The sequence below is a fragment of the Lampris incognitus genome, chromosome 4, assembly GCF_029633865.1.
Source record: "Lampris incognitus isolate fLamInc1 chromosome 4, fLamInc1.hap2, whole genome shotgun sequence".
Lineage (NCBI taxonomy): Eukaryota > Metazoa > Chordata > Actinopteri > Lampriformes > Lampridae > Lampris > Lampris incognitus.
Window position 1 is genome coordinate 46,602,568 of NC_079214.1, and position 60,948 is coordinate 46,663,515.

A 60,948-nucleotide genomic window follows, 5' to 3' on the forward strand; every position below is an offset into this window, starting at 1 on the left:
TTCTGACAAGCAAGAGATCATGCACCTCCCCCCCTAGCTGCCGGGAGGAAAGGTCCTCGAGGGAATAATAGAATTTTGAATGGGCGATGTTTTGGCCAGCAATATCTCTGCCCCCACATGAAGGCCCTTATACATTATCGATGAGGTAGAATCACCTTCCACAGGCCATTACGACACCATTAACATGGGCAGCTATTTTCACCTGCAGCCACATCATACAAATGCAGGAAACACATCTACCAACAGCCTGCCTGTGAATGTGAGACGGAAAGCATAACCATCTTATCCGGAGTAAACTCTTACATTATTTACCAACTTCCAAGATGATAGTAAGGAAAATTTGGGGAAAAAACTAAAATGCAAAATTAATTTTAAAGTCCATGTCACATTTATTTAGGTGAATGGTGCAAAATGTGCATTGGCACACAAGTCTATATGTTTTGCATTGAACGCATGCCCACAACAACCTGATGTCATCGTTTGTTTTCTGTGCACAGTTGAGTGGATCTTATGAATGATGCTCATTTGAAAAAGGATGCGTCAACAGCCTGGCTCTGCCTGCACGTTCCTCTCCCTCTCTTTTTCTACTTTGGCACAGTCAGACATCTGACATCTGTGCACGGACATCTGCAGCAACCCCTCGTTGGTGTCCCTGCTTTTGTAACTGCTTTGTTCTTGTTTGAAACGGGCTCCATATTATTTAATTTCATCTTACACTGGTTATATTTACTTTCATCCAATGTATTCGATCCTCAGCACGATTCAGAATCAAAAGCCTTAGGTGGAGCGGATTGCAATGAGTTATATAGACACCAAATGTGAATCTACTTTGTGTTATCCATGTACGTTTTCACACAACACACATTTGACTTGGCTCAGTGCTTACACTGATTCTTTGGTGTAGCATAACTGCTAAGAAAAGTAAAAAGTAGTGTTGGCTAACTGAAAAATGAAGCTAAATGTGTGTTAGAATCTGTGTGTGAGAAATAGTGCAAGTCCTTGACAAACAATGTCAGTGAGGCCTATACATACATGAGGTGGCGAGACAGGTTTTGCATCAGAGACTATCTTTGTGTATGGGAGCTAATATGACAACTTTACAATAGCAAGGAAGTATGAAATAATGGTCCTCTGCTACACACTTTTCACGTTAAATGTGAAGTAAAGAGGTCATATTCAAATTCTTCATCAAATTTAAATAGCGTAAAATTTACAAAGATATCAAAATGCAATTAAAGCTAATCAGACAAGTTGCTTCTCAGAACTTAAAGCACAAAAATTGTCTGGAGATCATAATTAATGTTGATGTCAGCAAGTTAGCGAGCCAGCCACCAAACATAATTGGAAAACCACACTAGAAACCAGATAAGTAGATTAAAGAGCTTGCTCCCACATTTTGTCCGCCTGGGCGTCAGGCGCTGTCCACAGAAGACAGAGTAAAAGAAGCACAATTAGCTCAATAGATTAAAAGAGCAGTGAAGAAACAGTCCTGGTGAGCATCTTTGGCCATATGGTGGGTACTCTCCTCATCCCTGGCTGCTATACTGTTGACCCCAGCAAGATTTACAAGTAATTAGTGTTCTCAGGTCATTTGTCTGCATGCTTCATGTGTGGATTTACCTTGTTAAGTACTTATTTTGTGAGGTTGTCACTGACAGGGGTAAAATCAAGGCACAAATCCCCTTGTTTTCTTTTTCAGCTGAGCATCTCATTGTCTGGTCCATCTTATTTAAAATGTATAACCAGTAAGCTGGCAGAACAGGATGCCTGTGGACCATGGATCATGACACTTGCAAAAGGAACACTACTGGTTTATGAGGCACAAGATATGCAGTTATATTATAAGTACAATATGCGCTATTTTTACATCACTATTGTGGAAAAATGCATTTCTAAAAGTCCATTCTGACATTTTGTCATATGTGGCAAATCTGTTTTGACTGTGTTGCATATCTTTTTATATTTTCGCCATGCTCAATCATGCAATCAAGCAAACCTTAATTATAAAACACATTTCAGACATAAAAATGTAATGTGATGTATTGGATCATTGTGTTGGACTGTCACCACTACTGAGTTCTGTTATACACTGGTCGAGCCTTGTAGTGTGTGATGTCGCCGTCAGTAAAGATCAGACTTGTGCCGCATCCTCGTCTCCGTGTACTTAATAATAGCGATTAAGTTAGTAACCCACGAATAGTAACACTACAATAGTGTACATAAGAGAAGTCACAACATGATGCACTTAACATGATGGCAGGCATGTGAGAAAAGAAAAATCAAGCCTATCCTATACATATGATAAGTGTGTGTGTATGCATATGTGCATGTGCGTGTCGGTCTGCGTGTGTGTGTGTGTGTGTGTGTGCGCGCGTGTGTGCGTGTTACGACCCTCGGTCTGGAGAGGATGCAACTATTAGTGTACTGAGTAACAGTGAGGGTGCAACAAAGTGAGACATAAACGTATAAATAAAATAAATTTATTAAACAATGACAGGACAAGGGAACCGAACGGTTGCCAAAACAAACTATTGTAGAGCCGAAGTAACGGAGAAGACCGTAGGTTCACACTTTAGCCGTGTAGGCAACTTTCTTTAATCCACGGTAAATCAGAGAGACAAACAAAACCCCTAGCTCGACTGAGCGGAGGTGGCAAGAATAACCAGAAAACTGGCTGGACAACCATAACTTAACCCTGCGTTAACCTGCCAGGGCAACCATGACTTAACCCTTAGTTCCTGGGTTGAATTCTGTCCCCAATACGTGTCCACCACATGAGCCCCCCCAGAATTCGCCCTAGTAATCGAAGTCAGGCAGGCGCGGGTGGACGACAGGCCGTCCGCGGCGGCTCCGGATAACAGGGGCCGGAGTGTCTCTGGGAGGCATTGACGCGGGCCTGTGGAGGTCGGCCTGAGGAGCAGAAGAGGCAGCTCGGGCCTCCACGGGGGGAGGAGGCGGAGCCGGGGGACGACCGCGACGAGGAGGTTGGGCTAACTCCAACGGCTGCGTCAAGTCCAGGTGTGCGGGTTTAACTCGGTCCACTGAAACATGCTCGGCCGTGCCCCCAAAATCCACCACCAGGTGCTTAGTTCCCCGTTCCAGGACGCGGAAGGGGCCGTCATAAGGGGGTTGCAGAGGGGGGCGGTGTGCGTCGTGACGGATGAACACGTAGTCTGCTGACTGCAGACCTGGGGGCACCTGGGACACCGGAGCGCCGTGTTGGGCGGTAGGGACGAAGAATCGGTCAGCCTCCTTTGCCAGCTCACGGGGATCAGTGATGGTGGAGTTAGCGAGCGCAGTCTGGACGTGGGGCGGCATGTTGCGCAGAAACAGCTCCATAAACAGGAAACATGGCTTTTCTTGACCCAGTAGGTTTAACATCCTGCTCATTAGCTCCGATGGTTTGCCATCTCCCAAGCCCTGAATTGCGAAGAGGCGACGTGCTCTCTCCGTTGCAGACAGTTCAAAAGTTTCAAGGAGGAGATGTTTAAGTGCGGCGTATTTACCATCGGCCGGTGGGTTGGTTATGAAACCGCTAATCCTGGAAGCCGTAGCGCACCCCAGCGCTGCCAATACGTAGTAGTACCTGGTCTCGTCTGCTGTTATGTCTCTGAGCGCGAACTGTGCCTCAGCCTGCGCGAACCATGTAGCCGCGGAAGACTCCCAAAACTCCGGCAGTTTAATTGCAACGGCGTTCGTAGCCATAATGTGTGTGGTTTCAGAAAACTTATCCGAAAACCGACGTCGGGGTCACCAGTGTAGAGCCGAAGTAACGGAGAAGACCGTAGGTTCACACTTTAGCCGTGTAGGCAACCTTCTTTAATCCACGGTAAATCAGAGAGACAAACAAAACCCCTAGCTCGACTGAGCGGAGGTGGCAAGAATAACCAGAAAACTGGCTGGACAACCATAACTTAACCCTGCGTTAACCTGCCAGGGCAACCATGACTTAACCCTTAGTTCCTGGGTTGAATTCTGTCCCCAATACGTGTCCACCACACTATTAACAAAAGTAACCCACCCTTGACAGTGCTGAAAAGCACCAAACCTAAAGACAAAAAGTGGCAACCGCTGCTAACCTAGTGTGTCTAACAGAGGTAAGCTACGTGATGGCGTGTTTGCCCATGGGCATCTTACCTCGATCCCCTCGCCCAAAAGAGCTAAACATAACTCAAAATAGTCACAATGCAAACTAAACCAAAAACGGGCCAGACGTTACAAACACAAACTAAACTAGCTGGCCGGTGAACTGAAAACATGTGGAGGTTTAAATGGGAGACTGAACAGCTGATGAAAATTGGATTCGTTGACCGGTTGATTAGGTGATGAGGAGCACCTGAATGTAGAGTCAGAGTGATACAGGAGGCAACACTATACGGACACACCCGTGGCCGTAACACCCCCACCCATAAAACAAGCCCCTACAGGCTTAACAAAACAAAAAACCCACAAGAACCAAAACAAGACAATGTGCTACATAACAGCAACATGTGACCAAACAAAACGGTGGAGCACCTCAGCCACAACAAAGGGTCACCACAAGTAGCGCCGCTACATCCAAAATGTGACCCAAATATGGCCAGCACCTTCCCACCAACACAGTCACCTACCAAGTGGCCCTCAACAAGTTACTGACAGACAACACAAAGTAGCACACACACCGTCACGGTGGCGACCCACGCTAAATGACGTAGCTGCGTTCGACCCGCAGGTGAACCAGCTACAACTAGTGACCACACCTCGGTCACCGTGGCGACCCACGCCAAATGACGTAGCTGCGTTCGACCCGCGGGTGAACCAGCTACAACTCTTGACCAAACAGTCACAACACAAGGTGTGCCAGCATGGACCAGCTGGTGGTGGAAGCAGAGAGCGCAGCGCGCCCCGCACTCATAGCCTCAAAGGTCTACCGTCCGCAACTCCCCCCCAGCCTCTCTGCCACAAATCCCGCCCCCCAAATCTCCCACTGGAGACCTGACTCAGCCTGCCTCTCAGGGGGGCGTCAGCACCCACGCCGAGTGCAACACAGGGGACCAGGGATCGAACCACAGCAGCCTGGCCGGCAGCTCCGCCCTAGCATCGGATCTCGTCGGCACGAAGCTCTGCCACCAGAACCAACACCATGGCAGAGGACCAGCAGCCACAGCCGTACCCACCACCAAACCAAGAACACACCAACAACAATGACCACTGCTTAACACCACCCAACGTTAACGCAGCACACTACAGGAAATAGCAACTAGCCAGACCAAAGCCGCCAATATCCCGGACGAGCCCCCATTTGTTACGACCCTCGGTCTGGAGAGGGTGCAACTATTAGTGTACTGAGTAACAGTGAGGTAAGGGTGCAACAAAGTGAGACATAGACGTATAAATATAATAAAATAAATTTATTAACAATGACAGGACAAGGGAACCGAACGGTTGCCAAAACAAACTATTAACAAAAGTAACCCACCCTTGACAGTGCTGAAAAGCACCAAACCTAAAGACAAAAAGTGACAACCGCTGCTAACCTAGTGTGTCTAACAGAGGTAAGCTACGTGATGGGGTGTTTGCCCATGGGCATCTTACCTTGAGCCCCTCGCCCAAAAGAGCTAAACAACTAAACATAACTCAAAATAGTCACAATGCAAACTAAACCAAAAACGGGCCAGACGTTACAAACACAAAGTAACTACATCACACAAACTAAACTAGCTGGCCGGTGAACTGAACACATGTGGGGGTTTAAATGGGAGACTGAACAGCTGATGAAGATTGGATTCGTTGACCGGTTGATTAGGTGATGAGGAGCACCTGAATGTAGAGTCAGAGTGATACAGGAGGCAACAACACTATACGGACACACCCGTGGCCGTAACAGTGTGCATGTGCGTGTGTGCATGTGTGTGTGCGTGTGTGTCTGTATGTGTGTGTGCGTGTGTGTGTGTGTGTGTCGGTCTGCATGTGTGTGTGCGTGTGTGTGTGTGTGTGCGTGTGTCTGTATGTGTGTGTCTGTATGTGTGCGTGTGTGTGTGTCTGCATGTGTGTGTGTGCATGTGCGTGTGTGCATGTGTGTGTGTGTGCGTGTTCGTGTGTCTGTATGTGTGTTTGTATGTTTGTGTGTGTGTGTGTGTGTGTGTGTGTGTGTGTGTGTGTGTGTGTGAAGGCTACTAAGCATGTGTGTGCTTATTTGTCTATATAAGTGTGCTGATGGGCAGTGTTGGGGCATGATACAGACCTGGCTTAGGGGGGGGGGGGCTGGGTAAGGCGTTGAGCCTATTTTCTTGCAGCATGTCTAGAGGTTTTCCTTAAAAACAGGGAATGCTGTGGCCATCCTCTGTCCCTACTCTTTTGTTTCACGTTAGAAGTTAGTTTGGGTTTGAATGGGGTTTGCGTTAGGAACTGTGTTTGTCAGTTGGTCACCATTTTCAGTATCTAGTTAAGTTCACAGGGCATATAATTGTAACGTGCATGGATAAGAACGCACGCTGGCCGATGGCTAGTGGGGGGGTCTGACCCTTTAGTCTAGCGGTTAGCGATGTCCCCTGCGGTACGGGCGATACAGGTTCGCCTCCCTGCCGCGGCAGTTCCTGTGGTTGCATTGTCCCCCGAATTCGCTACATAATGATGACAAAAAAATACGGAAAAACTGAAGAATAGTTTGTATTCACACGTACACGTGATTTCTTGTCCTGCGTAAACATAAATTCTTCCCGTCTGTTCAGATCAGAACATAAACAACAATCCAAACTAGTAAGTAGATTGGTGGTTGCCACCATCACTCCTCCATCCTCGTCCAGTGTCGGTGGGAGGACGACTGTCCCTCCCTCACGGCAACGTAAAGCACATATACGCAGGTAGATGTTGAACATCTTCTATGTGCTAGTCTAGAGTAACTGAACCACACGGCGGGGCTGGAGCTAACGTTCCTGTCTGAGGAGCTGCCACATCAGCTGCTCATGCCTGCAGGGGGAGACTCGGATGGGAAGTTGTTGGGGACACAATGTTTCTAACTGCTCACATCATATTGTCATATATTGCCTGTGCATATGTACATTTTTGCTTGCATGTGCACATTTTTTTTTGTAAATATACTGTATATTACCACAGTTTTACTGGAAATAGTTTTTCTTCCTTTACAAGAAACAAAACTTCATAATAGTCAGAGCAGGGGCCTCTTTCCTTTGTGTCTTTGCAGGAAAAGCATTTGCACAATATTTGCAGATCGTTGGGTCCTTTCTAAGAAACAAACCGATCGATTCTCAACTTCAAGCGATCAAAGGCGTCTTGTGATTTCCATGAAGACATTATCAACTGAAGAAACACCCAAGTTGTAGATATACATTATTTTCAGTGCTATTTATTAAAATTATTGGTGGAGACATTAAAAAAGACCCTGCAGCCGTGTCCCCATCATAATCTATGCCTGTAATAAACCGTTTTCTGTTTTTCTGTTCTCTCTCATGTTGAATATGTTTTCACATGAAGTGCAATGCTTTACAAGTTAATGCACTCTGTTTGGTTGTTCAAATTATTGATTGATTGATTGATTTATTAATTAATTAATTGAGTGAGTGAGTGAGTGAGTGAGTGAGTGAGTGAGTGAGTGCTTCTAAACTTCCCTACATCATTATTTCATTGTAGGGAATCTACTGGTTTTTAATAGCTTACAGGCGTAATTTATGGGGGGTAAGGGGGGACATGTTCCCCTCAATATTTAGAAGAGGTGAATTTGTCCCCCCCAAAAAAATATATCATGAATGATAATGTTAACTCCCTCGCCAAAAAAGGTAAAATAATAACACAGACAGTCGAACTTCTTAAAATGTCATTCATACTTGTTTTCCAACGATTTCATACACCCCTATGCTTGGACCATACCATTTTAACCTTGCCACTGGGATTGCCGACCTCGTTGCTGTCTTGCAGTTGCTCCTGACAACCAGGAGACCGGGGCACGAATGATCGTGTAAGCAAGTGTAAGTGACGTAGCTAGCCAGCTTGCTTGTCTAGCCCAGTACACCACCCTTTGTTACATTTGGGGTTTCTGAGTTAGATTTTCTTACGTATTTCCGGATGAATTATAGCCTTATCTAGTTTATAACTTGTGTTTGGGGTTATCAGTTCAGACCCCCTCACGAACTAGCTAGCTAGATAGCTAGCGCTTGCTAACAGTAGCCCTAGACGTTTATGTTAGCTTACTGAGCTTGAACTGATAATTTCGGGCACATGAGATAACATAATAGGTCCATCTACAAACCAATTTGTGCCAAGGGTATTGTATTAGTTCAAATGCATCTACTACTTTCATTCACAGAGTCAACATGAGCAAGAGGAAAGTAACAGCAGATATCTGGTGCTTTTTTGGTGCAAAAAAGAGAGTAAGATGAGAGAATTACCTAGAAAATTGTTTTTCTTTTACATAAATAAGACATTTCCACAATAAATTGATGTAGAAAAAGAGCAAATTGGTGCATACAAATTCACCAGAATGCAGGAAATTAAATGTGTGATGCTCAAAATTTCCAGGGGGAGGACCCCCTGACCCCCTGCTACATGCCCCCCCCCCAATGTTCAAGTGAAACTTACGCCACTGATAGCTATGATAAGAAAACTTAATTCTATTAATCCCTCTACTGTTTTCATCAACAGCCTAACAGGAAAAAACACAAATATGATCAGCAGTGTGGACAACATAATGTTTGATCCTTCCTTGGCTGTCAACAAATTAACATTTCAGAGATAGTCATTGTGCTGTTTTGTCCCTTATTAAGCCGGGCTGTTGTTGAAAAGTGACACCTGGTGTATGAGTATGAGGGATTGAAGGTGTTGAGCCGGGGATGAGCTCTGCCCTATCTTTAGAGGATGACACACACTGTGGCTGCTGGTTCAACGGCCACCTGCAGCTCACTAGTCAGGCCAGGCAGAGCATTACAGCAGTTTACATAATAAGCTGCCAGTACAGAATGACAGCACAAAGTTTTAGGAGCAAACTTGCTTACATGAGCACACCATCGATTATGTCAAAACAAAAAGATTACAAAGGGGGTGGTGGCTTAATATTAGGATTCAAAGAATGATTAGAGCCACGGTGTTATGTAATCATGCTAATGACAAACGGTCACCTTTCATATGGGACTTTGACCACAACTATATCGATGACTGACTGAGACTCCACTGTTCACAGCTCATATGGTGGCCCAATGGAAGTACCAGGGACCATTAGGGAACAGCCATCACACAAGTGGCCCAATGTCTTGATGGTAAAACTGTTTTAAACTGTTCCTGACCAACTGTTGACATTACTGCCAACAACATAAAAACCTCTTCAAAAGACATAGTAGATAAGAAATATGATGCACTGATCTAGATCTGTGTGTGTGTGTGTGTGTGTCCTGTGTTCTATGTGGAAGTCAGTTGTAGATTTGTTGCAGTAATCCACTGTTCATTATTCGGGGAGTGCTTGAGTTTTGGTCAGCACTCACATCACACCATGAATGCAGGTTCATAAGAGGCAAATAAAGCAAATGGTTCTTGTCAAAAAGGGTGGAAGCATAGTTGTTACCCAAACTGTAGGACTCTGTCTAATAACCAAAATAGGATCTATAGTAATGGATCTGATGACGCTATGGTAAGACTGTTAGACAGTCATGATCCATCCAGAGCATATATATGTATGTATGTATGTATGTGGGAAAAAAAATATACACACACACACACACACACACACACACACACACACACATATATATATATATATATATATATATATCCATCCATTATCCTGGTGTCAGGGTTGCAGGGATGCTGGAGCCTATCCCAGCAGTCACTGGGTGGCAGGCAGGGAGACACCCTGGACAGGCTGCTAGGCCATCACAGGGCTGACACACACACACACTTAGTGACCATTTTTAGGATGGGCAATTCACCTGACCTACATGTCTTTGGACTGTGGGAGGAAACCAGAGCACCTGGAGGAAACCACTAATTACACTGGGCACGATTATTTCAAATATTTTGCTTCCTGGAAAAAAAAAATTATGATAGACAATGTCAAATTACTACTACTACTACTACTTTTGGCTGCTCCCGTTCGGGGTCGTCACAGAGGATCATCCGTTTCCATTTCTTCCTGTCTTCTGCATCTTCCTCTGTGCACCAGCCACCTGCATATCTTCCCTCACCATATCCATAAACCTCCTCTTTGGCCTTCCTCTTCTCCTCTTCCCTGGCAGCTTCATATTCAGCATCCTTCTCCCAATATTCCCAGCATCTCTCCTCCACACATGTCCAAGCAATCTCAATCTTTCCTCTCTTGCTTTGTCTCCAAACCGGCCAACTTGAGCGGTCCCTCTAATATAATCATTCCCTATCCTGTCCTTCTTCGTCACTCCCAGTGAAAATCTTAGCATCTTCAACTCTGCCACCTCCAGACAATGTCAAACTGAACAGAAAAAATAATTTCAGATTTGCTGTGTCACGCATGAATTTGGAGAAACACTAAAATAACTTTTATTGAATTTAACATGTTTCATTCCATAATGATACAGACACATTGTGTTAGTTCAACTGAGCTTAAAATGTTTTGCAGCTGATTTTCATTAGAAGATCTGCTAGTGGGGCCAGAGAAAATAGCATGGAAGGCATTAAGGATGTTGTTGAGAATTTTTTTGGCAACTACAGAGCACCAAACTACACTGAGCTGCTTGACAACATGCTTAAAGCGTACAAAACCATGAAGTGCAACATGCCACTGAAAATTCACACATATATATATATATATATATATATATATATATATATATATATATATATATATATATATATATATATATATATATGTATATGTATATATATGTATATATATGTATATATGTATATATATATATGTATATATATATGTATATATATATATGTATAGTATATATATAAAGCGTTTTTCCCCGGAAACCGTCAATGTATTGAGTTTTTTTTCTACATCTATATATTTTATATATATATATATATATATATATATATATATATATATATATATAAAAAATTTTTAACATTTTTTTTTACAGTATATTTTAGTTTCTGAACCGCTAAGCTGATATGGGCAAGCAGAGTCAGCCACTCCTTTTAATTTATAATTGTTGCCGCAGTTCAGTTTTTTCAGCTATTTTATGACAGAACTATCAAAACTAACATTTAAGTGAGTTATAAATTATTTTTCGCCATAAAAAGGATCCATATAAAATCTTATATATAAATCAGAGTAAGATGATGCATGAGTATACCGATAGCCTCTCATAGCATTAATGCCATGCCAATTGGAGCAATGCTTAAAAAAAAAAATCAAATGAATTTCATTTTATTTTTGCTTGTTTGGGAATGTTAAGATTTGCTTTTATCTTCCTTTTTAAGCAACTTGTGTCCAACACAGACACACACACACGGTTTCTCACTCTGACCAACATGTAAGATCTGCTCCTAAAATTTCTATAAATGTAAATTACAAAAATGATAATTTCAACTTTTATCTATGTCAAGTTATGGTCAGATACGTACAAAGAGAATTTTTGCAGCTTTTCCCAAATGAGGCCTAACCTCAAAATTTTCTTTTTTTTTTTCTCCAAACAACTGGACATCATCTGGATATTGAAAGCCTCTACTAGAGACATTATTCCCCCAACAGGCTACTGTGTTGCCACATCTGTCTTTCATGTGATTCATGAAAGGATTCATCTTCTTACAACATTTCCTCTCCATCATACCAAGGCCTGGCCAGGATAAAAGAGTGCTAACTTATCCCCCGAGGCCTCTAGACAGGGAGAGCCATACTGTGAAGATGAGGAGAGCTCGAGGAGGGAGGAGGGGAGTGAAGAATATGGCGGGCTGGGTGGTGGATGGGGGGGGGGGGTAAGATGTTGCGTGAGACTTAAATCTGATCTGGCCAGTGCTGACGATGGCATTGTGGCCAGGTCATCACATCTGCCTTCAGTATCAGAGTGTGTGTGTGTGTGTGTGTGTGTGTGTGTGTGTGTGTGTGTGTGTGCGCGCACGCGCGCGTGTATCTTTATGTGTCTGTTATATAAACAGGTGTGATAATGCTGGCTGAACTGTAGTGGCTGAGCCTATTACCTGTATGTGAGGTGAATGCTCCATCTCATTCAGTGGGAATGAATAGCTGAAATTAAAGTTTGTGTGGCATTTCTTTTTTTTTTACAGTTATTCTTAGTGAAAATCAGGACTTACTAGTAAGGATGAGGTGTAGTTGAAGAGTTTTGCTTTTTACCAACTTGACCATAGGATCATTTGCAGGTGTAAGTAGCAAACACTGATTTTAAGAACCACATTTCTTAACTTTCCGAAGTTAGCCGAAGCAGTGCAGTTCTGTGTCTCGCTAGCTAGTGCCGTGTCCTGACCTAGATCTCTGACAGTAACCAGCTGCCTCCCAAAGCGACGCGGTGCTGCCATCAGCAGAACAAGCCAGGCGGGGTGAGTACCAGGGGAGATAAATGTCAGCTTGGACCTGGGCTGAGCCTCTTGATGCAGCTCAGAGCCCCTCGATTTGTTCTGAAGATCTGCAAACACTCAAACAGCCGACGGATGCCGATTGCATTGTCTTTTAAATCGCATGCTCCATGTTCCCACCAGGAAGAGTATTTATTGGACAAACATCACGCTTTTCCAAGCTGAGGGCTCCTGTGTCTCTCTTTTCAATTGTGCTTCCGTGTGCATCAATCTTATTTACCCTCTATAAACACTGAGACATTTCAGATCAGATATTTATCAAAGATTAAATTTGTTTTTGTTCTTGTTTTTGGGTACAAGCAGACCTGAAACTGAACTCATAAAATCATCAAGCAAGTACGGGGGGTGTCACTGCACAATACCAACCCTCCCAAGAGTCCGTTTCAAAAAATCAATGCTAATAAATACAGGTAAGCACAACAATTTCCCTTAGTTAAACTGGAATCTGAATGGGTTTAACAAGAAACAAAACACTGGAAATTACAAATAGAACGTATCCCAGGAGCCAGAGACATGAGTCCGAGATGCAGTTCTGCAGCCCATCAACCTAAGACGATTTGTATAATCCTTTTGAATGTCAAGTCTTGTCAAAGAGTAGGATTAAATCTCTAGGTTTTCCATTGTTTCCAAGGTATCACAAAGTAAACCGCCATCACACTTCAGCAGCACTGTATTAAACCTAGGAATTGCAGGTTACACTCACTTAACATATGGTCTTTGGTTGCTTATTAATCATCTTTGTTTTATGGAAAATTTATTAATCCATGACTGAAAATTACAGAAGAAGCCATAGGGTTCCAACATAGCAATGTTTGCATTGTACTCAATAATGCAGGTAGTCTCAGCTGTTATCCTGGACCACGATATGATAACTGCAGTAAGTTATCGAACAGAATACGTTAGCTGCAAATCATCTGTGAGTGATACTAGTGACTGAAGAATTTTTTTCACATTTAAAACAATGGGATATGATTGCAATATGATTTCTAACCCTGTAATAGTCAGTGAGTAAACACTGTATTTAGAGACCCACCAGTAACAGATTTTCTAACAGGCAGATTTTCTATTATGAGTTTATTCCCTCTATACAATGATACTTACTGATGCTTTCTAATTTCCGAAATCAATTTACTTCCTCGCCCCCTTGATTTTCCGAAATGCACAAATACTCATAGACTCTTGAGACACTTTTTACTGTTAGGATGTTGCATGATGACCTTTATTTTTTTAACGGGAACATCCACCAAGTCAAACTCCTTGTATGTGCAGGGAAACAATAAGACATATCACTGAATGGTCCATGGACAAAAGTAAAATGAACAGGGAGCGAGGATGCTCTGGAAAAGCTTAAAGGGCTGCAAAATGCAGACAATCATTTCTAGTCGCATTTCTCCTTTAATTTTAGCTACAAAACTCATTCATCTAAATTTCATCACAGCATTGAAAAAAAAACGAAAACAAACTAATTGGACGCGTGTGTGGCAGATGGCTATCATTCAAAGACCTAATTTACCTCAACCACGACTGCTGAGGATTAGCGAGGATGACTTTAGATTAGGGCCCCTCTGAAGATAAGATCATACGAAATGAGGTAACTTGAATTATAATTAATATGTTGTGTTGCTTTAAAGGCTAGGGTATCCCTCGTCTGTTAATTTGATAGATGGAATCAGAAACGTCATAGTTTTTCATTATCAAGTCATTTTCTGAATGTGTACAAAAAGAAAACCAATCTTAACAGCACCATAATTTTCATACTGGCTTATGGGGGGCAAAATATTTTCATTTCAGTTTACTTGCAAAATGGTCTTCATGCAGCTCTATGGCATACTCTTGAGTACAATAATTCATTTATATATATATATGTATGTGTGTGTGTGTGTGTGTGTGTGTGTGTATATATATATATATATATATATATATATAGGGTTGAGATGTGATGGAATTCCAATTTTTCTAATTTACTCCACATCCCACTTAGCATCAGTTGGACTCTTTAAAATCTCATTGACTTCACACACACACACACACACACACACACACACACACACACACACACACACACACACACACACACACACACACACACACACACACACATAGTCCATGGGCCAGACGATATTTCGGTACACTCAAGGTGGCAAAACTTACTTATAATTTTTGAAAGGATCCATGTCTGTAGATGATATTTTGGTATGATAACCATTCCTGAGTGGCAGCTGTATCACAGTTATCAGCTCATGAAGTTAACCACCCGCTAAACTAAATTGCATTTTAGACGCTGGTGCATATCCTGGTTTAGCCTCATGGTCAGGACATTTTTCAATGTTCTATAATATTGTCTTTGGTATCATTTTAAAGGGGACCTTCTTAGCTTTCATTCAAGCCCTGTTGTGGATATTTCTCACAAATATAGAGGTCACTTGAGCTCTTCAACCCGTCAATAACACACATCTTTCTGCAATTTTCGCCTAAACTATATACTTTCTTTTAGCCCTGTGGCATCTAGGAATATCAGGGACACAAAACACAAAAACTGGAATACTCACAGGACTGTAAAGATTCAGAAAATGTATAATATACCCATACTATTTCATTGTGTGAGGTGATTGTGAGCCTTAAATGAGAACTAGACCAAAGCCAGTTAGGTCACAAACTGGTCTCTATACATTTGTTTAAATACACAATCAAAATACGTGATAAAAAGGAATACCATAGTGAGGTAATGAACTATTTTAATATTTTAAACAACATTGACATTTACATATACTTAGTCAATGATACATGTAATCCCATATCATTAGTGGGTATATGTAATGGTAATGGGTAGGGTAATGGGTATATGTGAATATGGTTACATTATTGTTATCAAGCTCTGGGTAACCAAGTCCAGAATCAACATCCTGTGCATCAATAGACTACTACCACAGTAATACCATCAGAATCATCACACTGTCATTCATCAAACTGCTCGTTTCTCTCATCATCTGACTCCCCAAGTTCAAAGTCCAGTTCTGGACCATCCTGCTGTTTTTGGTTACTGCAGGTCTGTAACCTGCACATGTCTGTGTATGGAAGTCCATTTGACAGGCACATGCAGCTTGGCATTTTGCATGAATGCACACACTTGCATGTTAGCATTTCCAAGACCACATCTGGTGCAGGTGGGGAGCGCATCCAGTAAATGGCCAGCTTGCCTTCATCGTCTCTCCATCCATACTCAGTAGGGCTTGGCACCACAGGGTTAGCCTGCAGACAGCACTTCCATATTGCTGCCTGATAGTTGGCTCGTTGAACATGCATAAAGAGACAGTCTCTACATGGTGGCAGCTGGCTGGACTCAACCTCTCCCCTTTTGGTGCAGAAGAGCTGGTAACGCAGTTTGTTCACCTCAGCAGTGCTGCTATTAGCAACATACATCCGACAGGTGAACTGCTCAATTTTCTGGAACAGCTCATCACTCACATTCCATGTCTGTCCCAGTTGACTAAAAGTCTCTTGGCAGGAAGTGTGCTTTCTCACTATCTTCAGGGCATTCAGCTTCCCTTGACCAGCGAATGCACTGACAGTGTCGCAGCCTGTGAAGGCATGTAAGCCAATTAGGCTGTCACAGATGCTGTCTCCAAGTGAAGTTGCCAGTTTGGTGATGTCGACAAACCGTGTGCGGTTCTGAGTCCCACACTTCTGGTAGATGGGACAGGTGATGTCCTTCTGGAAGCCAAGACAAAGCACCATGACATCAGTGTCCTCAGCTGTGATGATAACTGACTTTGAGCCCGCATTTGCTGCATGCAATGCATGCAGGAGCAGACGGGTGTCAGCTTCTTCATGTGTGGAGTGCAGTTCTGCTGCTTCCTCACACCCATCTTCTGTCAACTTGTAGCAGGTTTCCTCACAGGTCATGTACAACACCTTGCCATGCAGCATAGCTCTGTATCGTGGGAGTTTCCACTCTTCCACCAGAAACTTGATGAGACTGGTCTTGTTGGAGGAACTGCAAAGAAATTTTCTCCACTGCTGGACGTGGTGTCCCCCTGCAAGATTCTTGTACTGGAGAGTGATGTCTCCACCCCGGTTCAGTCGTTCAGCATCTTTGATCGAAGTCTGGTGATAGACATCAAAAACAACATCAATCCTCCCACTCTGTGCTCCCTCATGGAGGACCTGGGTCAAGGCTGACTCTGCCACCTGTGCAAAGGTTTTGTTGTTGCCATTCATTTTTTGGACCAGGCTCATCCCATCAATGATGGAAGTAGATGGGATTGGGATGTCTTCTGCAGGAGATACATTCTTTTCAAGCTCTCTGGCAAGTGCAGCCTTGTTTGTTTTTCGTAAGGACCCATCAGCATTTGCCAGTGCCCATGGTAGTGGGCCCAATGGGTAGGCAAGGACATCCTTCAGATTCACCTTCCTGCTTTCAGCCACCAGGATCATGTGACTGAAAAGGTTTCTATCTGCCTTCAGAACCACATCCTGTGCTTTCTTTCCATGAGCTTGTTTTGCGCTGACATTGGAGAATGTTTTCAGACTTTGCTTGGTCATCTTGTCGTGGAATTTCACAGGTGGTGGGTCTGCATCTAACCTTGTCTGCTGGAATGCTTGGTAGGCCTCTTCTCCTTTCTCAAGAGCTCTCAAGAGATCTATGGTCACATCAGGTGGAGCCATGTTGCCAGTGGAGAGGCTAACCAAATCAATCTCATCAGGGGACATAGGATTGAGCCAGTTATTCTCCATAAGGTCCATGAGAGACTGGACATCTGCTTCATCTCTCTTGATCCTTGGACTCTGTAGATCTGGATGAGACCATTTGCACCTGCCTTGACCTGTCAGGTCTCTCAGCTGTCTGAGGTACATGCTTCTATACTCAGCTGTGAGATAATATTTGGTCACAGCTCCTGGTTTCAAGCTGAATCCCTTTGTCCCTCCAGCTGTTTGGGTGTCTTTGTTCACCGTTTCTTCTATAGCTTGGTCAACAGGGATTCGGCCAAAGGGATTGGTGGAGCCCAGTTGGACTGAGAAGCCTCCTTCCATGAATTCTGTGTACACATCTGGGTGTGTGATGGGCAGCTCAGACATCTGGGCGTAGTAGTAGGGGAGGTAGCGTGCATAATTCATCCTGTCATAAGCAAAGCACCATGGGATCATTGCTCAAATGCTAGCCAAGTGTAGCATCCAGTCTCCCTCTCTGGATGCTCGGATGAGCCCCAACAAGATTTCAACCATGTCCAAATAGGACATCCAGAAGTTCGAGAGGCTGCCGTTTCCACCTCTAAGGAACTCACGGTAGACTTCAAATAGATCCATGATGCGTGTACAAGAGCTGTTCTCGAGGACCTCCTTCAAAGCATGTTGTGAGACTTCTTTCCCAAGGCTGTCAATGGTCTTCAGTGTCTCATTCAGGTGAACCATGTCATTCCTGTGAGTTTCTTCCAACCAGGACAGGAAACCATTCAAGGTCAGTCGCATGAGATCCTCATACAGGAGCTTGTGTAGTCGCACTGCCCTGTTGTACTTGCAGCCATCCATAACACCAGCAATTAAGCCTTCTGCAATCATGCCAGACTCAATGCAGAGGTCTTTGAGTCCAGCATCTTGGAAACGCTTTCCTATTATTGCCAGCAGTGTGCAGATGGTGTGGAATACCCCAAGCCTAACGATGATATCATGGAACTTGTCATGGTGTTTCCATGTGATCTCGACAGCCTTCGCATACAGGGCTTGGTCAAAGACACAGACAATCTTCCTCAGGCCTAAGCACTGCATGATGCTCAGTGACTGGTTAAGCACCTCGTTGACAGTAGACATTTGTGTCGCTGGAGCATTGATGGTAGGCAGATAGCCTATATTGTCGGGGATGACCGTCATCTCTCCTCGAGTCAGGATGTTGAAGCCTGTCCAGCTGCTGACTGACTGTTCTTCTTGTTGTGACATGCGTGCTAGGACCCAAAGAAGGTTTTTCTCTCTGGCAAGCTTAGTATTGGCTGCAGTATCGGCATCTGACTTTTTGCTTTGTGGTGGCCCTACCCGTTGTCCAGCATTGTAAGTTGGTAACATTGGTGGGGGTCCATCAATGCTTCTCTTCTTTGTTTTGGGAACAGTGGGCATGGGTTGGACAGGAAGTGGGTTGACTGGCTTTGCTTGCACAGCAATCCCATTGACTCTGTGAGATGTTCCCTCACCACTGACAGTTTCTTCAAAACGGTCGCTATTGTCCCAGGCTAAAGTTGTGAATATGCCAGGATGGATGTTAGCTGGAAGGGCAATGCCACTCCCTGATGATGAGAGTTTCTGGAGACACAGGGCAGTGTTGATCTCTTCCATCTGTGAATAGGACACACTGTGACCAAGTCGGTTGAGGATGTTTATCAACTCTACATTTCCTGTCAACGATTTGACACTGAATGGCAGAACAATGTGCTTGGAAGGCTTGGTATTTCCACATGTCACTGCATATACTATGTCATGGCCAAATGACTGCAGAAGGCACTGCACTCTCTGGGATGCATGATCAGGATCATTTGAGCCTGTGAGTAGAGAGTACAGGAAGATAATGAGCGACTCTGGAATGGTAGGACATTCTGCTTCTGGTTTGACTTCAGGCGGCCAGGTTTGAGGAACATCTTGACTTTTAATGTCTGCTCTCAATTTGATGGCTGCTTTGGCTATAACATCTTGTGCACTGACACTTTTCAGGGTCTGCAGCTCCCTTTTGAGAGACTGATTTTCTTTGGCAAGTTCCCTCATGGACAAGTTATCGGGATAGAGGAGGAATTTTCCTTTCTCATCAGGGAATATCTGCAAGGCTCCAGCAAACTCACTCTCCAGGTTTCGCCTTATGTGCTTCTTGGTTGATTCCTTGACTTGGGCAATGCCTTGGGAGTTCATTGAAGCTACCAGTCTAGAAGAGAGATCAGTCATTGTCATCACTTGAGGATTGCCAAAAAGCTCCATCCTGATGAAGAGGAAGAGCTCATTGTATGCCTTATTCACAGCAGCTTCATACTGGACTGCAGCATCATCATCTTCATTGCTGGCAACCTCTCCTTTGGAAACCTCTTCTTTGGTGTAAAGTCTATAGCATGACCTGTGGTAGTGCCTTTCAGCTGCTACAAGGTCTCTACTCACAATGGCAAGGATTCTGCTGTCCCTTTTCTTTGTGGCTGCACTCCTGATCTTTGCATCAGCTCGCAGTTCTCGACACTGCACCAGTACTTCTCTCGTATTCTGTCTCTTGGAATATTTGCTGTTTTTCTGACAAAATATGCACTCTGCATCATAAGTCCTAGATGTACTTGGAGCATGTCGAGCTACTCTCTTAGATTGTTTCTCTTCAGCAGAGACACAACTTTTCTTTTCTTTTGCAAGGAGGCCATCAAGAATTTGCTTCATAGTGAAGATACTGCGACACTTTCTGTGGTAGTAGTTTGCTGGAATCTGTCCCTCACGAATGTCTTTTGCCAGTTTCAAAACTGGTGCATGATTTCGTATCTGAGCTGCCCTGAGCAGAGTTCTCCATGAGTCGACACTTTGTAGTGAAACCAGCTTATCTGTATCATCAGAACAGTGGATAATGCACTCCACCCGTGGGCGCTTTGGTATTGGGTAAAAACTTGCTTGTTCACCAGTGGCCATATTCAGTCAGTTTTCACCTGCCACATACAAACAAATACATGTAACTTAGGTGTATGAACACTACTAAAACAAAGTTTACTTTGCTTCACCAGCGTCATATTACCATTATTTATCTTACATAGCCACAAATGGATACATTACCTAGTTGCTATGCAACAGCTGTATTTTGTCCACATGAGGCCGCTAAAATCAACACAAGATGAAAGTTCCTCGTAGCCACTTTAACTAATCATATTAACATATACATTAAAAGAACATGCTAACATTATGGGAAATTAGCTTACAATCTTCTCCAGAGTGAGACAAGAAGATAGATACCAGTTTCCTCTATATGTGTTTAGTAGAAAGCTATCTGGCTGCACGTTAGCCTAGCTTAGCACAATGAATGGAAGTACACAGTACTGGTTATCCTTGGTTGTTGGCCAACTAAGAACTGTCCCAGAGTTTAAGCTAGGCTAATCAGTACCAGGGGTGTTGAAATGGTATATTTGTAAAAATCTGGGCAAATACACAATCGTGAGAGGCACAGAAACAGGTTTCCTGAAAGAAAAATGAAATAGCTGCTCATTTGGAAAGGTTATCATGTATTATTTTACTTCTGTTAGTGTACCAAATAAAATGGCACCAGTGAAGTTGTGTCACCTTGGGTGATATCGATATCTGGTCTGACCCATGGACTAACTGGCTTTGGTCTAGTTAGTTTCTTAGTAATAATGCCCTTCTAATTTAAGGTTCACAATCACCTCACACAATGAAATAGTATGGGTATATTATACATTTTCTGAATCTTTACAGTCCTGTGAGTATTCCAGTTTTTGTGTTTTGTGTCCCTGATATTCCTAGATGCCACAGGGCTAAAAGAAAGTATATAGTTTAGGCGAACATTGCAGAAAGATGTGTGTTATTGACGGGTTGAAGAGCTCAAGTGACCTCTATATTTGTGAGAAATATCCACAACAGGGCTTGAATGAAAGCTAAGAAGGTCCCCTTTAAAATGATACCAAAGACAATATTATAGAACATTGAAAAATGTCCTGACCATGAGGCTAAACCAGGATATGCACCAGCGTCTAAAATGCAATTTACTTTAGGGGGTGGTTAACTTCATGAGCTGATAACTGTGATACAGCTGCCACTCAGGAATGGTTATCATACCAAAATATCATCTACAGACATGGATCCTTTCAAAAATTATAAGTAAGTTTTGCCACCTTGAGTGTACCGAAATAGGAAATTTTGGGCTCTGGCCCATGGACAAACACTCCTGCGCATCTACTGACTGCTGACACAGCCTTTACTCACCAGTTGAAGAGGCTGTTTGGCCATGCAGCTGAGCGGGTAGGTTGCAGTTGTGGGAGGGGGTTGCAGGGGCACAGGGTCATGGCATTGGCCAGCTGAGATTACCCCTACAGCCAACCATCTGCTATCTATAAGAGAATAATGAGAATGAGAAAAATCAGTTGCTGGAGTGAATATTACAGGAATTTAAGCACCGTTAAAACCAGCTAAACTCAACACTAGGATAATTTAAAGACTCTACTTTGCTGACCCTGCTGAAAGGGGGCTGTTATACGTGTATTTTCTTAGTGTTGGGTTGAGCATGGGGAAGTGTGCATAAGACTAAATTCTCTATATGTGAGTTAATACGTTTAACAGGATTATTTTACCACATTATAAGTACTACAGAATCAATACTCTGGTTGCCGACCTAATCTGTCAAGGCCACTGTTATTTTTAGAGTTACCGTAAAACTTCAGATGAACTTTACCTAAATGTAGACTTCTTTACATTAATAATCACATTTAATGGACAACTTTGTTATCCATCCATCCATCCATTATCCAAAGCGCTTATCCTGCTCTCAGGGTCGTGGGGATGCTGGAACCTATCCCAGCAGTCATTGGGCCCCAGGTGGGGAGACACCCTGGACAGGCTGCCAGTCCATCACAGGGCCCACACACACACACACACACACACACACACACACACACACACACACACACACACACACACACACACACACACACACACGCACACCTAGGGACAATTTAGTATGGCCGATTCACCTGACCTACATGTCTTAGTACCTCCTCTGTTTGGTCGGGACACCTGTTCAGGGGGGAGAGGGAACTGGGGGGAATAGCGTGATCCTCCCACACGCTACGTCCCCTTGGCGAAACTCCTCACTGTCAGGAGAAAAGAAGCGGCTGGCAACTCCATATGTCTCAGAGGAGGCATGTGGTAGTCTGCAGCCCTCCCTGGATCAACAGAGTGGGTGGAGCAACGACCGGGACGGCTCGGAAGAGTGGGGTAATTGGTTGGATACGATTGGGGAGAAAAAAAAGGGGGGGGACTTTCTGTGACGTTGTTGAAATCAGTTGGCACCAGTAACATCTGAATTAGTAGATGCCAAAATAAATTGCAGCAGACAGAATGGCTTTAGGATTCGTTTTTTTTATTTATTGCATACTTCTGAAACTACTGTAACCATCACACCACTGCAGACAGTTCAGCTTCATGGTACTGACAGTTTCAGCTCCTTAATCGGGTCTGCGGTGGTGTAGCGGTCTAAGCATCGGCTTTGTGTCGATGCAGTTGCCCACTGGGGACCGGGGTTCGCGCCCCGGTCTCGTCAGATCCGACAATGGCCGGACTCGATAAAGCAGCAATAATTGGCAACGCTGTCTTCAGGAGGGGGGCAGAGTCGGCTTGTGTTCGTCACATGAATGCGTCTCTGGGTGTGTCAGAAAAAGCAGTGGTTCGGCCTGGATTTCGTGACAAGGCGTCTCCTTCGAGACTGTCTTGCTAACTTGTACTTCATTGATGCCTAACAAGTTCCGATATTTTGGCCTTTAGCTTATGGAGATAAGTGCTTTGTTGTGTCTCTCCAGGGTTGCCATGAAGCTGAACACCATGAGCGGACTCATGTCGGCTGAACACAGATGCTACAAACAAATGAGTCATACAAACCAAACAACATCCTCCAGTAATGAGCGCTCACAGCAGATGCCTCTCCTGGCACACGAGGTTCCCGCCGTTTTATCAATTCATCCTATTTCTACCTAATCGGCTCAACTGTGATTAAAATGATATCCATATCCTCCCCTTTTTTTGAACCATATTGGCTTCAAACGTTCAAATCTCCAACTGTCTTAGTGGTTAATCCTTTACAAATTAATTAATTTCAGAGCGGTAACGTGCATATAATGTTGGAGCATCCACTTTATTTCCTGATTTATTCAATAATCCCATGATATAGTTTTAATAGCTTAACTGGAGGGGGATATCAAAACAAAGTGGCCTCGCTAGGATGTGAAAGAAAGGCAAAGTCTGATGGGGAGCCGGTCGTCCTTACAGGTCAGGGCCGGCCGCAGTCAACTTATTGTTTCCCTGTCATGTGTGATGCTGCAGAGGCGTCAGTGGAGGATTAGCGACCAGCGGCACATGTCAGTGAGAGTGTGAGCCAGCGTGCGCTGGACAGACCAGATCCAGCTAGCTTTGTGTCTTAGTCACTGGCACACGGCTGAGCACGCTTCATAACAGGGTGGGTGGGGTATAGGAGAAGGAGCTGGTTGGATCCTAGCTCTACAAGCATGCAACTTTACACACACACACACCTTTTTCAAAACGTGACACTCCCCTGTGGAAATTAAAACAATCCAACAAACATCCGCACCCATTACCCCCCCCCCAACACGCACGCACACACTCATGTCTTGTCTATCAGCTGGCTTCTCTAAAGTCGGTGCTTTGTTGCCCACACTCTCCTCGACCATCTGAGAGGACCACAGGTTGTGAAGTATTTTCAAAATTACTTAAAAACAGAATTTTTAAACCGACTTCCCCAAACAGTTCTCACTCAAAACCATTATCATGTCTGTACCTGTTGTTTTAATCATATGTTCTTTGTGTTCATTTTCTGTTTAGTTTTTTTTTAAATCTTTTTAGGTTGAACTGTTATTTTCTGCTCGTTAAAAAGTGTGTGAGAAATAAAATTGTGATATCCAGTTGTGACAAAATTAAAATAAAATAAATATATAAATATATAAAATAATATATACAAATAAAAATGAAAATATATAATATGAATAAAAATAAATAAAATAAATAAAAATAAAATTGTGATATCCACAGGGCCTCCATGTCACATAACACCCAGGTCACGTCTGCCCTGCTATCCTGCTGATGGACTGTAAAAACAGCTAGACTATCTAAATGACCGAGGGCTTCCACAATGGCTGTTTCTTCAGATGTGTGCATCTCCTGGCAAAATAAAATCTCACAGAAACCTGATCACAAGATTGCATATCGGAGAATTATTGCAGAAATCAAGTTTATGGAACATGTGATGCAAACGGAGCAGAAATCAGTCTTTAGACAAGATACAGATAAATCCACAAGCACCCGGCAAATATGGCTGACAAGGAGAGGACCGGGCCGCAAAACCTGATCTGACCGATTTGAGACATGGTGTGTAGCTCCAAACAGAATACTGTCGCCAAGGCTCATTGTGTTCTTATGTGAAGATGTAGACGTACAAAAAAATAAATTATTGTTCAACAAATAGTTGAAACAAGCGCCTGCAGGATGCAATGCTCTGTTTTTCAAAGAACTATCAACTGTTTAAAAAGCGTAATCCAATAAATCAACATTTTAGATGCATACCACATCGGCGGAGGCCGAAGCACAGCACCTGGATCCAAATCTAGCCCAGGAGCTTTGCTGCATGTCTTACCCTCCTTCTCCACCATACTTTTCCTATCACTCCCCATTTTCCAGTCCAAAAGAGACAAGCATTTACCCAAAGAAAATGTTAAAAAAAAGGTAACATTCCTCAACTTTGGACAAAAAAACATCTATTTTTCATCTTAGGGCCTCCATCACTCTCCTCCTTTTAGTAGACGTTGTCAAATGTATGCCCCGTGCTATGTAGTCAGGATGGGAACTCGAGCTGGCTCTGGTCAGGTCACTGCGGCCCCACTCATTATCTTATCTCCCATTGTAACCCGCTGTAATTCCCCCCCTCATGATTGATGATGTCGCTGTCTGATTACACCAAGACAAAACCCCCTTAAGATCACCTTTCCCTAATGCAGCCAACTGCACAAGCCCTGCTGGAAGGGGGGTCGGGGGGAACTGGGGGAGCAGAACGGCCACTTTGAGTGCCTGTCTGTCAGTCATACGCTTTTCCATTCTTCAACCTTTAACAAGAATCGACAGTGTGATTCAGCTGGGACCCAATGTACACACACACACACACACACACACACACACACACACACACACACACACACACACACACACACACACAAATGAGGGTCGCTACAACAGTAAAATGACTAAAAACACTGATATGATTGTAGTGAGAAGCCTGGGTTTTGCTCTGCTCATCTACATGTTTATGATGTGAACCAAGGTAAGAATAACAGTCCTGTTACAGAAAGGTTTGAAGACACTTTCCTTAGGACAACTGCCACAGTGCTTGCTCATTACACTAAGTGAAATGAGTTTGATTGAGATGGATAGCAATTACCTAGATGCACCTAACCAGACACTGAGCAAAATACAGTATTCAGGATAAGGAGATTGAGAGTGGTAGGGGACAAAAAGAAACAAGAAAAGCAGGGTATAAATCATTTAAACTGAAGGCTCCTCTGCCCGAGATCATGTCCCTGGCTCACCTTGTACAAATCAGAAAGGTAGCCTATGCTCTTTTATAGGAGAGACAGTGGGTCTCATCTCTCCGTGTGGCAGGTGGGGACAGATGCCTCATTATCCATGCCATGAGGGACAAAGCCAGGCCAGCAGCCGATGCCCCCACACTGGCGTTTTGTTTCCACTGAGTCAACACGAGGCTGGGTTCATCTCTGACCTCAGCGAGTGGAGGTCGCTGGCAGAGTCACATTAAACTTTCAGAGGGCCCAAAGGTCTGCCTCAGCAGCGTTAACAGCAACTTTGTCTGAAAGGGTCAAATGTAACAAGGCACCCACATGTGCCCCCCGCCCCCCCCCCAACCTCCACGGCCGTGCCCCCCCCCCCCGGATCTCCAGATAAGATGATACTCCGCAGGTACGTCTACCTTTGAGTTTATGCATGAAAAGACGGAGAGAGAAGAAGTACAAGTGCTCCTTAAGGAATTTTGATGTTTAAATGATTAAACTAAAATGTGTGCCTCTAAATTGAAAATTTCATGCTTCGGATTATTTCAACTAATGCACCAGCGATGGCCCGGCATAGAGACAGCGGCTCATGTGAGCAGTACAGGCCATTCGAACAGAACTTCACATACTGCAAGTAAAAAGCAGCCAGAGACGTCTTTATTGTGCATCATGTGAATATGCCAAATTTCTCCAGAAATGCTAAGTCCTTCCTGCCTTTGCATATATGGCTCTGAAGAGATTCAATTCAGGCTGGCTTACTGAAACCAAAAAGGTATGTCGCTTACTGCAAAATCACTACTTGAAATTATCATCAATATTTCTATATATTTTGTTTTGTATACTGAGTAGACAAATGACGGGCCACATCTGTAAAATGCGTGTTAATTAAACATAATCTGAATGTTGTAATCACTTTTGTTTGGCTGAACCGGATATCTGGCAGAACTAACTGGCAGAAACACCATACTAAAGACATCTGTTGAAAGTGCAGCCTGGTCCGATGATAAAGCTACAAATCCATTGACCCCCTACTGTTATAATAAGACAATGATTATCTGGGATTGTTGAAGAAACAGTATTTCAAAAACAAATTGTAATTCTGCGAAACAATGAAACACCTGTTACAGATTGTGAGGCATCCATTCAGGTTTAACTTGGCTCTCTTGGCAACCGAGGTACAATATTGAGAAGCTGAAAGACAAACACCGCATTAACCCTCGTGGATTTGTATCACCACAGTATGTCATTTGTTTTCCTATATTTGTGAGTTTAAATTTGCTGATAAGTCTTGTTGTTTTTCATAGAAAGGCCCTCTTGAATGTTAACATGCTGACAAACACAGGCAGGGAAAGTGCTGCGTCGACGCTTTCAAATGGAGTGATGGTGCTGAAACCAGAAACACACATCCCCTGCAAACTTGCAGCAATAAATTACGCATGGGCTCCTTTACATCCTTTCTCATTTACTGTCTTTTCCAGACATCTTAATGTTTCATTCAAGGACAACAAAAATATCACTAATTGTTGACTTATAGCAGAATCTTCTTAAAGCAACATCTACTTCAGTAGCTGATGAGAAGAACTACATGCAGCACACATAAATTAGATGTATGACTTTTGCAGCATGACCTGCCTTCAACTTTACCATTCAGTTTGAATACATGGATTCTTAATAGGCTTAAACATGGACAAAATGTTGATAGTCCAACTGAAAAATAAAAATCATGACTTCTATCAGGCAAACTGATGGATTTGATGTTCTCCAGAGCATCCACCACTGACAGTAAAACTTTGTGAAAACTAAAATGTAAAATACTTGTCAGCCTTTCACAAAATCCCACAACTAATGCCTAACAACATGTGATGTAAAACTTATTTGAAAGATGATAGCAATACAAGAATAGGAATTTCAATTAATATCTTTAAAAGTTGAAAGACGGAAAAGATAAATAGATGCTAAACACTACTGTTATTCAGTTCAAACAAGTCAGGACTTGGTGAATGTGTGTTCAATAGAAACCTCTGGTGCCTAACTCCTAACTAACTCCCAATTAACTCCTAACTCCTAACTAACTCCCAATTAATGCCTAACTAACTCATACCTCATAACTCCAAACTCATAACTCATAGTAGGGTTGTAGTACTCGAGTTTGGACTTGGTCTTTAGTCTGCATTTTGAAGGTCCCTGTGTTGAGTCAAACTGAACAGCAAAATCACTCAGACTTGACTCAGTCTCAATGTGAACCCACGATAATTTTTCATGCCTGGTGGATTACAAGATTTTAATTTACTTTATTTTTTAAATGAATATCACATTTCCTCTGATGCGATAGATAAATTACAATCTAATCTAACTAGTTCCTTATCATTACAATTAATATATGTTAAAAAAATTTAAACATTGGGAGATTGGAATTTCCAAAATAAATATCACCATTAAGTGAAACTTTGACTTTTACTCCAATGGTAGACCACTACAGTCACAATCATGGTGTTTAATTGGACTTGCACTCTTCTGGGGCCAGCCTTGAAATAAAGTTTGTCCCCATTGGTCTTGATTTGGATTTGCCACCCTTAAGTCGTGGACTTGACTTGGACTTGATAAACTCAGTGTTAAATGGATCCTGGATCAAGGTCGTCCTTTGCCAGGCTAAGCAGAAGTTGAAAAGCCAACTCCACTAATTCTGTCTCAGAGGGTTGAGGCAGAATGACCAGTCATCGGTTCCCAGATTAAGAAAAGCAATCAAGAAAAAGGAGAAGAAGTCGGCCAACAAAGAGGATACCTGGATCTTTCTGACACAAGAGCACCGACAATAGTAAAATGATGTTGCAGAGTAATGCCAAAATGGCTGTTTTTCATATACAAGTAAACTACATATTATTAAAAATGTACTATGCACTTGACGTACAGTGCTGTGAAAATTATTTGCCCTCTACCTGAACGCTGTTTTTGCATGTTCAGATCTTCAAACAGAATGCAATATAAGACAAGGAGAACTCGAGCACAGACAAAATACTGTTTTTAAATGATCATTTCATTTATTGAAGGAAAAAAGTTATCCAACACCCATTTCACCCATTTTGCCCCCTGAACTTAACTGGTTGTGCCACCTTTATCAGCTACAACTACAACCAAACACTTCCTATAATTGGAGAACAGTTTTTCACATCGCTATGGAGGGATTTGGCCCACTCTTCTTAGCAGAATTGCTGTAATTCAGCGACATTGGAGGGTTTTCAAGCATAAACTGCTGGCTTAAGGTCCTGCCACAGCATCTCGATGGGGTTCAAGTCAAGACCATTCTGAGGTAGACTTACTCTTGTGTTTTGGATCATTGTCCTGCTGCATAACCCATTTAAGCTTCAGCTTCAGATCACAGACTGATGACCAGACATTCTCCTTCAGAATGTTCTGGTTGAGAGCAGAATGCATGGTTCCTTCAATGATGGCAAGTCTTACAGGTCCTGAGGCAGCAAAGTATTCCCACACCATCACACTACCACCACCATGTTTAACTGCTGATGTAATGTTCTTATTCCGAAATACTGTTTGCTTTACACCAGACATAATGGGAACTGAGTCTTCCGAAAGGTTCCACTTTTGACTCGTCTGTAGAGACAACATCCCAAAAGGCTTGGGGGTCTGGGAGGGCTGGCAGTAATCGAGCCTGGGTTTTTCTGCTCTAATTGAATCCGATGATTAATTGTGGCTAATTTCTTGATTGAGTAACAAAGGGGGGGAATTACTTTTCACACAGGGTCCGTTGGTGTTGACTAACTTTTTTCCTTAAATAAATGATCATTTAGAAACTGTATTTTGTGTTTACTCAGGTTCTCTTCGTCTTATATGTTTTTATCTGAAGATCTGAAACAAGTTTTAAAAATATGCAAAAATAGAGGAAAACAGGAAGGGGACAAATACTTTTTCATGGCACTGTATACATACTACAATGGCTTTAAGAACTTTTGTTTAACATTTAAAATTTGGGTATGAACTTAGATTCATGTGTTTTATTTAGTTAGAACAGGCTTTTACAGGTTTGGCATCCAAATTTTTGTGAACAATTAATTCCTCATTTGAATTTAAGCTACAACCACCTGTTGACTTCAGGGGGGAAATTATTCTGAGTTGCCATTCAAACAAATTTTGGCTTTTCTGTTTGAGAAATTCTGTTTAAAGCTGTGAATTGAAGGTCTTCTTCTTCTTCTTCTATCGGTTGTTCCCATTAGGGGTCGTCACAGTGGGTCCTCAATTTCCATCTCTTCCTGTCCTCTGCATCTTCCTCTGTCACGCCAGCCACCTGCATGTCCTTTCTCACCACATCCACAAACCTCCTCTTTGGCCTTCCTCTTTTCCTCTTCCCTGGAAGCTCCATATTCAGCATCCTTCTCCCAATATACCCAGCATCTCTCCTCCACACATGTCCAAACCATCTCAATCTTGCCTCTCTTGCTTTGTCTCCAAACCATCCAACCTGAGCTTTCCATCTAATATAATCATTCCTAATCCTGTCCTTCATCACTCCCAACGAAAATCTTAACATCCTAGGTTTCTTCCTATTCTCTTCCTGTTAAAGGGTTTTTATTAGGGAGTTGTTCCTTATTTGATGCGAAGGTCTAAGGACAGGATGCTGTGTTGCTGTAAAGCCCCCTAAGGCTAATTTTGAATTTGTGATATTGGCCTATACAAATAAAATTGACTTGACTTGACTCTGCCACCTCCAGCTCCTCCTCCTGCCTTTTCGTCAGTGCCACTGTTTCCAAACCATATAACACAGCTGGTCTCACAACCATCTTGTAAACCTTCCCTTTAACTCTTGCTGGTACCCTTCTGTCCCAAATCACTTGACACTCTTCTCCACCCACTCCACCCTGCCTGCACTCTCTTCTTTTTTAAGAATTTAAGATAATTCTTTTTGAAGAATTTAAGGTAATTCTTTAATTTATAGATACTACAAAATAGATACTCCAACACTTGTATACCACACAGTGAAACAGTATCTTTGGCATTGTAGTTATTGTAATTAATGTTTTGTCTTCATTTATAGTGCACCAATAGCCTTGACTGAAGAAAATCACAGAAAGTTGAATCAGTTCATCTGGACACGTTTATTGACAGACATGTTTCATCACTCATCTAAGTGAGCTCTTCAGTCTCAACTGACTGCAGGTATCCCCACCCTTATAAACAATACAGTGGCATAACGACCAAAACCAATGATTGTTTCATATGTGAATAGGCGTGACCATTAACTAGAGTTACAATGGCCATGGGTACTATTCACAGAGGATTTGGGAATTTTTGCAATCACAGCATTGTAAGATGGTGACAGATGCACTCTTAGCCCCCCGGTTCAGAGATGGTTGTTCCCTCTTCACACAGATGACCTCTTTTGACTCCCCGTTCAAACCAGCATTCCTCCCTATCAAGGATGTGCACATCCTCATCCTTGAAAGAGTGGCCACAGGCCTGTAGTTGGGTGTAGACTGTAGTGTCCTGGCCTGACATGTTAGCTCTTCTGTGTTGTGCCATCCTCTTGGCCAGCGTCTGTTTAGTTTCCCCGATGTACAAGTCACGGCAATCCTCCTGACACTTAACAGCGTACACTATATTGCTCTGTTTGTGCCAGGGGACCTGATCCTTGGGTTGGACCAGGTGCAATATTGTGTACGCTGAGATTGATAAGGTCACTTGGATGAAGGATGAAACGTTTCTCCCACTAAACGTTGTGTCCAGATGAACTGATTCACCTTTCTGTAACTGTTTCTTTAGCATTAATCTGATTGTTCTCTGGTTGAGTTAGAATGTGAAGCTTTCTGTCCAATTCTTACCCGTACTACATGCCGAGATGTGGCAGTATTAACGACAGCCCGGTGATCACAGTTATATTTCAGTAATGACAAATGATCTACCACACTCAGTACCACAGACAGAAAATCAAAACATACACTCTGAATTATCTTTGTTAGATAAAGTTTTAAAAGTAAAACGTGTCTAAATGATGCCTGGTAATAATACTAAATGCTTTTGTGTGAAGGACAGTAGCTATTCATTCCTTATGCTCCACTTGGTGCTTGAATCCACGGCGTATCAGGTACACAAACACAGTGATATTCACAGCAAACTGGATTAAGCCGAAGGAAGGGACGCCGTAGTTCTCATAGAGGAAGCCACCTAACGTTGGTGCAATGGTGTGAAGCAGAGACTGAGCAGAGGAACAAAGTCCCAGCATCGTGCCTGTCAATACAAACAGATAACAGTTAGAAAACTAGGTGCCATAGTTAAAATGAGTTGTGATTTGCAAATTTATTTACTTTCGTTAAAGGCCACATTAGTTTGCACATGCTAAGAAGTTATCTTGGTGGGACGCTAAGCATTTAGACACAAGGACATAAACTGAGAACATTATCTATAAAAAAAAGTACCAATATACCCAAGAATGTCCCAATGCCTAAAGATCTAAACTGCAAACAAGTAGAGTTTTAATTTTGTATAGTCCAAAGCAATAAGAACTAACAGTCAAAAATCAATCATATCTGTATGTAATGGTACTCTACTGTACAGTATTCACATTTAATGTTGCATATTTCAGCTGTTTTTGTACATAGACCTAGCTATCTGTTTTTTTTCATTTTTTTGACTATCACAATCCTTTTAATAACTTTTGATAATGTCACTGCCCAATCTGAGTAAGCCGTAGATGTGAGTCACGCACGCATGAGCGTAAACGGTTCACCCAGCTTTATTATATTATACAAATAAAGGCAGAGGTTGTTGTTTTTGGTTCATCCAGTGTTCCTCCAGCTCTCCTGTGCTGAGGTCAGCAGTAATTGATTTTCTGACTTGTGAAATACGATCGACTTCTCCTTTACTTTTAAGATGAATCGGGGATGAATAAAGTATTCTGATTCTGATTCAAATACATAATGGTTGTGACTAGATGGTAACCCTAGATTTGTGAATTAGTGAAACTCTCAAGTAATTTGTGATATTGGGCTATACAAATAAAATCGACTTGACTTGACTTACCTTAACCTCAACCTCAATTTAACCTTAACTGAACGCTTACCTTAACCTGACCTTAACCGATAGCTAACCTTATCCTAACCGACAGCTACCCCACAACCTAATCTCGACCTCAACCTAACCCTAACCTCACACTTAGTTTATTCTAACCCACAATTATCTGCTATTGTCAAGCCAAGTACGCATGTGCGAGAGTGGCCATCTACACATCAAAACAACTCGTGTCTACATGGTAACCTGGATTTGAGAAACTCTACTACTCTCACACATGCACAAGGTAAGCATTAGGTTAAGGTCAGGATTAGGTTGAGGTAAGGTAAGATAGGGTAAGATTAAGGTTAAAGTTAGGTGTCTAGATGGTAGATTTGTGAAACGCCTGCAGGATTTTTAACCGAACCTTAAATTGACCTTAACCTAACCTCAACGTAATCTTAACCGTAATCTAATGCTTACCTTGCGCATATGCGCGAGTGTACGAGTTTCGCAAATCCGGGGTTACCATCTAGACACAAGTCTAACTGCAGTTGCAGTGCCTACACAACACGCCCACTTTACTACATGACACACCCACTTGGTTAGGAGTGAGATTGTTAGGGTTAGGGTTGGGGGGGTGTTGTGTAACATGCCATTAATGCAACAACATCAGGGGGAGTTGTCGCGCAGTGAAGTGGGTGTGTCATGTAGTAAAGTGGGTGTGTCATGTAGTCCTGTGACACTGCAGTTAGACCCTTCTCTCTAGACACAAGGGTTTTGACACTGTCGCTGCCTGATCTAAGTCAACAGTGTGCATGTGTGCACATGCACGACTCACATCTATGGTTGACTCAGATCGGGCAGCGACAGAGCGCCACGTCGGTTGAGCGAGCTAATGACTGAATGAAGAGGGAGCCATGGTAGCGAGAACAAACGTTTTTCAAAGGTTTTGAATCACCGCAACCCCGAAAGGTTCTTGATCATACAGTCATAACTGTGCACAAAAAATATTTCTAATAGGCCCATAGTATACAAGATTAGCTGCAGACAGATACACACACAAAAACACACACACACACAACCAAATGCAATAATCATCGATTCACACCACCCCAATATCAAACAAAACATTCCTGTTGCCTGATCAGCACCATCTGTCTCTTTAAAAAGCTGAAATTTTAACATTATGTTAAAGCTAATATAGATATTTAGGACATTGCAGCTAATCCATGAACAGCCAAATCATGAACATTTTTTTGTAGTAGTTCATTTTAATGGTTGCTATCAGGTAAGGCTTTCCTAAAAAACTGATACAGTGCATGGCATTTTACATCATCCCCTTATCAGTATAAATGCAGAAGGCAGGTGAGCAGCGAGTCTGAAGAAGGGGCAAAGTTGTGAGTATAGATATGGCAGATCAAGCTCGTAGTAGACATCCACCAACAATAATACGACATCAATAGCTAAAACTCATGTTCGACTGTAATTTACTTGTTTGGGATGGGTTAAAGTGCCGAGGCCACAGCCACGGTGGCCCTTAGCCAAACACCACTGCAATGACAAGTACACCTTTAGCTTTGACATTTAGCAGATGTAACCAAACTGAAAAAATACCAGTTCTTCTGAGTGATGCCTGTTATTCAGTTTTAAAGTTGTTTTTTTTTTCAATTTGGCTCTTTTGCCTTATTTGATATGAAGGTGGAGAGTAACAGGAGGGACAAGGTAGAGAAATAAACATGCAACAAAGCTCCAGAGCGGAATTTGAATGCAGACAGATGCGCTTAGACCCAAGCCAACATGTTCTGCTCCTGACAAGCTAAGCAACTAGCACTTCCCAGACTGATCAGTTTCAGACGGAGTCTCAGCCAACCAGAGAGAACTGAAAAGTCATCTCACCAGTATCAGAGGAAGGTACGCTCTTAGTGAGCATGCTGTCTGTGATGATGTTGAACATACTGAAAGAAAACATCATTGGGATGACTATGAAGCAGAAGTGAAACACATTCTGCATGAAAGCCTGCCAGGAGAAAGAAGAAAAAAAAAGAATGAAATGTGAAAAAATACAATGATAAGAAGACCAAAAATCATCCAGCTTGGATTTTAAATACTTAAAATACTTTTACATATTTTATCTTATTCAATGGAACGCACTTTGAAGAATATCAAAATTGCTGTACAAAAAGTTCATCATCATTTATTATAATGAATGTGCCGGTCAAGTGACATCAACGGTTTTGTTAATTTTACAAAGGAGGAAGGTGGGTAAAATGGGAAATAGGACAGCGGTCTAGCTTTTCTTTATTTTTGCATTTTTATTCTAAACAATAAAAGTGTTACTGCATTAGAGTAAAAACAAACAAGTTTTTTTTAAGTAATATCTTTAATACAGTTGGTTGGAAATTTGGTTAGGCAAAAATAACTTGATATCGTAGCAAACCCCAAGTCCCAAGACCCTTTTGACACACTCTAGGAATTGTTCCCACGGTCAAAATGTGTACAGAGAGAATTGTTTTTTCCCTTATGACCAGTAAATACTACAGGAAATTTCTACCGAAGCAGATTTTGAAAAATGCTTGTGCAGAGAGGTAAATGTGTGTTCCGGTCATGGATAGTGGCTTCCTGAGTAGTGTGTGTGTGTGTGTGTGTGTGTGTGTGTGTGTGTGTGTGTGTGTGTGTGTGTGTGTGTGTGTGTGTGTGTGTGTGTGTGTGTGTGTGTATGTGTGTGTGTGTATTCACAAATATCTACCTCAGCCAACCCCACCAAAGAAGAGACTCCGATGGAGAGAAGAAGAAGTGAACTCTCTGAATATAAAGCTGTAAGGCGGCCAATCACACCTCCTTGAATGACCTGAATAAGAAACACCCCCCCAAGGTAACCCTTTTAATTAACCTTATCTTATGTCCTGCCCTATAACCTGTAGCAGGCAGTTCATGCAACAAAACACTTTAATGCAAACAAAGAGCCACAACTCAAAATAAGAGTGTGAAACCAAGATGTATTGTGGTCTTACTAGCAACTACCACACAAACATCAGCAAAATGTATTCCAAAGTCAAACTCCAAATGCTACATGACAGAAGGGATCTTGGCTGAAACCACAACTTATTATTACTCTATACTTATTTGTATATTCCTATTGTTTGAATATTGATTTATTTTTGGGATTGGGGGGAGGGGGTTGTTTTGAAGATGTTAGTGTTTCTAAAAACACACACAAAAAAAAAAAGATCCTACATAAAGATTATTCTCAGTATTCCTTAACACTTAGTGAGCGGACGTCTTGTCATACAGTATTACAGAGTATCATAGCCAGCATCACACTCACACAGCACAACACCATGACATGACAGTGATGGAGCGGACAAAAGTGCCCCCTTTTGGCCAATCGTTGAAATCAAAGTTGGACAATATATTTTTTTAGCATAATCTATTGTGAGAAAATTGTACAACTTTTTTTTTTTCAAAAAATAAAAGAAAATTGTAGGACTTACTATGGAACTTGATAAGGACTTGTCTCTCATTTTAAATTGCATGCATGAACACAACGTGGTAATAATGGCTCAAAAAAGGCTCTTAGGCAGTTTTCAGCATATGCTGATATGAATAAATAAGAAAGAAGAGCTTAATCTGCATCCTTTATAACTTTATTTTACATTCATTATAAATCCCATAGTACCAGCACCACAGAAAATTCACTGGGGTTGAGGTATATTCTGTATTGGTTCAACTAAGGCTGATTTAATGATTCAAAGCTTTTAATTATTTGCTGTGGCGGTCCTTGACACAATATTTAAACAGTAATATAAATATGTAAGTTATCCATGAAATACCCATTTAGCCAACAAACTTAAAAAGTAATTTAATTGTTCTTACCATTTGCACTATACCAAAGTAGGCCATGAGATACCCATTCTGTTCAGGCTCAAGCTTAAAGAAGTTCATTGCAATGATAGAGAACATCACCTGGAAGATACCTGAGAAGATAAAATGTGAACGTGAACACAAACCCTTCACTCACATCTGATCTTTAGCTGTTCATAGGCTGCAACGGCTGCTCAGAGATGCACTTCTACCGAGTTTTTCTAAAGGCAGTTAAGAGATCCAGTATCAGCCAGTTAAGACTTTTACTGTGTGGACTGGTTTCAAGGCCATGCTGATCATTTACACCCTGAGCTGAGGAACTGTTTTGATGCAACTGGTGGCCTCTAGTTTAGACTATTCAGCGAAATCAAGACTGTGGAAGATTTTGAAATGCATGACGCAAAGTCAGTTCCTCCAACAGTTACATATTACTTGATTTTATATATATATATATATATATATATATATATATTACACCCCCCCTTTTTCTCCCCAATTGTAGCTGTCCAATTACCCTACTCCTCCAAGCTGTCCTGGTTGCTGCTCCACCCCCTCTGCCGATCTGGGGAGGACTGCAGACTACCACATGCCCCCTCCGATACATGTGGAGTTGCCAGCTGCTTCTTTTCACCTGACAGTGAGGAGTTTCGCCAGGGGGACGAAGCGCGTGGGAGGATCACGCTATTCCCCCCAGTTCCCCCTCCCCCTTAACAGACAACCTGACCGACCAGAGGAGGCGCTAGTGCAGCGACCAGGACACATACCCACATCCGGCTTCTCACCCGCAGACACGGCTAATTGTGTCTGTAGGGATGCCTGACCAAGCCGGAGGTAACACAGGGATTCGATCCAGTGATCCCCGTGTTGGTAGGCAACGGAATAGACCGCTATGCTACCCGGACGACCATATCGCTTGATATTTTTGTTGCACGCTGTTGGAATGATGTACAGCCTTAAAATATAAGTATAACTCATGTTAAGTTGTAACAAATCCTAAATAGTCGTCCCGCGTGTAACACATCTGTATTTCTCCATGTGGAGTCTGCCGCGACTCTGGTTGGCACCTATTTACACAAAAGCTGTATGGAGCTGTGTGATTTATTTCACAGCTTGATTCGTTTTACACAAGCACTTTTCAAACACCTATAAACAGCATCAAAGTCTGCATTATATTCATGTTTAGCTGTCATACACCCTCAGTTGTTGCATCAAATTATCAGACATAAATTTCACCTTCTGGTAGACCAGAGACTATCTTCACGAGGAAGGTTCTTGTCACACCCGGAAACTTCATCAATCTCGTAATCTCCCCGAGATTAAATACTGACTTTTTACTTTTCACACCTGAAATAGTCAACGAGTAAAAACACAACCAACATTAAAAGGCTCTTTGTTAGTCAATGTAAAGTACAACTTGATGTAAATACTGTGTAAATAACATTGGGACTTGAGCTCTGGTATTACTGGTAATACTACTTTTCATGCAAAATAGATTGAGAACTGATATTTGCACTAATTTAAAAACATATTATTCCAAATTTATTCAGCCAAGTCAAATTCCTGTTATGTGGTTAACAGATTCTGTTTCTGAGAAAAGTGACGTGGCATTTCATTAAACTGTCAGCTCACACAGTGTGTATTCATTTCATACCATCCCAGAAAAGGGCTCAACTAGAAGGTGCAGGACACAATACAAGAAGATGGGAAATGCAATATTTCAAAATGTGTAGATCATATAAATGAAAACACATTGTAGTTTTTAGAGACCCCACCCCAAAACCATTTTTAAATATGTTCCCCCCTTTATCCTCCCCCCAATTGTACCCACTGTGTCTGTAGGGACGCCCGATCAAGCCAGGAGTAGCACAGGGATTCGAACTGATAATTCCCGTGTTGGTAGGAAACGGAATAGACTGCCACACCACCCGGATGCCCCCAAAACAAAATGTATTTCAAAATCATGACTTGCCCACCACCTTAACACAGATACCAAGTGTCCACAGTCTTAGTTTCCACATGGTCTGTCTGTATGAGACAATCTCCTGGTGTTAGTTTTCCTTTTCTCTTTGTACTAAGCTGTGTTTGGCGCCACATACGTATAACTTGTGTTCATTAGAGGACATCACTACTTGAACAAACCCAAATATTCCAACGATACAAATTTGCAAATCAGCTTATAATTCAGTTTTTATTTTCTGTCGATTGCACTTTTGAGAATACGGTGGCATGAGAAGGTGATAATCATGACTTCTATACAAATGTTCAAACCTGCAAGGGGGGGGCTGTTTTTGCCAATCAATACATGCTGAAAAATAATAAAAAATTTCCAAGGTCATGGCTGTCTGGTAGCATTATACTGATCATCTCCCCCAAATTCCTCAGAGGTCAAATTTATCTATTTTGTTTGTAAGGGACCATGTATAGTGTTAAACATAAATGTTACCATTTGATATATTGTAGCAGAGTTATCTTATAGCTAATTTTCATCTGCACTCCCATTGGCAGGCCACAAATAAAACATATAATAACACAATAACGAACAGTAGAAAGCAAAAAACACACGACACATGATGCAAAGGTACACACAGCAGCACATCACACACACCCACACACAATGACCACAGACAGAAACAAGAAGAAAGCGATTGTCCTTGTAAAGGAAGCCTTTGCCCCAATAGCAACATCACTGGAAACAGTTTTGCCCTTTAAAATGAGGCATGGTGTCCTCCACAAATGACTTGAGCAGCCGATCCATATTTATGACCTTTTTTCCAGAAAATTTTGATGTCACCGAATTTCTTTCTAAATCAGAGCCTGTACAGTTTGAGGCCCACATCACAACTCTAGTTATTGATTTTTTCCCCCTAAAAAGGTTTCAGTTTGTTTTTCACTTGAATTTCATAGGTTGCAATTTCATATTAAAGGTGGAAAAAGTTCTGACATGACTGGTCTTGATCCAATTTTAAGGTGTGTAGACCTTTTATAGCCACCATTTAGCGAGGCCCTTTAACAAATCTACTTACACTGAAATCAGTGCATGTGGATTTCCAGACAGCCATGACCATGTGGTGAACAGAAGTACCCTGGAGTGTCTTACTGTCTGTGTTGTCCTGTGGGTCTTGTGCTTTAGTGCTTTTTGGGACAAACTTTACAACCAATATTAAACTGATGACATTCCCCGCAGCAGCAAAGCATGACGCAAACGTCTTCCTGGGAAATGGAAAATTAAGTAAAAAACAAAAAACAAAACAACAGTGCTAAGTGGAAGAATATCCTGTTTTGTTTTGTTTTTTTTCACCATTTGGGTCGGAGAAAGTATCAGCCATCAACTGCATGAAAAACAACGTGTACAAAAAGTTTGTTCCAAAAGTTGGGAACTTCACTTTATACCAAGTCCAGTTGCACTTGATTCAATTCCTTGGGAATTTCACATGTCAAAGAACAAAATCCTTTCTATAATCAAATGTGACAAATACATTTAATTACACAGATAAATAAGTGTGACATATACACTGATGAACCAAAACATTATGAGCACTCAGGTGAACTGTATAACACTGATCATCTCCAAACAAGGGCAAATATCAAGGTCTGGGTAGATTAGATGGTAAGCAAACAACCAGTTCTTGTAGTCAACGTGTTGGATGCAGGAGAAATAGGCAGGAATAAAGACCTGAGCGACTTTGACAAGGGCCAAATTGTTATGGCCAGACGACTGGGTCGGAGCATCTCTGAAACGGCAAGACTTGTGGGGGGCTCCGAGTCAGCAGTGGTCAGTACCTACCAACAGTTGTCCAAGGAGAAACAAACTACAAATCAGGGACAGGGTGTTGGGTGCCCAAGGTTTATCGATGCACAAGGGCCACAAAGGCTATCCCATCTGGTCTGAACCAACAGAAGGTCTACTGTGGCACAAGTCACAGAAAATTTTAATGATGGTTACAGGAGGAACGTGTCACAAACACACAGCGCATCGCATCCTGCTGCATATGGGGTTGCATAGCTGCAGACCCGTCAAGAGTGCCAATGATGACCCCTGTCCACCATCAAAAGTGTCTATATTGGGCACGCAAGCATCAGAACTGGACCTTGGAGTAGGGGAAGGAGGTCGCCTGGTCAGATGTGTCCCATTTTCTTTTAGATCACATGGATGGCTGTGTATGTGTGCACCGTTTACCTGGGGAAGTGATGGCACCAGGATGCACTGTGGGAAGACGACAAGCCGGTGGAGGGAGTGTGATGCTCTGGGCAATGTTCTGCTGGGAAATCCTGGGTCTTGGTATTCATGTGGACGTCAATTTGACATGTGCCACCTACCTAAACATGGTTGCAGACCAGGTACACCCCTTTGCGGCAATGGTATTCCCTGATGGCAGTGGCCTCTTTCAGCAGGATAATGTGCACTGACACACTGCACACACTGTTCGGGAATGGTTTGAGGAACATGATGACGTGTTCAAGGTGTTGCCCTGGCCTCCAAATTCTCCACATCTCAATTCGATTGAGCATCTGTGGGATGTGCTGGACTGACAAGTCAAATCCATGGTGGCGCCACCTCGCAACTTACAGGACTTGAAGGATCTGCTGCTAATGTTTTGGTGCCAGATACCACAGGACACCTTCAAAGGTCTTGTAGAGTCCATGCCTCGACAGGCTGGTGCTGTTTTGGCAGCACACAGAGGACCAACAGCATATTGGGCAGGTGGTCATAATGTTCTGTCTCATCAGTGTAAATGTTCTGTCTCTCCCCCTTCCTGGGTTCACGAGACAATGTCAGCATTCATTAAGTTTACCCAGGCTAGACTCCACCCATCTATTATGTGTGAATTGGATTTGTTTTATAAAAATGGGCGCTCAGATACATTGACTGAATGGCCTGGTCTGAGAAATCGGCACAAGTGGCTCACATGACACAAGCATGACAAAAATAGGGCATGTGCAACAGTGTCAAAACTACAATCAATGCCTCATTAACTATTGTAATACTTTTTCATGACTTTCCAAATTGAACAATCAATTCCTGCCATGTAAGTTTGTGATCAATGTTAATCCTGGACGGTTAATGCGAGATGCAAACAAATGAGGGCAAACTGTTAAAACGTGCCACGTTGGTAAAGCCATGGGAGGAAAATTGGTACCTGCTCCATTCTTTTTCACCCAGTCTGTTTACCCTCAGTCATTTCGTCCATTTACATAAAAGGCCATGAAGGGGTTGACCAAAAAGAAACGCACCCAATAGGTCTCCTGCCTTCCTGTCCACCCCTCCTCTTATATTAACTAGTCATAACTTCTTCCACAACTAATTTCCTTTGTTCTGCCTTCATTCCACTTGTTTTAACATTTTTGACAATCATTATTAATGATAATTATGCGGCATTTATATTGTACGTAAAGATGTGCACACATAATGGACAGAATGAAACAAGTTGTTCAAAAGTAACTGGATTGATGATGCCATGACTTGTTATTTGTACTACAGAGGTTTGATTTTTAATCAAGTCTCAGGAAATAACATGCAGAGCTTATCATCTACTCAATATCCTGTAGTTCATAATAAGACACAACATTTTATCAATTATATAGCTCACATTTTACAGTCTAACTAGTTTGGAGCATTATTAGACAGGCTGGGATACTTGAGTCAAAACCGGGACGCTTAACATGAGGAATTGACTTTTTTTTTTTTTTATAATTTTGCTTTTTTTTCTCCTTTTTGGAATATCTTCAACATGCCTTCCAATCAGGATCATAACACTTTCCCAGTACTGGTACAAGGCTGTGATGCCATGTTGACAACAGTAATTCAATCGTTGTTTTAAGGACTCTCTCATTGTAACTGTCATTATGTGCATTAAAATTTCAAGGTGTGCAAATTTACAGAGCAAAAATATTAAAGTTACAGGGCAAAATTCCTTGAAATTGAAATTCTCTAAAATAGTGTAAATCATATTAAGATGTGGCTCCCAAATGTGGCTTTAAATAGAAAAAAAGATAAATCAATTAATGAATAAATGTAGTATCAGCCAACCCTCCATACACTCACCCATAGTGTGTGCTGAGAGTGCCTCCCAAGGTGGAGCCAGTGATCATGCCAACAGCAAAACACAGACCTAGTTTGGCTAAGGCATCGGCTCGGTGCTGAGGCTCTGTCAGGTCTGATACCACCATCCGAGACCCTGGAGGGAGAGAGAGGGAGAGAGAGAGAGAGAGAGAGAGAGAGAGAGAGAGAGAGAGAGAGAGAGAGAGAGAGAGAGAGAGAGAGAGAGAGAGAGAGAGAGAGAGAGAGAGAGAGAGAGAGAGAAAGAAAGAGAGAGAGAGAGAGAGAGAGAGAGATGGCAGGGGAGAGGAGACGGAGATCAACCGGTATGTGATTCAATTATAAATTGCAAAGAAAAATAACTACAAATCTGAAAATGCAAATAAATGTATTTGGACACTGTCTATAAAATAGCTAACTCACGAACATCTAAATCATGATATTTTTTAGTTACTCAGTTCCGTCAGGTAGGACTTTGTCAGGAAAAATTATAGGGCATATTGTGTTTTACGTCTTCACTGTTATAGCAAATGCAGACGATAAAGACAGGTGATGGAGAGATTAAAGGGGAAGGTAAATCTATTGTGGCTAACAAGAAGATAAGGCAGAACAAGCTTGTAGACACTGGCCAACAGATACTACAACATCAATAGCCACAATTTTTAGTCAAGTAGAGGTTTTATTTGGTTAGTGGTGAGATCAAACATTACTGTAATTATCAAGTATCGCCATAGATGTCAGTAAGTAAAATGAAAACGATGATCATCAGGATTGTATGAAGTTTCATTTATCATTTTTGTATTGGATGGGGGCTCTTTCCAGGTGGATAAAAGTGTTGTGGGATGGTTCATGATTAAAATCCCCAGATTATTAAATCATTCTCTTCATTGCTTTCACCTCAATTAAGCTCAGTGCTATCTGATTCGTTTAAGCAAGGTAAACTTCCAACATCATTCTATGAAGCACGTAGCACCCTAATTCAAAAGAAGGGCAAAGACCCAACAAAGTGCTCCTCCTATAGGCCAATCTCCTTATTAAATGTTGATACCAAAATTTTAGCTCAAGTTTTGGCCCATAGATTGGAGAACATCCTACCATCAATAATATCTGATGATTAAACCGGTTTCACGAAAAGCTGCCACACTTATTTTAATACACGCCTTCTTTTTGATATTTTGTATTCCCCCTCGGATGTGATTTCTGAATGTATCCTTTCTTTAGACGCGGAAAAAGCATTTGACTGTGTGGAGTGGACGTATCTATTTGCAATTTGACTTTGGACCAAGTTTTGTCACGTGGATAAATTTACCATATTTGTGCCCCACTGCTTCAATCCTCACCAACTCTCAGCAGTCATGACCTTTTAACCTCCAACAGGGAACTCGCCAAAGGTGCCCCTTAAGTCCACTATGTTTCAATCTGGCCATAGAACCACTAGCAATTGCATTGCGTAGCTGCGAGGATATTTCAGGGATTTGGAGATAGGCAGTTGAACATCAAGTGTCCCTTTATGTGGATGATCTTTTGATTTTCATATCAAGCCCGGACACCTCCCTCCTCCCAATACTGTCATTACTCACTCAATTTAGCCAGTTCTCAGGATACAAACTACATTTACACAAAAGTGAACTTTTTCCCGTGAACGGGGAGGCACCTATATCAGAGTATACCAACCTCCCTTTTAAGATTGTGGAAAATCAGTATACTTACCTTGGTATTACAGTCACAAGAAAACATGTGTCCTTTTAAAGAAAATGTCCTTACCCTGTTAAAATATGTGAAACAGTACCTAACGCAGTGGCCACCCCTATCTACATCCCTGGTGGGCTGAATTAACTCAATCAAAATGAATATTCTCCCTAAATTTTTATATTTTTTTCAGTCTATACCAACCTCCATCCCAAAATCTGTTTTTGACTCATTAGATTCAGTTATATCGTCCTATATATGAAAGGATAAGCACCCTGGGCTAAACAAAGTCCATCTTCAAAAATTAAAAAGAGGTGGAGGCTTGGCACTACCCAATTTCCGCTTCTATTACTGGGTGGCTAATATACGCTGTCTTGCGTTTTGGTCGCACTTTCATAACCGAGCTGACTGTCCATCATGGGTGGCAATGGAGTTGAACTTTGACAAAAACCTTTCCATCCCAGTGCTGCTTGGGTCCTCACTCCCTCTTCCCCCAAATAAATTAATTGATAATCCGGTCACCAGACACACTGAAAGTATGGGCTCAGTTCAGAAAATATTTCGGTTTCTCAAGTCTATTCCGTTGCCTACTAACACAGGGTTCGAATCCCTGTGTTACCTCTGGATACAAATGGGGAGAAAAGGGGGGGGGGGGATTGGAGGCAGGTGTGCGACAGGCAGAGCAGAGGTCCACCACCTGCATCTCACCTATGGCAATCAACCCTACTCCTTACATACCCAGCCTTGCCACAGCCACCTTGCCAGATTGTAGTGCCTGCTCAGTTTCGTCTACATTTCCAGCCTTTATGTTGAGACATTGCTTGTTACCTGTTTCCTCATCTAGACCTTGCTCTTCGTGTTCCCCACAGTACTAACTGCTCTGCCCAGCCCCTGCCTCCGGTCGTTGGTCTGTCTGTGTCGGCATATTGGGTTCAGCCTTGCAGCCCCAGTTAACACATATTTGAATGAAATATGTTATTCAGATGCATTTATCTAACAAAATAAGGGGGCGTCAAGGTGGCGTGGCAGTCTGTTTCGTTGCCTACGAAAACAAGGATTGGTGGTTTGAATCCCCGTGTTACAGATACAATTGGCTGTGTCTGGGAAGCTGGATGTGGGTATGCGTCCTGATCACTGCACTAGCGCCTCCTCTAGTTGGTTAGGATGCCTGTTTGGGGGGGAGGGGGAACTGGGGGGGGGGTAGCGTGATCCTACCACACGCTACGTCCCCCTGGTGAAACTCCTCACTGTCAGGTGTAAAAGAAGCAGCTGGTGACTCCACATGTATTGGAGGAGGCATGTGGTAGTCTGCAGCCCTCCCCAGATCGGCAGAGGGGGTGGAGCAGCAACCGAGATGGCTTGGAAGAGTGGGGTAATTGGCTGGATGCAATTGGGGAGAAAAAGGGGGAACATTTTAAAAAAAAATGCTGTCAACACTTTACAAAACACAGATTTTATGTCTTGGTTGTGGCTCATTGGTGCTTTGCCAAATGTTCTCCAAGTGAAAACGCTTTGCCAAATGTTCTCCAAGTAGAAAACAATGGTTAGCTAGGTGAACAATAAAACTATTGTTCACCTAGCTAACCACTCTTTTCTACCTTGCTCTTATTCCATCCGAAAAGAGGCAATAATTTATCCATAAATCATTTGACATACTGATGTAATTTATTTTCCTTTAATTGGATTCATCACAGGGTGACACCCAATCAGCAGAAGCACTGGTGTGGCAAACATCTGAAGAGTTGACACAAAAGGCCCAGACACAGCAAGTGTCTTGTGAAATACTTATGTATTGCACTGTGAAGGACGAATGCATCTTCTGAATAAATGTCCATTAGTATCTTACACAATGTTGCAGGTTAACAACCTTCAGAATTTGTTGCACAACAAGCAGCAATACATTAGAAGAAAAACACATTATTGTAGTAATAATTACCATTAATGGGTGGATGGATGGATATAATTAGTTGATGCATTCAACTAACATCAGACATGGGGTAAAAACCTTTAATTGGGATTAGAACTTTCTTACAAATAAAACTGAGAAAGGTGGCTTGCCTCATTCTCATATTTAGTACTCTCCTAACTTAGAAAAACTAATATATACTTCACAAACCAATGTTATGGCATGTAACTGAGTAGATAAAAGTGCTCTTTGACATGGGATTTACTGAGGGTCGTTTGAGGGGCTTTGAAAACGGCAAGTTGACGTAGAAAGAAGGATTGCGCATGAGTTGCACTTACCAGGAAGGATGTGCATGAGGACTGTTGGGAGTTTGTGGATGAACAGCATGGCAGGGCTATCTGCTATAGCCAGTAACAAATAGAAGACTATCGAAGCAACACAGGCTAGAGATAAGGCCGCTCGTGCCCCAAAGACATCTGCAAACCTGCCAACAGCAAAAAATGAAACAACAAGAACTGGGGTGAGGTTTCATTAAACAGGACCCTTCCTTTTGTGTAATTTGGCTCTAAAATCTCTAACCCTGTTTTGTGTGTCAGACGTTCTTATTGGAAAAAAAAACTACAAAACAAACCACTCTTTTCGGAGGAAGCAATTGCCTGGATCTCAACATACTCACTGCCAACATGAATAAACCTGGAGGTTTTTGCTGGGCTGCAGGAAGTCGGAGCTCCAGTCACACCTTTCTCTTACCTTTTCCTGTGGATGACTCAGAGGAAATTATATCTCTATGGACAAAAGTGATGAGCCACATGATGAAAGATTCTCGGCTACTGGTTTTAGATTAGTGAGGCTGTGGCACTGTGCCACCACTTCTTTCCAGCAGTAGGATTGCCTAATGGTTAGTGAGGTCATCCTCCAAGAGAAGGGGCTGAGCAGTCAGTATCCTTCAGCAAAATAAATTCCCCTTCCCTACTTCAGGGCAGCAGCTAGCTGGCTGAAACTGTGCCTGAATTAGAGGTTGAAAAAAGAATTTCATCCTCTGGGATATAGTTAAAGTTGGCTCGTGAGCCAGATGTCATTTGATGACAAAAGATGGGTGTAAACTAATGATGTTGGGCTGGCTCATGAGACTATTGCTTAAGTATATCAAAAACAAACAAACTAAAGAAACAATTATTCCGTCAAAGAAGAGGGTACATGTAAAAGAAGGTTGAATCAGTTCATCTCGATACAACAATTATTAACAGATAGGTTTCATCACTCAACTAAGTGACCTCTTCAGTCTAAACTGACTGCAGGTATCCCCACGCTTATAAACAATAGTGGCGTAATGACCAAAACCAATGACCAGTTTCATATGTAAACATGGGTGTGCCCATTAACTAGAGTTTCAATGGCCATGTGTACTATTCGCAGAGGATTTGTGAATATTTGCAATCACAGCATTGTAAGATGGCGACAGATGTACTCTTAGCCCTCCCACCCCCACCCCCGGTTCAGGGATGGTCCTCACCTCTTAACATAGATGGCCTCTGACTCCCCGTTCAAACCAGTGTTACTCCCTATCAAGGATGTGCACATCCTCATCTCTGAAAGAGTGGCCACTGGCGTGTAGATGAGTGTACACTGCAGAGTTCTGGCCTGACGAGTTAGCTCTTCTGTTGTGCCATCTTCTTGGCCAGTGTTTGTTTAGTTTCCCCAATGTATAAGTCACGGCAATCCTCCTGGCATTTAACCGCGTACACTGTATTGTTCTGTTAGTGCCAGGGGACCCGATCCTTGGGGTGGACCGACTTCTGGTGCAGCGTGTTTTAAGTTTTGAAAGTAACTGAAATGTGGTGTTTGGAAAATACGCATATCAGCTTTTCTGGCACTGCCGCCACATATGGAATCACCACTGGTTTATGCCCCCCCCCTTTTTTATGTAAAGAGGGAACGACCATCCCTGAACCGGGGGGGGGGGGGCAAGAATACATCTTACAATGCCGTGATTGCAAACATTCCCAAGTCCTCTGTGAATAGTACCCATGGCCATTGAAACTCTAGTTAATGGTCACACCCATACTTGCATATGAAACTGGTTTTGGTTGTTATGGTTTTGGTCGTTATGCCACTGTATTGTTTATAAGGGTGAGGATACCTACAGTCACTTTAGACTGAAGAGGTCACTTAGATGAGCGATGTCTGTGAATGTTCTCATTCATCCAGGTCATGGTTATCCAAAGGAATTGAATGGAGTGCAACTGGACTTGGTATATATCCGTGAAGACGTTTCATCTCTCATCCAAGAGGCTTCATCAGTTCATGCCTTTCTGACTAGACCAAGCTAGTCTGACTGGCTGGTGATGAAACTCAATATTTATCCTCTTTGGAGTCGTTATCAGAGCTAATGATGTCCATGGCTCTTTGTGTTCCGATGTTTAGCAACGCCCGTCGTTATCAGAGGTATTGATATGCGTGGCTCTTTGTGATCTGATGTTAAGCAGCGACGGTCGTTGGGGGTGTTAGTTTCGACTTTGTTAGTGCTCCATTCAGTGGTCATGAGTCGTTGGAGCCGTTAGTGACCAATTGTTGTTCTTGGAGGCTAAGCCTCTTGAGTCTCCTGGGTAGAGATGAAAGGACGGCATTGTAAGTGGGAGATAGGTGGTGTTGCAGACCTCCTCCTTTGTTGAGGGATGGTTTTTCCAGTTTCGCATAGATGGCTTCCTTCACCCCTCTTTCAAATCATCTATCTTCCCTGTCCAAAATGTGTACGTTGCTGTCCTTGAAGGAGTGTGTCTTCTCCTTTAGGTGTAGATAAACTGCTGAGTCTTGTCCTGAGGAGTTTGGCCTTCTGTGTAGGGCGATCCGTTTGTGTAGTGGTTGTTTGGTTTCTCCTATGTATAGGTCAGTGCAATCCTCATTGCATTAGATGAGCGATGAAATGTATCTGTCAATAACATTGTATCCAGATGAACTGATTCAACTATCTTTGCTTTTCTTCCCTGGATTATTGAGCGTGCATCAAGACAAGATGGTACTTGCCTGCCAAACACCGGGCCCCCTAGCAGCTGGATCACACCAACCATGGTTCTCAAATAACCAAACCACAAGGTATCAAAGCCAAGGCTCCTGGCCAAATACTGTTTGAAAAAAAAGATAAAGAAACATTAAAACCTTTTGAATTTCCTTAAATTCAGTGTAATTATCTCACAGGCTACTTTTTGGTTTCAGACATATTTTGTCTCACAAAATCTTATCACCTGTGGTACAATCATACTATGTGTTAGCTCCTGCCAAAGGTGCAAAAAGTGGTTATGCAACATATGCAGCACATAGGGGCACTACGCGAAGGTGAGCGCCAAAGCAATGGATAGAAATATACATATACATGATATGAAAATGTGTTTTTGTTGTCAGTTGTCTTTGTTTTGTCATTTAAAACAGGTACATGATGTGTTATAGACATATTTCTGAAGTTACAGCCAGGTCGGAGCCAGGGAGGGAGGGAGGGAGGGGGAGGAAGGACAGAAAGGCTTGAGTGCCATGTAGGCTACATGCCTATATGCAACATGGTACATACACATATCAAATAATTCGCCTGGCAGCTAAAAGTGATGTTAACCTAAAGAAGAAGAGGAAGATGAGGAGAGGGAAAAGAATGGCTGTGAGTAATTACTGCATTATTTTGGTATTTTTTTAAGAGATTGAAAATATATATTTCATCTTTTTTATCTAACGTTAGCTAAGCTTGTGAGAAACCGAGCTGAAGCTAGTTTGAACTAGCCAGCAATGGCGTTTGTTTTTGTTGTCAATATGAAACAATCTATCTTACAAATGGACCAATGGGGCGGTTTTTGCATTTGTCATGCTGACTTTGCGGTAAGCTCCACCCCTTTGCAACTAGGTCTGTCCCATTTGGAGCGAGGCCCCTCCCATTTAGAACTGCTCCGGGCTGCAGTAATATCTGTAGTATTTGCCCTGTGACACAATTATAAACTTAATAAAATAGTAAATGCATATTCCAGCTCAGCACTGTGTGTTTATTCATTCCACCATCTTGGACCACATACATGACTGCTCCATTTCGTGGGACTTGCCGATGTCACTATTCTATGACAAGCTGTAAGGTACAAAGGTTATGCTGAATAGCATATCAGAATGTTACATCTCCCTTTTTCTGAAAAGTGCTGCCTTACACGCTGCCAGAACAATCCCACTGGTGTAACGTTTTTGAAATACAGAACAATGCCTTTGTCACAACAACACATGCTTATTGTAGAACATTAAGCTGGAACAACATAAATTCCACATCACATATATTCTTTGGTCGATGCAATGCTGGAAGCTTGAACCTGCGCAACTAATGGAAAATGTCTCTGTTATAACTTCAATAGAGGAATGATGTGCCCCATATGAAGATTCAGTAGGCAGGAGGTACTGGAGCTCATCAAGTCATCAAGGTGCAATAACTCTGTGATGACAGATAAGGAAAACAAAGCATGAACAGGTAGGATCACTACAGGTTAGTGCATTCACAGGAATGTGAACAGGTAAGCACAAAACATTACAGGTAAGTGCATTCACATGATTTTAAAAAAAAAAAATTTGTCATAGGGCAGTGATCCGCCTACACCTTTTACAAATGCTCACAAATCAAGAACTTGTCTTGGTTTGATAGTGCAACCTGATCGTGTGGTATAGCCAAGCTGCTGTCCGTTTGGCTGACTGTCCAGGTCTTGGGGTTCAGCAGGTTTCTGCTGACGAACCTGTGTGTTACTGGTGCTAGGCTCTGTCTGCTGGGTGCCTGTTGCACTTGCATCTTCTTTGTTTTCGCAGAGGTGTCAGCGGTTGCGTCGATAGGTCTGTCCTTCTCTGGTTTTGATATGGTAACTTCTATATGTGTCTGAAGGCCGTGTTACCTTTGTGAGTTTCCAGGATCCATCTTCCTGCTGGAAACAAATCGGTGCACCTACAGGCAGGTGGGGCAGAGGTCTGGCAGATCTGTTATAGTATGCCTGTTGGCGGTGTTGGCATACCTCTCTCCTCTCATGTACAGTCTGCTGGCATGTGACCTGTGGCTGCAGTTGTTTTGCTGTTGCTGGCACGATCGACTGCAGCCCCAGACTCATTAGAAGCTGTGCTGGTGATTTCAGGTTGTCTACAGGTGTGTTGCAATACTCCAGTAGACTCAGGTAGAGGTCTTTGTTCTCGGCTCTGGCTTTGTCCAGTATGCGTTTGGCTGTCTGGACAGTCTTTTCTGTGAGGCCATTGCTTTGTGGGTGATGGGGGCTTGTGGTGGTGTGAGTGAAACCCCATGTCTCGGCGAATGCCGAAACTCATCTGAACTGTAGCACGGTCCATTGTCACTGATGACAGACTCAGCGATGCCATTTTCGAGCCATCGCTGCCATGAGTTTTGTGATGACAACTGATGAAGTACAGCTGTATAGTCTCTCTAACTCAAAAAACCTGCTATAATAGTCCACTATAACAAGGTAGTCCTGTGAGTTCCATGTGAATGAGTCTGTGCCTATCACTTGCCATGGTCTCTCAGGTATGACATGCGATAGCATGGGCTCTTTTGGGTTTGTGCTGCGTCGCTCCTGGCATATGCTGCAGGCTTCCACTGCTGCTTCAATCTGTTTTCCCATGCCAGGCCAAAACAAGAAACCCCTCGCTCGGTTTTTGCTTTTTTTCCACACCCATGTGACCGGCGTGTATGCGCTCTATCACGTTCGCCCTGAGCTTACGGGGAACAATGATTTTTTCGCCTTTAAACAAAATGCCATCCATTTCAGAAAGTTCGTCTCTGTGATTCCAGTATTCCTGGATGCTAGGTGGGCATCTTTTCTTTGCGTTGGTTTTGCCAAAAACCAGTATGTCATCGACTATGGCTGTTACGCCATCAAGGCTTTCATGTGTTTTATCCACGTGCCTCTGGAACTCGTCTTGAGCCAAAATAATGCCAAATGACAGTCGGAAAAAGTGGTATCTGCCGAACACTGTGTTGAATGTGGTCAACAGCAATGAATCAGTGCTTAATTTATGGCCCAATATTCTAACCTAGCATCTAAGACACTAAAAAAATTGTGCTCCAGAAAGCTTCGTTGTGACATCCTCTAAAGTAGGAAAGGGGTAGTGAGGTCTTTGTATTGCCTTGTTAAGGGATCTGGGGTCTAAACACACTTTTCCTATCTTGGGCTTTTCAACTATGAGCGCATTCACCCATTCTGTGGGTTCCATGACCTTGCAGATTACATTTTCTCCATGCTGTCGAGCTCGTCTTTTAGTCTGCTGCGTAGCATGATGGGAATCCTGCGTGGTGGGCACACTATGGGGATTGCATCTGGGGCGACGTGAAAGGTGCACTCGCCTGGAAATCCGCCTACACCTTGAAATATGTATGCGTACTCTTCCAGTATGCTCTGTGTGAGCCAATGTCTGTTCCCTCATTTTCCTCATTCACAGCCATCACTATTTTGATTAAGTTTACATCACGACATGTTCTCATTGCTAGGACCAACTGGGCATTGGTGTCGACAATGTAGAAATCTAGCAACCCTGAGCTGTCCTTGTATCGACATTTTAACTGGCATGTGCCTTTCACGCTCAGTGCTCTTCCCCCGTATTCAGTGAGCCTATGTGCTGCTGGTTTCAGTACAATGTTCTTGAACAGTGTGTGAAATAGGTTTGTTGGAATGGTATTGGCCTGTGCCCCAGTGTCCAATTTGAATTTGACTTTTTGTGGAGGTAAGCCAATTCTTACCTCTACATAAGCCTGCTCATTGCTTTTGCCATTGTTCTTTATTGCGATGCTGTCTACGTAGAGTTCTGTCTGCTTCTTCATTTGTGTTCTCTCCAACAGTGTGCACTGTATTACAGTAAGGTTTTGTCTGTGGTGGGAATTTTGATTTGCATGCTTTTGCAAAATCATTGATTTTTTTTGCATTTAATGCATTGTTTCCCCTTAGCTGGGCACACAACTTTGGCACTATGTTGCCCTCCACAGTGGCGACATGCTCTATTTGCTGTGTTAGTTTCTCTTTGCTTTGCAGCTTTTCCTGTTATGTTTCTTATTATAAATGAAGAAACTAGTTATTAAGGCACTGTGACAACTCAGCTAACATGTGCATCAAGTATCGTATGGTGTACTTCTTCTGCCAGAATCCTACAGATTACTAAAGACAATACTGGTATAGCTTACAGGTAGGTACGTTTGTGGCTACTGCCCTCAGGTGGTAAATACTGGTAAGAGTATTAGTATTAACTCCTATCACCACATCTCCTTTCCTTTAGATGTAGCTATACACAAACAAACTATTCATCTAGCCTTAGTAGCAACTTCAAACTGTAATAAAAACATTCTTGTCACCCACAAGCATGAGCAACATTTTTTTCCAACAGCATAAACAAACATATCTATTTTTTTTCAACAGCATAAACAAGCATATATATATATTTTTTTTTCAACAACATAACCAGGTTCCTTTAAATAATTAATCATTTTGAAAATTATAAATAAATAAATAAATCTGGTGCCCCCTCCGGCAGTTGGTGCCCTACACACAGTGCGTGATGCGCATTATAGGAGCGGCGGCTCTGGCCTTTGGTGTTGATGAGCTGTCCATTGTAGGCTTTGAGTGGAACAGAATTTGGACGAATGCGTGGCTTTACCTTCATGGCTTTGATGTCGAGCTCATTCATCAAGTTAGCCTTTGCTCCTGTGTCCAGCTTGAGAGGAATGACAGCTCCGTTTATATGCAATGGAACAGTCCACTTATCCCGCTCAACTGTGTTCACACTTGACTGTTCAGTCCCTTTAGGCGTGACATCTTCCTGCGCTACCATTCCCATGAAGAATGAATCACAGAGATCAGTTTCTTCCACTGCATGCACACGTTCACCTCGGCTTTGTTTCCCCTTGGAAAAGCATTGTTTCACGTAATGAGTCTGTCCTTGACATTTATTACAGACTTTGCCATAAGCTGGGCATTGTTTTGGTGCATGTCGAGTACCACATCTTTCACAATTAAAAGACTCTAAGCCCTTTTGCTGTTTCAACTGCCATGACGTTCTCTGTTTCTGTACCCATGCAGGCACAGTGGCTATCGCTGCGATGTCTTTTTCACTTTCCTTCGCGCCACCACCAAACGTTCTAGCATGTTGCAGGGCTACCTCACTAGCATGGCATATCCTCACAGCTCCAGCTAAGGTAAAGTGCGTTTCTCGTAGTAATCTCTATCTCACTTTCTTGATATTAACGCCAAACACTAACTGATCCTGGATCATTGAATCATGCAGCTCTCCAAAATTGCACGTCTTAGCTTTCAATTTCAAGTCCGTCAATGCTGATGTCAATGCTCTCACCATTTTGCTGCGTGCGCATGCGAAACACGTACCATTCGAATGTCTCGTTTTTCTTAGGCGAACACTGTTCATCAAACTTCTTGACAACTTTGATGAATGTATCCTTATCAGCTGCGTCGGTGTAAACAAACATGTTGTATACCTCAAATTTTTGAGGTCCTGTGACGGTAAGTAGTGCAATCTCAACCTTTCACTAGCAGCGCGCCCTCCTCCTAACAGGAGGGTTACCGTAAAGACTGCAGTAGAAGTGACTACCAAACAGGCCACCGTATTAACTGTATTAGAGGCACCAACAAAAGTTATCAACAAACTTAACAATCTCCCCTCTTTTTTAAAAACAAAAACTGCAAGGATAATATTTCAGGAAAACAAAACAAATGCTCAGTTATCAACAGTCAGACTCAGTCATCTAGCTTCCATTGTCCATTATTCAGTGCCTTAAGTAATACCAGGGAAGAGGCTCCCTTTTTGGTAGACAGTCTGCCAGCTGTTCCTTTGTAGCTGACCACAGAATACGATGAATCCTTTTGTTCTGGATAAGTTATTTGATGCCACTTATTCTGACATAGAGCTGACATGAGTAGTCTGAGGGACTCTGATGAGCATGTAGGTGAGTCCTTCTGTAGATCTTTAGTGTTGAATTCTTCAAAACCCCTAGCCACAAGACGCGCTTTGGGTATTATGCCATCAGGAGTTTCTTTCAGTGTACACACCCAATGTAGTGGACACCTCCCTTTGACCCATATCTTTTACCTCCTCAAACACCCCATCATTCTTCCAGCTACTGATTTCATCTAGTTTAGACTTATCAAATGAAACACCATCTGTGACTAATACATCATTTTCCTGCATATCAGAGCATAGTTCTACAGTATCCAGTGGATTAACCCGAAGATTGTCTACCTTAGTAAGATCAGCTGACCCCATAGTACCAGCGATGTCAGATGGTTCTAAGTACTGTAGGTTGTACCAGTTTCTGTTATTTCCTGTAGCCTTTCCTGCTCGTCCCATCACTTTAGCTCTGTGAGACGCACCTGTTACATTATCCACAAAGCTCATTGTTTGACCTGTTTTCAGCCCTAGGGAGGCTCCTACCCTTATGCCTGTCTGTTGATTATCCTTATGATTGTTACCTTCAGTGACATCTGTATCATTGTCTGTAACACCCCCAGCCTCACCGTCATTGTTCATATCAACATCTATTTCACAATCAGTACCAGGTATGTTCCCACTGTCATCGTTAACAACATCCACATCACTATCAGTAACAGGTACATTCACATTGCCCTCAGTAACATTCTCGCCAGGGTGCTCTAGACCCCCACTAGCACTTACTTCACTCTTATCAGCCTTCCGCAGCCTAGAATGATGAACCCTGACATAGGTCCCACCATGGCGTACAAAGATCACCACCCCATCTTGTCCTATCACGACTCCAGGACCTTTCCACTCAACACAGTCTGTCCTTTTGTAGAACACCTTGTCCCCAGTTTCATACTTCTCATCTTGTTGGACGAAGTTGCTTTCGTAGAGCTCTTCTGAGTCTCTCTGAGCACTCTGCCTCTGTGAAAGCTTTCCTTGCTGCATGTAATGCTGTTATGTGCTATCCCACCCATGCACTCATAGTAGTTCCCTCCAAAGCAGGTGGCTGATCCACTAACACAGAGGGAAGGTTCGGATTCTGTCCAAACACCAGCTGATGTGGGCTGAAGCCATGTACGTTCTGCATTGTGTTCTTTTGCCATGAGTGCCCAATCCAGTGCAGTTTTCCAGTCAACTCCGTTGTCAAGTTTTACCTTCAGCATTATCTCTGTGAGAGTTTGGTTATGGCGTTCCAGCAAGCCATTGCTCCATGGACTATAGCCAGCAGTCGTCTTTATCTCGATGTTGAAGTTCTCTGCCATGTCTCTTATTTCTTCATTATTGAACTCGCTGCCATTGTCGCTGAAAAGACGCTCCGGTGGACCATGGACACTGATCCAGGAATGTACAAAGCATTTCACTATCACACTTGATTTCTTTGAGGTCACAATGCCACCCGCACTGAAGCGTGTGAAGTGATCGATAATGTGCAGGTACCACACATTCGGTTCTAGCTCATGTAAATCTACTGCCACAGTCTCATTGTATCGGGAGGCCATGGGCAGACCAACAGCAGGCTTGGGCTTAGGCTTGCTGTAATTAAGACATATCTCACATTTTCCTACTATCTCTTCTAGAATAGCAGTGCTCTCATCATCAGTGTTTCCAGCATTTATCAGCAGCTTCTTCAGTTTGTCAACTGATGCATGTCCGAATTCCTTGTGAAGTTTCAGTAAAGCTTTGTGTTTTTGTTCCTTAGTCATATTCTCTGTGATGGCCAGGACCACATTCTCATATGTATCGCATGGGGACTCATTATCCATTATGTTCAGACAGTAGTGTCCTGAGGAGGTCATCTCCAGAGCTATCGGTTGCTGAAACATTATTGCTGTATCGTTCTCCAAGTTCAGCACAGCTCCTGCTCTCTTTAGCGACGTTTTACTCAGCAGTAAAGGGATGTCAGATGGGACCACTTCTGTTTTTATACAGCATTTTGTTTCTCCTATCTTGGCTGGTATCTTGACCTTTTTAGTCGAATGTACAACTCGCCCATCCCCAAACTTGAAAGGCTTGCTACTCTCTGTGTTAACTATTTTCTGTACTTTTCTCATTTAGTCCCCCCTACATAGTTATTCAGCCATTTTTCACCACAGACAGTCCTTGTGCATGCCGTGTCAATGACAGCTGATCCCAGAGCCTCAACCATGAATATTTCCGTATCCGATTCCTTAGAAAACAGCGTTACATTACACCCATCAGGTTCTTCTGTGCATTTATTTTCTTCTGTCACCTTTACATGTTCTTTCTTATGTGGGCAATCTTTCACCCAGTGGAATGTGCTTTGACAAATCCCACACTTTGTTCATCTTCCGTACTTATCAAGTGGATTTGTGCCTGCGAGTGGTCCTCTAGCTTGCACACTTTGGGCTCGTGGGTGCGGTTCTCTTTGGTCTGTGTAGTAGGCTGCATCCTGACTCACGTTAATGGCTCCCACCTTCTGCTCATGTTTTTCTCCGAATATGCATTTCAGTGCTGACTTCATATCATCAAAAGTGTGCTTACCATATGCAGTCAATGCCAGTTGCTTGTCTTTCACATCAAGACCTGCTGTATCCAGTAGTTTAAACGCCAAAACAGCGTCGGGCAGAACCATCTCGAATTTACGGATCCTGTTGTATTTCGGTTCAAAATCAACAATAAAGTCCACCATCGAGACGCCATTTTCCCTCGATATTCGATCAAACTCAGAATAGGCTTCGTAGGCCCGGTCCTTCTCTTCTCTCAAAAAAACCTTGTCAAGTTCCCCAATCAAAGTGGTCATTCCATCATACTTATTTAGATCATCCACATTTCTTCCTAAAGCAGTATCCCTCGCTCTACCTGTAAACGATAAGAGCCACAGCCAACGCTTGCTTTTTCTTATCCAAGTTCGTCACCCGTCTCCATATTTCCACTTCATTTTTCCAGTTTTCATATGGCTTCTTTTCATCAAATCCAGGAGGCTGTCTGAAGTCATTCGAGGCAGCCATCCTCTGCTACCAATGTTAGTTTCAAATAAGACAACTGTACTTATTTAACTGAGTTTTATTTGCGCTCTCAACAGCAAGTGGCCACAGCCTACCGAACATTTCAACAAGTGCCTTTCACTTGCAGCGCGCCTTCATCCTAACTTGAGGGTTACCGTAAAGACTGCAGTAGAAGTGACTAACAAAACAGGCTACCGTATTAACTGTATTAGAGGCACCAACAAAAGTTAACAACAAACTTAACACAGTGCATCCGGAAAGTATTCACACCCCTTCACTTTCCCCACATTTTGTTATGTTACAGCCTTATTCCAAAATTGATTAAATTCCTTTTTGTTCTCATCAATCTACACACAATACTCCATAATGACAAAGTGAAAAAGGTTTTGTAGAAATTTTTGCAAATTTATTAAAAATAAAAAACTGAAATATTGCATGTACATAAGTATTCACACCCTTTGCTATGACACTCAAAATTGAGCTCAGGTTCATCCTGTTTCCATTGATCCTTGAGATGTTTCTACATCTTGATCGGAGTCCACCTGTAGTAAATTCAATTGATTGGACATGATTTGGAAAGGCACACACCTGTCTATATAAGGTCCCACTGTTGACAGTGCATGTCAGAGCAGAAACCAAGCCATGAAGTCAAAAGAATGTCTGTGGACCTCTGAGACAGGATTGTATCGAGGCACAGATCTGAGGAAGGGTACAAAAAAATTTCTACAGCTTTGAAGGTCCTGAACAGCACAGTGGTCTCCATCATTCGTAAATGGAATAAGTTCGAATCCACCAGAACTCTTCCTAGAGCTGGCCGCCCAGCCAAACTGAGCAATCGGGGGAGAAGGGCCTTGGTCAGGGAGGTGACCAAGAACCCGATGGTCACTCTGACAGAGCTCCAGCGTTCCTCTTTGGAGATGGGAGAACCTTCCAGAAGGACAACCCCATCTCTGCAGCACTCCACCAATAAGGCCGTTATGGTAGAGTGGCCAGACGGAGGCCTCTACTCAGTAAAAGGCACATGACAGCCTACTTGGAGTTTGCCAGAAAGCACCTAAAGGACTCTCAGACCATGAGAAACAAGATTCTCTGGTCTAATGAAACCAAGATTGAACTCTTTGGCCTGAATGCCAAACGTCACGTCTGGAGGAAACCAGGCACCTCTCATCACCTTGCTAATACCATCCCTACAGTGAAGCATGTTAGTGGCAGCATCATGCTGTGGGGATGTTCTTCAGTGGCAGGAACTGGGAGCCTAGTCAGGATCGAGGGAAAGATGAATGGAGCAAAGTACAGAGAGATCCTTGATGAAAACCTGCTCCAGAGCGCTCAGGACCTCAGACTGGGGCGAAGTTTTACCTTTCAACACGACAACGACCCTAAGCACACAGCCAAGACAACAAAGGAGTGGCTTCAGGACAAGTCTGTGAATGTCCTTGAGTGGCCCAGCCAGAGCCCAGCCTTGAACCCCATTGAACATCTCTAGACACCATGTAGTAGTTGGCCTGTGGCACAATTATAAACTTAATAAAATAATAAATTCATATTCCGGCTCAGCACCGCGTGCTTATTCACTCCACCATCTTGGATCACATACATGACTGCTCCAATTTCAAAGTAATTGCATTTGGCATATCGTACGTTTAATGTACCTCACTAACGCACCGTAAAAAAAAATTTTTTTTTTGACGGATGAATTGGCGTAAAAAAACCCCGGTGTTTTAATATAAATCGCGTGAAAATAGAGGCGTATTAATGGCACGTTTGGCTTTCCATACCCGGTGCTTTACACGCAAGCGCTGTTCTTTGCCTCTTCCCCGTTTTGTTTCGTTTCCCCTCGCTCGCAGCTGCCTGTACAACTCTGGATTGCTGCATTTGTGTGCGAGGATTTGTATGGTTCGAGTGGCAGTTAATATCCGCGCGTGTGACACAATATAATTTTCTCGTGGAGCATTGTTTTATCATGCTCGCGACCTGGCATAAATCTGACGCCATAGTAAACATAGTGTTTGCACGAGACAATGAACAAATACATTTTTGCAATGAGTTGTGTAAAAACCTAAGTCAGAGGAGCCTAAACATGATAGCGTGATACATTTATCAATGCAGATATTTCATGTGAAAACAACGGAAACGTGAAAAGGCTTCTCCCTGCCCACTAACACCACCTGTGTTGAATAGGATTATAACAAAATTAACACTTACCGGGAGAATAGAGAACTGCATAAACATCCACGTTACATCCATTACGACGATTAAGTAAATGATGTGAATTATTCGCTTTTCCTGTTGGGAAACTATGGCAGGTTTTCCGGACATTTCCTTGCCTCCTTCGCCCATTTGACTATCTTTTCAATAAACAGTTGATTGCTTGCTGTACAGCAAGCAGGTTCGGCAGAATCTAACTGCAAATTGATTTTTTTATCTTCTGATTATAATGTCAGATAGGTGTCACGTCCAATCTATGAGGATAAACTAGCACACCGAGTTGTGTACTTTGGAACCCAGGGTCTGTGGCGTGACGTCACATGTGTCGTACTTCAGTAGGCTGAGTTTACCATTTTCAAGTGCAACAGTTTAAAGCCGCCCTCCGCTTTGGATCCACCAAGTACCGCCTCCTTCAGATGATGATGTTTATTTTCCCATACAACGTTTGTGAGTATGTTGTTAATGTCTTTTAATCTTTTTATTTCCCTAGGTAAATTT

At 42.6% G+C, this 60,948-nt stretch overlaps 1 protein-coding gene across 1 annotated transcript; it reads right to left on the reverse strand.

Moving 5' to 3' along the window:
* Positions 1–28,871: 28,871 nt before the first annotated feature.
* Positions 28,872–60,724, reverse strand: slc22a18 (solute carrier family 22 member 18). Its single transcript, XM_056278747.1, has 10 exons — positions 60,448–60,724; positions 49,310–49,407; positions 46,624–46,769; positions 42,697–42,829; positions 39,751–39,863; positions 37,887–37,997; positions 36,666–36,766; positions 35,539–35,640; positions 34,689–34,809; positions 28,872–32,030 (listed from the first exon to the last, which is right to left on the reverse strand). The coding sequence occupies exons 1-10, from the start codon at positions 60,580–60,582 to the stop codon at positions 31,843–31,845; spliced, it is 1,248 nt and encodes a 415-aa protein (XP_056134722.1). The 5' UTR covers positions 60,583–60,724; the 3' UTR covers positions 28,872–31,842.
* Between the last annotated feature and the right edge of the window lie 224 nt (positions 60,725–60,948).

Bases quoted from the DNA above. Each gene is read 5' to 3' on its own strand.
- slc22a18 (XM_056278747.1), bottom strand. From the start codon at position 60,582: ATGGGCGAAGGAGGCAAGGAAATGTCCGGAAAACCTGCCATAGTTTCC. The intron at 37,998-39,750 runs GTAAGACACTCC...TGACTATTTCAG, and splicing joins CCCACAGGACAACACAGACA to GTGTGAAAAGTAAAAAGTCA. The intron at 32,031-34,688 runs GTGAGATGACTT...TTGTATTGACAG, and splicing joins CGTACCTTCCTCTGATACTG to GCACGATGCTGGGACTTTGT.